The sequence below is a fragment of the Geotrypetes seraphini genome, chromosome 6 (assembly GCF_902459505.1).
Source record: "Geotrypetes seraphini chromosome 6, aGeoSer1.1, whole genome shotgun sequence".
Lineage (NCBI taxonomy): Eukaryota > Metazoa > Chordata > Amphibia > Gymnophiona > Dermophiidae > Geotrypetes > Geotrypetes seraphini.
Window position 1 is genome coordinate 212,025,185 of NC_047089.1, and position 60,904 is coordinate 212,086,088.

Genomic DNA, 60,904 nt, shown 5'->3' on the forward strand with positions numbered 1-60,904 from the left:
TTTAAAAAAATGTTTGAATTATGTCCTAAAAGAGAAGTCCATAGATTATTATTGACACGGGCTTGGGGAAATCCACTGCTTATTCCTAGGATAAGCAGCATAGAATCTGAGGAAGGGGTAAAACGCAGACCTCACGGACCTGACGGACCTTGCGGATCTAAATCCGCACGGCCTTAAAAATCTGAGGTCTGTGTCCGTGCCACTTGTAGTTTCTGTCTCTGACAGACCTCGATGAGATTTTAGCGCTGACGGATCCGTCTCAGCATAGGGAGGCAAAAGTATTAGGATCCGTCAGTGCTAAAATCTCATCGAGGTCTGTCAGAGACAGAAACTACAAGTGGCACGGACACAGACCTCAGATTTTTAAGGCCGTGAGGGTTTAGATCCGCGAGGTCCGTCAGGTCTGTGAGGTCCGCGTTTTACCCCTTCCCTAGAATCTGTTTACGATATGGGATCTAGCTAAGTACTTGGAACCTGGGTTGGCCACTGTTGGAAGCAGGATATTGGGCTTGATGGACCTTTGGTCTGTCCCAGTATGGCAATTCTTATGTTCTTATGATTTAAAAAAAAAAAAAAAAAAAAGAATGTTGCTGTGTATATCTTATTTAATGTTTTCTGTCTGAATAACTAAAAAAAAAGAGTTAATTCTGGGGGAAAGAGATTTGCCTTCCTAAGTTTATAGAAACTAAAAAAATGTGATTTCATGGGAAATAAGAAATTTTACTAAATAAAATGTTTAATTAATGCTAACAAAATAAGCCATGCTTTTGTAGAGTCATTTTTTAAAAAACTGTGTTTATTAAGGGAAGAAATTTGGACAGAATACAAAATAACATAGCAACGTTCACTCCAGTTACAGTGCATTAAAGCAAAATACATGAGTAATAGCATATACACGGTCAAACCGTACGGTCAAAGTACGGTCAAAAAGTCCACCTTACCCTCCCAGCATTTTGAATTGTAACACAGTCAATTTTCACACCTCAAGAGAACAGTCATTCAAACCCTCCCTGGTAACCCATCCCCTCCCTTCCCCCTACCTGTGTCCTCATTTGTGTTAAATCACGTTGTGGGAACTTTCTCCACAAATCTTTATAGAATGTTGTAGGACCTCGCTGGCAATGTACAAGCCACATACACTCCCATTCAGCCATTTGGTACATCATCCTATTCCAGTGGCACACCGAAGTGGGTTCTAGGCCTATCCAATATTGCAGGATGACTTTCCTTGCTATAACTAAGGCCAATAAGAAAAAAGGGGTCCTTTTACTAAGGCACGCTAGCCATTTTAGTGCGCACTAAATATTAGCATGCACTAAATGTTAATGCGTCCATTATAGTCTATGAATGCGTTAGCATTTAGCGCACGCTAAAACGGCTAGCGCACCTTAGAAAAAGGACCCCAAAGTGATACTGATGATCCAGCAACTGTTGAATCCTGAGATCCCTTGCCAAACCAAAAAGAAGAATTTTGTACGACCACTCACCGTTCCCAAAACATTGTCTAATATCGACAGTATCTTTGTCCAGAAGTGTTGCAAGGTGGGGCATTTGTCACATGCATCCGAGTCCCATATACCCATCGATCTCCCCCTCACCTTGATAATGCAAGCATTATACAAAATCTTAAATCGGGTCTCATGAAGCCCTGTGTTGGGAGTGACCTGGAATGCAGATCGAAAACTTAAGGCAAGTTCTCGCTCTGAAACTATCTCCCCCTCCAAAAAAAAAAAAAGAGTTCCAGTAGTCTGCCAGCTGCGTGAATGAAGGAGAATGTCTCCTTTCTCATCCAATCCTATAACACACTGCCAATTTGTTGGAAGTGGCCGTTGCAAAAACAAATGATCCAATTCTATGAAAAATGCCCGTCTCAAGGATTAGATATAATGTCGCAACTGCAAATAGGAATAGAAATATGTTCCAAGCATACGGCGTGGCAAGAAAGAAGGGATGGAGTCTAGAGCTGGCAGTGGAGGAAAAGGGTACAGATAAGAGGGACTTACCCGATGAACGGAGTTCACAGGAGGAGCATAGGGGGCGATAAGTGAGGAGAGATATTGAGGGGCTATAGAGGGATAAGAGGGACTTACCCGATGAACAGAGTTCACAGGAGGAGCATAGGGGGCGATAAGTGAGGAGAGATATTGAGGGGCTATAGAGGGATAAGAGGGACTTACCCGATGAACGGAGTTCACAGGAGGAGCATAGGGGGCGATAAGTGAGGAGAGATATTGAGGGGCTATAGAGGGATAAGAGGGACTTACCCGATGAACAGAGTTCACAGGAGGAGCATAGGGGGTGATAAGTGAGGAGAGATATTGAGGAGCTATAGAGGGATAAGAGGGACTTACCCGATGAACGGAGTTCACAGGAGGAGCATAGGGGGCGATAAGTGAGGAGAGATATTGAGGGGCTATAGAGGGATAAGAGGGACTTACCCGATGAACGGAGTTCACAGGAGGAGGATAGGGGGCGATAAGTGAGGAGAGATATTGAGGGGCTATAGAGGGATAAGAGGGACTTACCCGATGAATGGAGTTCACAGGAGGAGCATAGGGGGCGATAAGTGAGGAGAGATATTGAGGGGCTATAGAGGGATAAGAGGGACTTACCCGATGAACGGAGTTCACAGGAGGAGCATAGGGGGCGATAAGTGAGGAGAGATATTGAGGGGCTATAGAGGGATAAGAGGGACTTACCCGATGAACGGAGTTCACAGGAGGAGCATAGGGGGCGATAAGTGAGGAGAGATATTGAGGGGCTATAGAGGGATAAGAGGGACTTACCCGATGAACAGAGTTCACAGGAGGAGCATAGGGGGTGATAAGTGAGGAGAGATATTGAGGAGCTATAGAGGGATAAGAGGGACTTACCCGATGAACGGAGTTCACAGGAGGAGCATAGGGGGCGATAAGTGAGGAGAGATATTGAGGGGCTATAGAGGGATAAGAGGGACTTACCCGATGAACGGAGTTCACAGGAGGAGCATAGGGGGCGATAAGTGAGGAGAGATATTGAGGGGCTATAGAGTGAATGCACTTGTAGGTCAGTAAGCGGAGTTTGCCTCAGGGAATCATGGATGACTACAGAAAACAAGCATCAGAGAAACTGTGACTCTACGAGGGGGTCGTTGAAAAGTTCTCAGCCCAACCAACAAAGTTGGGGCAATCTCCATCGAGGGCTATACACTTAGTCCAGCAAATTTTCCACTTTTTTCATTCCCTATTTTTCCCGACAGAATGATAAAAGTTTCATTCTTCAGGATTTTTTGAATTCCTTAACATTTAAAGCAGTGCCACATAAGTAACATAGTAACATAGTAGATGACGGCAGATAAAGACCCAAATGGTCCATCCAGTCTGCCCAACCTGATTCAATTTAAATTTTTAATTTTTTCTTCTTAGCTATTTCTGGGCAAGAATCCAAAGCTTTACCCTGCACTGTGCTTGGGTTCCAACTACCGAAATCTCTGTTAAGACTTACTCCAGCCCATCTACACCCTCCCAGCCATTGAAGCCCTCCCCTGCCCATCCTTCACCAAACGGCCATACACAGACACAGACCGTCTGCCCAGTACTGGCCTTAGTTCAATATTTAATATTATTTTCTGATTCTAAAGTACAAGTGGGTTGTACAGACCCACCTACAATCAGTCTAAAGCAGGGATAACAACTCCCACCATAGCTTATATATTTTATAGGAAAGTGTGGCGCAGTGGTCAGAGCTGCAGCCTCAGCACCCTAACGTCGCAGGTTCAAACCGCTTCTGCTCCTTGTGACCCTGGGCAAGTCACTTAAGGGCAAGTTCTACAAGAAGCGCCCAACAGTTAGGCGCCGATATAGGTACTGTTCAGCGCGATTCAAGTAAAATTGGGTGCTGTTTAGTGAATCACTCTGAGCGGCACCTAATTTTGGAGGCACTCATTAAAAAGGCCAGCTCTAAGCACAGCTAAAAGTTAGGCGGCCATGCGCGCGCTTAAGCACACTTAAGAGCAGTGATCGTGTCAGAAGGCGCCTGACACGTGGCCACAACACGCCTAACATGCATAGCGCATATTTTTTTTTAAAGGCCGCCTAAATTTTTAGAGGCTCCTTGGTACAGAATCACACTTTCTTGAGAGGCGCCTATGTTTTAATCAGTGCTGATTTAAAAAAAAAACCTGTTTTACAATTTACATAGGTGCCTCCGAAATAGGTGCCTAACTTTAATAATAATAATAATTTTATTCTTATATACCGACAAAGCCATGGTAGTTTGAGGCGGTTTACAAGAAGTGCTGGACAATCGGCGAAGAGGTTACAATTAAAAGTCGTCAATACAATCTTACATAATGGAAGAAGTGGAAAGCTATATAGTTCTTAGGTTACTGGTTGAATTAACAGAGCTATAAAAATTCTTAGTTTACAAATCGGTTGAACAAACTCGTTTATACCAATTTCCTAAATCTAAAGTAGGAGGACTAAGGCCCAGAATTTGGGCCTTAATCCTCCACTGCCCCAGATACACTAGATAGATTGCGAGCCCACCAAGACAGATAGGGAAAATGCCTAAAGTGCCTGTATGTAAACTGGAAAAAAATTAAAAAATTATGCAGCGCGAGTACTTTGCTTGTCTTTTCTTTTGTTTGCTAGTTTAAATGAAACTATAAGAAGTGAATTACTAAAATTATTTTCATTCTGTCTGAATAGAAGAGAGAGAGAGAGCAATTAGTGTTAGAATGGCACAAATTTCCAATAAAAATTTAGAAGCAAAAGAATTGGAGTTAAGTTTTCAGTGTCATTGATACAAAGTGACCCCCTCCGCCCCCAAGTCCATCAGCTGATCTTGGACATGGAACAATCAACGGTATATCTTTAGCTAGGACCTATACTGCTGATTGTTCCATGTCTAAGATCAGCTGATGAACTGAGGGGAGGGTTCACTTTGTATCAATGACATTGATAATGATCAGGACCTGTCTCTCCCTCACTTTATCCTGTTCCATACTGCTTCACTGAAATGAAATGAGCTGTCTAATAATATTAGACTTTTCATTTTATATCTTATTGCTTCATATCAAGTTGGGAAGAGTTGAATTCCGTTTTACTGTTTCATTGCACCATTTAGATCTTATCTAGACACGAGCAGCCATTAAATTGTAAGAGGAGCTTTCAGACTATTAGTATCCAAATCTCATTATCTGAACCCTCTGCCTCTGTTGGATTTACCAAGTGTCTATAGATGGAACATCACAATACACTCATAGACTCTGCAGCTGAAATAATGAAGAATTAATGATGGGGCCTTGGAATCACTAGAGACAGCGTTTCATCTGGTACTGCTGTTGAAACCATGGAATGTTAAAATTGGCCCACTGTCTACTATTATAGGCAGAGTAGCGCACATCTCCCACCCAATCTCTACACAGCTTCTCATGCTCAGCAGCAGACAAGTGAGTCTCTTGCAGTGTTGTGTACTGTTATATGCCGCTTGTGTTCATGTTCAGATTCTATACTTTTTGTATGCCCTTTGTTCCTCTGTTTGACTTCAATAAAAATGATTTACAAAAAAAAAAAAATTGGAAAGACCAGCCCAGCGAACGACTGCAAGAGCTCTGAGCTGGTAAGTATGCTTCTTTCCTACTACTGGTTCTTGTGCCTTAGGCTGGACTGCTGGATGTGGCCTTCACAGCCCTGAAGAGGGATGTGCTGAGAGCATGTATTGTTAAGATTGGGGGCTAGATACACTAAAGCCTCCGATCGTCTAACGATTGTCGCTAAACCGTTTTGGCCGGTTTAGTGATCGATGTTATTTTCCAACCTGATGCACAAAATGGCTCACTGCGTGCTTTTCTGCATGATTGTTTATTTTCCGATCCGGCCATGCAAATAAGGGCATCCTCTATATTAAAACCTTAAGGGCGCATGCGTGCTTAGGTTTTCGTGATCCCTGCCACCGTGTTGTCTGCCTCTTTGCCGAATTCTATTTGCGGCACGTGGGGCGGCTCGCAATGGCTTGTGCCCGTGGAGATTTGAGCGGCGGTGGCGGTTTGACTCCTGCGCTGCTGCTGCCAGGACGCCTCTTCTTACCCCCGGACCAGCAAACGCAGCAGCCAAGGGGCATTTGCTAGGCCGGTCCACTTCGATAATGCGAGGTGGGCCAGCCTAGCAAAAGCCTCGAGGCTACCCTGGCTAGCGGATGCTGAACAGGGGGAGCAGGGAAAGGAGTTGCTCTCACAGACGAGACGATCAGATGAGATTAAGGTGAGTCTCCGTGCAAATCATTTGCATGGAAACTTATTGGAACATTAGTCGCTGTTCCAAAGTTGGCCAAATAATCAGCCAGCAGCGACACACACAGTCTTAACAAGCATGTTTTGCGTATCTAGCTCTGGGTCAGACCAATGGTCCATCTAGCCCAGTTTCCCATCTTCAAGGTGGCCAATCCAGGTCACAAATACCTGTCAAAACCCCAAATAGTAGCAGTGGCTTCTCCCATGTCTGTCTCAATAGCAGACTCTGTACTTTTCCTCCAGGAACTTGTCCGAACCTTATAAGCCTTCCTCTCTGCTTGTGTTCTGTTGGAGGCCAGGTTCCTGAAGAAGGGCTCCTCCCGAAACCAGCGCGGTTGAACCTTTCCTCTTGGCGCGGTTTTTCCATTGTGTAACAGTTTTTTTTTTTAATTATTTTATTTATAACATTTTACAATATTACCAAGCATATACATCTTGTACAGAAAAGTGAGATCAAACTACATATTAAACTATAATTCCAAACTTAATATTGCTACAAGGAAATACCAAACTAGCTGTTCTCACACTAGTCCTCAATATTATTGAATCCATTATTAAGAGCAGAACTTATATACTTCAAATTAATTAAGCAAGACAAATCCTTGTCTAACTGAAGTGCAGGGAGCTAATTTCACATAGGCGTTATTACGTTGTTATTCCTTTTTCAAGACGTTTCATTGAGAGAAAACTAATCAATTGAGATGGTTCTGTAAATATATATTTCAATGATAAATATCTCACTACACATTTACATGGATATCTCAAGAAAAAACTACCCCCTATTTGAGTCACTCCAGGTTTTAAAATTAAAAATTCTTTCCTTCTTTTTTGAGTCTCTCTGGAGACATCAGGGAAAATCTGAATATGTTGCCCCAGGAAGTCTTTAGACCTATTTTTAAAGAAAAGTTTTAATATCCAATCCTTGTCTGGAGCCAAAGCCACAGACAACAAGAGAGTAGCTGGAACCGCCAACTCTCTATCTGATTGTTCCAATATTGCTGAAATGTCCAATGACCTCTCCCGGGGTTCCTCCATGTTTTCTTCTTTGAATTGGGGCTTAGCAGGTAAGTAATACACTCTTGTAAGAGGAGGTAAGGAGTTTTCAGGAATTTCCAAAATTGCCATAAAATATCTTTTCACCATTTCTCTGGGAGAAGTTGACAGGATCTTTGGAAAATTTATAAATCTCAAATTATTTATTCGACCATTATTCTCCTGCATTTCCAACTTCTTCCTGAGTAATATATTATCTTTTACCAACATATCTTGATTTTGTTTTAATAACATTAACTCCTTATTTGTATCTTGTGTCTCTGTTTTAAATTGTAACATATCCTGCTTTAAAACTTTTATTTCTTCCTTTTGTTCTTTTAATTCTTTATCCAAACTTTTTATTTGAGGATTTAATGAATTTCCCAAATTCACCACCATTGTGTAACAGTTTTGGATAAGTATTGTTTCTTTTGGATATGATTTTCACTTTTTGGCATGGTTTTTGACTTTGTGATTTTGTGTGAGTTTTTTGAGGGGGTTTGGCTGGCAGGGTTTGTGTGGGGGTCGCTCAGGTTGTTTGTGTTGAGTTTCATTTACTCACTTTGATTGTTGATTGGTTTGATTTCTGCACACACAGGGCGCTCGATGATGGTGTGCGGGTGGAGGCTTATGGCCTTGACCCAGAAGTGAAGTGTCGGAGCTGAGCTCCTATCACTGAGGGTTCACACTGAGAGCGCCCTATAACATCATATAATGTGACATGTTCTTTGACATATTACATTATATTTGGTTTGTAAGTTGTGAGCCAAGCTAGACACTTTGAGCTTCCCCCTCACAGACCTTGATGTGACTTGGTTGCCTTCCTTGTTTTTTCTAGTTTAGGATTGTTTGGCAAATTAGGAGTGTGTTGTTGTGGATTAAAGTAATTCCTAGCATCTTGTTTGCTTTTTTTGGTTGCCACCACACATTGGGAAGATGGTTTCAGCATATTGTCCATGACGACACCCAGATCTTTTTCTTGAGTGCTGACCCCCAAGGTGGACCCTAGCATCTAGTAACTATGATTTGGATTATTTATTTTATTAAATTATTTAGTCATTTATTTAGCCCGTCCTCCCAAAGGAGCCCAGAACAGGTTACAAGAGTACATTCATAGTATGGGTAGGACTTTACTGAGAAATACAGACTTTACAGCATTTACAGTATAGACATAACTTACAGACTTAAAAATACAGACTTAGTAGACATAGGGTGGATTAAATTGCAGCGTTTACAGTGTAGATATAACATGGAGGTAACATAGCTTTTCTAGCATGTGGGTGCATCTTTGTTGTCGGAGAATGTGGTGGTAATTCAAGTTACATTTGCGGTGGCCTGCGAGTTTAAAGATGTTATTTGGTGTACTAGGCGGTGCCTTTGAGATCCATCCATCAGTAGTGTAGACGTGGGTTGTTAAGGATCTGGGTTTGTAAAGAGAAGACTATTTGGCTAGGGCAAGAGCTGTCAAAACAGCGGTTAGAGAGGCCAAATTCCGAATGGAGGAAACTTTAGCAAAGAACATCAAGAAGGGCGATAAATCCTTCTTCAGGTATATTAGCGACAGAAACCGCAGCACAAGTGGGATATTACGCCTTAGGAAACCAGACGGGAACTATGTAGAAGCAGACTCAGAAAAAGCTGAATTGTTAAACGAATACTTCTGCTCGGTCTTCACCTGCAAGGCGCCGGGTTCCGGCCCTCAGCTACAGAAAAAGAATGGCTCAGGAGACCCGTTTAGTAATTTCAAGTTTACAACAAGCAGTGTCTACTGTGAGCTGTCTAAACTCAAGGTTAACAAAGCAATGGGGCCAGACAACCTACACCCCAGGGTGCTCAGGGAGTTAAGGGACGTCCTGGCGGAACCACTATCCGCACTCTTCAATCTCTCCCTTAGTACAGGTAGAGTCCCGTTGGACTGGAAAACGGCTAACGTCGTTCCACTCCACAAAAAGGGTTGCAAGACAGAGGCTGAGAACTACAGACCAGTGAGTCTCACATCTATAGTGAGTAAACTAATGGAAACCCTAATCAAACACCAATTAGATAAGATCCTGGATGAGGAGAATCTACGGGATCCCCATCAACATGGATTTACCAAGGGGAAATCCTGCCAATCCAACTTGATCAGCTTCTTTGACTGGGTGACGGGGAAGCTCGATGTTGGAGAGTCCTTGGACATTGTATACTTGGACTTCAGCAAAGCATTTGATAGTGTCCCACACCGCAGGTTGTTGTGCAAAATGAGTTCTATAGGATTAGGAGACACTTTGATAAAATGGGTTGGAGACTGGCTTAGTGGTAGGCTTCAGAGGGTGGTGGTGAACGGCACCCCCTCTGTAACGACGGCAGTGATTAGCGGAGTGCCACAGGGCTCGGTCTTAGGCCCGATCCTTTTCAATATCTTTATAAGGGACTTGGCTGAGGGGCTTCGCGGTAAAATAACGTTATTTGCCGATGACGCCAAACTATGTAATATAACAAGCAAGAGCACAACGAACAATATGAAACACGACCTACTCCTATTGGAGCAATGGTCAAGGACCTGGCAACTGAGTTTCAATGCCAAGAAATGCAAAGTCATGCACCTCGGCAGTCAAAATCCATGCGAGACTTACACCCTAAATGGCGAGATCCTAGCAAGGACTGTTGCAGAACGGGACTTAGGGGTGATCATCAGTGAAGACATGAAGACTGCCAATCAAGCGGAGCGGGCTTCATCTAAGGCCAGGCAGATTATAGGATGTATACGTAGGAGTTTCGTCAGCCGTAAGCCTGAAGTCATTATGCCGTTGTATAGATCCATGGTGAGGCCCCATCTGGAATATTGCGTGCAATTCTGGAGGCCTCATTACCGCAAGGATGTACTGAGACTTGAGTCAGTCCAGCGAATGGCCACCCGGATGGTCTCGGGACTCAAAGATCTCCCGTACGAGGAACGGCTGGATAAATTGCGGCTATACTCACTCGAGGAACGCAGAGAGAGGGGAGATATGATCGAGACGTTCAAGTACCTCACGGGCCGTATCGAGGTAGAAGAGGATTTATTTTTTTTCAAAGGTCCGACGGCGACAAGAGGACATCCATGGAAAATCAGGGGGGGGGGAAGTTGCACGGCGACACCAGGAAATACTTTTTCACCGAAAGAGTGGTTGATCGCTGGAATAGACTTCCACTTCAGGTGATCGGGGCAAGCAGCGTGCCTGATTTTAAGAAGAAATGGGATCGTCACGTGGGATCTCTGCACAGAGTTAAATAGGGGAGGGTCATTGGGGTGGGCAGACTAGATGGGCCACAGCCCTTATCTGCCGTCTTTTTCTATGTTTCTATGAATGTTTTCACGGCCTTCCTGAAGTTCCAAAGACTGTCTAGTGATCTAATGGATGGGGGCATGATGTGCCATAATCTGTGTATGTTATGAGAATAAGAGTGGCTTCGGGCTGTCTCAGACGTGAGCGAGCGGCCAGGTGGCAGTTTGAGATCTCAGTGATCGGTTGGGGACATAAATTTGTAGTTTTGATGCTATGCAGTTTGGTGTCATCTTGTGGAAAGTCTTGAAGGCTAACACCAAGGCTTTCAAGGTTCATTGTTTTTAGATAGACAGCCTGTGCATGGAAGTTAGTGCAAGGGTGACATGGTTGTGGAAGCCCAGGATTTTTAGGAGTCAGATTGCGGGGTTTTGCACCCCTTGGAGATAGGAGAGTGTTTTTGCTGGTAGGCCCACTTGTAGAGCATTGCAGTAATCTAGGTGGGATAATACAAATGCATAAAGTAGCTGAGCAAAATCGCTTTCTGAAAATAGGCATAGATGCACTTTAGTTGGTGGAGGTAATAGAAGGATGAAGACACTATTTTTGATACATGGTCTGAGAGCGACAGGTTTAAGTCAAGAATCTTCCCAATGTGCATCACTTTGTCCACATTAAATTTCATCTGCCATTTGGATGTCCAGTCTTCCAATTTTCTAAGGACTGCCTGCAATTTTTCACAGACTGCTTTCTTTTTAACAACTTTGAACAGTTTAGTGTCCTCTACAAATTTAATGACCTCACTTGTCGTTCCAATTTCCAGATCATTTATAAATAAGTTAAATAGCACCGGTTCCAGTACAGACCCCTGTGGCACTCCACTATTTCCCTTTCTCCACTGAGAAAAAAAGCCATTTGATCCTACCCTCTGTTTTCTGTCAAATAACCAATTCCTAATCCACAACTGAACATTGCCTCATATCCCATGATTCTTTAATTTTTCTCAGAAAACTCTCTTGAAGAACTTTGTCAAAAGCTTTCTGAAAATCCAGATACACTACATAAACTGGCTAACCTTTATCCATATGTTTATTAACACGTTTAAAGAAGACAAGCAAATTGGTGAAGTAAGGCCTCCCTTGGCTGAACCTGTGCTTTTTCCCATTAAAATTATAAAGTATTACTACTTTTCCATTGAATCCTAATAATATTATAATACCCACCTAAAAGCGTGGAGGGGCATAATAAAAAAAAAAACCCATCTAAGTCCCCTTTTGGCCTAAGGCCCTAAATGCTGAAAGTAGCAGCAGGGAAAATGTCCATTCTCAAAAAAAACATTCAAAATGAGGGTTTTTTTTGAGAATGGCCTACCTCTACGTTCAGCAGTTTAATCGCTCAGACTACCACTACGTCTAAATTATCAACCATAAAATAGCCCAAGTCCCAAACGCCCAAAACAAGACCTTGTAGACGAAGGAGGGGCCAGTCCTTCACCTAAAAGCTGGATTCTGTAACCGGCATCTGTCAAAAACAACACCGGTTAGAGAATCCACCCCCCCTCCCCACAACAATCGTGGCAGGAAAGATGCCCAATCTCTCCTGCCGCAGTTCATGGCAGTTTGAGGGGGATCGCGATCGTGGCAGGAGAAATGCCCAAACAATACTGGCAGGAGGGAGCCCAACCCCTCCAGCCGAGGTGACCCATGACACCCCCCACCCCAACACAAAACTGGCAGGAGGGAGACCAACCCCTCCTGCCGAGGTGACCCCCCACTCCCCTGAAACAATACTGGCAGGAGAGAGCCCAATCTCTCTTGCCAAGGCAACCCCCACCCCCTAAATACAGGCAGGAGGGATCCCAGGCCCTCCTGCCCATGGCGCACCTCCACTGCAACCGTCCCCCCTGAACCCCCAAACCCCACTGACCCCCCCACCCCGACACCCCCCCTGAACTTACATAAAGTTAGCCGGAAGGATGGGTCCCATGCCTGTCCATCCAGCAGGCCCACCATCCTCCGAATGGTGGGCCTAGGGCCTGATTGGGCCAGGTGCCTAAGGCCCCACCCATAGGAGGGGCCTTAGGTGTTTGGGCCAACCAGAACTGGCTGTTGCCTTAGGCCCCTTCTGAGGGTGGGGCCTTAGGCACATGGGGCCAACCCAGCCCATGTGCCTAAGGCCCTGCCCACAGCAGGGGCCTAAGGCAACTGGGCCAATTCCAGTTGGCCCAGGCACCTAAGGCCCCTCCTATGGGCAGGGCCTTAGGCGCCTGGCCCAATCAGGCCCTAAGCCCACCATTCAGTGGATGGCGGGCCTATCGGGTGGATGGGCTTGGGACCCATCCATCCGGCCAACTTCATGTAAGTTCAGGGGGGTTTTGGGTGTGGGGGGGGGTGTCAGGTGTTGCAGGGTTAGGGAGGTTCAGGGATTCCGGGGGGGGGGGCGATTGGGGGTGGTCACAGGGGTGCACCATGGGCAGGAGGGCCTCGGATCCCTCCTGCCCATATTTTAGGGGGTCACCTTGGCAGAAGGGATTGGACTCACTCCTGCCGGTATTGTTTTGGGGGGTCGCGGGAGTGGGTACCTCAGCAGGAGGGCTACCTCCTGTCATTATTGTTTCAGGGTTTGGTGGAGGATCGCGATCGTGGCAGGAGAGATTGGACATCTCTCCTGCCACAGTTCGTGGCAGTTCAGGGGGGAGGATCACAATCACGGCAGGGGAGATGAGCCATCTCTCCTGCTGCGATCGTTGTTGTGGGGGGTGGGCAGGTTGCCGGGGCTCCTGAGCTGATGGCTCAGCAGCCCCTATTTCAAACTTATATCTGTTTGACTTGGTCTAAGTCAAAACGTATAAGTTCCGACTGGGCAATCTGCCCAAGTTTTTGCTTATACTTGCTGTACGACTAAGTCTAGGTTGGCCCACTTCCCGCCCTTTCCCCTCCTCTAAAAATGCCTCTTTTCACTCTAGGCATTTAGAGGCAGGGTAAAGGCCTAAGCTTAAAACCAGCTTTGATTATCGGTACTTGGACGATCTGGCTTTTTGATCGTCTAAGTACCAATTTAGGCCACTTTTTGGATGTGTTGGTTTTTTTTTATTATGAGCACCTAACTGTTTTTCCTATCAATAATATTAGGTGGGAAAAAAGCCTCAGACTTAGAGCATCTATAACAATAGATGTTTCATGTACTCTGAATATCAATCACTGACTTTTTCCACCATCCACCCATATTAATTTTATTTTAATTATATTTTTATTTTATCTATATTATTCTTAAAAATTATTACTTTTTAGTTCATAGTTTCTTTTATCACCTTTAAAATACTCTCACCATACTCCCTATTTTTTCTTTATCTTCTTCATTCACACATTTATTTTTTTAGCACTGCAACTCATTTTCTCATGTTCTTTTCTTCGTAGTAGTACATTTTATACCATTATATAAAGAGCACTTTTGTTAAATACTCAGCACATTTCAGTGTTCATGTTTCTATATGGCTATATCTTGTATTTTCTCTTCTTCTTTCTTAATTCACATGCAAATGTCATAGTACTCTACCACCTATGTTTTTTTCTCACATCACTTGTTTGTCTATGTGTTCCACAATTTTATTTTTTTAATTGTTTCCACTATTTTGCTCGGCATTGAAGTCAGGCTTAATGGTCTGTAATTTCCCAGATCTCCCCTGAAACCCTTTTAAAAATTGGCATAACATTGGCCACTTTCCAATCTTCATGTACTACAGACGATTTTAGTGATAGGTTACAGATCACTAATAGCAGATCAACAATTTCATATTTGACTTCTTTCAGTACCCTGGGATGTATACTATCCAGTCCAGGTGATTTATCACGCTTTAATTTGTTATTTTAGCTTAGTACGTCTTCCAGGTTCACTGAGATTTATTTCAGTTTCTCATATATCTTCTTTCATAAAGACTGAAGCAAAGAATTCATTCAGTCTCTCCGCTATGGCCTTATCTGCCTGAGCACCACTTTTGCTCCTTGATCAACAGTCCCACGGATTCCCTCACATGTTTTCTGCTTCTGATGTACCTAAAAAAAATTGTTACTATGAGTTTTTGCCTCATTGGCAATTTTCTCTTCATATTCTTTTTTAGTTTTCTTTATCAATGCTTACATCTAACTTGCCAATGCTTATGTCTCTTCTTATTTTCTTCATTTGGATTCTTTTTCCATTCTTTAAAGGATGGTTTTTTGGCTCTAACAGCCTATTTCACTTCATCTTTTAATCATGTCGGTTCTTGTTTTCACCTTTGCTAATACATAGAATACATTTGGTCTGGGCTTCCATGATAGTAATTTTCAAAAGGGTGACTATGATAAAATGAGGAAAATGGTTAAAAAGAAGCTAAAAGGATTGGTGGCAAAGGTTAGGACTGTAAACCAGGTGTGGATGTTATTTAAAAATAAGCCAATATAGTACATTTCTTTAGCAACGTCACTCCAGATATCAGCTTAAATTTAATCACATTATGATCACTGTTTCCTAACAGACCCAACACAGTTACTTCACATGCCCTGCATTCCACTACGGACCAAATCTAAAATAGTTCCCCCTCTTGTTGGCTCCTGGACCAGTTGCTCCAAGAAGCAGTCATTTATGATGTCTAGGAATTTTACCTCCCTAGCATTCCTTGATGTAACATGTATCCAGTCAATGTTGGGGTAATTGAAATCACAAAAATGCATTGAGTGCATGGCAGACAATGGCAGAAACTTACTCCAAATGGCATCAATATACAGCAAGAGCCCCCCCCCAAAAAAAAACCAAGAGAGAGAGAAAAACAAACAAAAAGAATTTCTTGGGTAAAAGATTCAAATGTTTCCAGATCTGTCACGAGACACACAAAAATGTCGATGTGAATTTCTGTTGTTAAAACCAGGTGTTATAGCTCTAGGGGCGACTTTCTTTCTTCGTCACTCATGTAAATGCGTGATATTGCATCAAATGCAAAAATATGTATTCTTTGAACCTAGTCAACTTATAGCCTTCTTGTCATTGGCCCCCCTGAAAAAAGGAGGAGAGATATGAGTACTCTTTGATTATATGACCTTCTAGATCAGCCTATACAATCCTTAATCTTATAGATTGCTATTTTGTAATTTCTTATTATATTTTTCGCTGATTCTACATCTTGGATTGATGAGGACTTGAGTTAAAGTTAAGCTATATATGTATGTTTATGGATATGTTTATGGATATTTGTGTTATGATAACAGATATTAATCTGCTTTGTTTTGTATTATATTGTAATAATAATAATAATAATAACTTTATTCTTCTATACCGCCACAATTCTGTACAAGTTTATACTTGTTCTATTAATTGAAAAATGATAAATAATTAAAAAATAAAAAAGAGATCCTATGTACTTGTCATCTCAGTACAAGAGTCACCCCTAAGATTGCTCTCAGGCATTGCTGGTGAAATTCACATCCAATTTCTTACCTGTCTTGGTTGAAGTAGTACAGGCACAATTCTATTTTGATACTGATTGATTTTGCTCTCCGTATTAAGCACAATTGACAAAATTCTACTAGTGCCTTTCACATTCTACAATCCGTCTGCCTCAGTGTCATCTCTGTTTGACAACATACTGTGGAATTTTTTTTTTTTTTTTTTTAAATCTTCATCTACTGTAGTTAATATACATATATGTATGGTTAGCATATTTTGAAATAAGGCATTTTTAATATTTTACCTTTCAGAATGTGACACCATTATTGAAGCCCATCACAGAAGCACTCTGACTCTGTTGTAACACCATTTACTGAAGCTCACGTAAACTGCTCTGAATCGACTTCCCAGTCATTAGTAGTGGTATAGAAGTTTCAATGAACAATAAACAAACAATAAAACGATGAGAGGAAGAAACACAAGAACACACAAACATTTGGTCTGCAGACATTAACATTGTATGACACAGGTTATACCTGACAAAAAGAGGTCATTTTATTAAGATGCAATAACCGATTTAGCACATGCTAAATGCTAAGAATATAATGGATGCCTCAGCATTGAACGGGGGCGCTAATCTTTAGCATGCGCTAAATCGGTTGGCGCGCCTTAATAAAAGGACCCCATAATGACTTCCATACAAAGCTCAAAGCAGCTGCATGGAAAGAGTGCAATGAAGCCAGAATGCAAAATGCTCTGCAAATCGCGCTGGGCACCAGTCTGCTCTTTGCTAAGTATACCCTAAAGTTCTAGTTAAAATGGCATTTATGAACTCTGGGGAGAGTCTTTTGAGTGATCTTATCATGGGAATGTAGACATGGATGTTTCAGTAGTCCACTCACACCACAGGAGACAGAAAACTATTTCCAAAGTTCAGTCACATAATGTGAATGTCAAAGTCATTAATTCTGGTCTGTGAGCACCCTCTGCCAGAATGAGCAATGCAGATGGCCAGCATCTGGGATGCTCTACTCTAATGCTGAAAATCTTCCTAAGGAAAGGAGCTGTAATCATGCAGAGAAAGAATGTATTTACATACCATTGGCTTGAAATATTGAAATTGTGAAATAGAAGGCATTTAAAAAAGGTTTGGATAAATTCCGAAAAGGGAAGTCCATAAGCCGTTATTGAGATGGCGTGGGGAAATCCACTGCTTATTCCTAGGATAAGCAGCATAAAATTTGTTTTACTACTTGGGATCTGGGTTGGCCACTATTGGAAACAGGATGCTGGGCTTGATGGACCTTCAGTCTGTCCCAGTTTGGCAACTCTTAGGTGAGCCAAGTATAGGACAATCAAGCCATTGTGACATCACTGATAAGTTTGACTCTTAGACAATGGTGGAATGAGACTTTATGACATCACAATCTCAGCTCTGGAATGTTGCTACTATTCGGGTTTCTAGCAAGGTGCTTGGGTCCTGGGTTGGCCACTGTTGGAAACAGGATACTGGGCTTGATGGACCTTTGGTCTGTCCCAGTATGGCAATTCTTATGTGAACAAAATATAGGACAATCAAGCCATTGTGACATCACTGATGAGTTTGGCTCTTAGGCATTAGTGGAATGAGGCTTTATGACATCACAATCTCAGCTCTGGAATATTGCTATTATTTCAGTTTCTAGTTAGGTACTTGGGACTTGGGTTGGCCACTTTTGGAAACAGGATATTGGGCTTGATGGACCTTCGGTCTATCCCACTATGGCAATTCTTATGTTCTTAAGGTGTGTTGCTTTTAATTACATATGGGCAGTACTTTTCTTCACCCCCATCTAAATTAAAGGGTAGGAAATGGGGACTATATGACTAAAAAAACTATTATGATTTCATGTCATCAGCTGAAATTTCTTTCAAGTTAAGAGCTATAAAATTTTAACCCCATCTGAATGTCTTGGGAAATGAGTTGGGCTCAGTTCAGTTCCCAATGAACTGAGACCAACGTAGTCAACCGCCATCTCAGTTTGGCACAGCTTGGCACCACTGATGGCAGTCTTAGCAGAGAGGCCAAACATTGCCCAAACATGGAAAGTGAATTAGCCTTTTGCAGTTAAGAGATCCTTTCAGAGCATGTGTGATATCCTTACCTACCTGCTTTGTAACAAAACTGAAGACTGAAGTTTCCAATGTTTTCAATTTGCCACCTTTTATTTATATAAAATTCACTATTGAAAAAACTGAGGTTCAATGAGGATACCTGGACAGCACATTACTGGCATGGAAAGAAAGTGTGCCCACAAATTTTGTTTTCAAAAGTGCATAACCAAACTTGTGAATATAAATAACCCTAGCTCACATTTTCAGAAAGAAAACTATGCATCTCATCCCAGTAACATAGTAGATGAGTGGCCTGGTAGTTAGAGCAGCTGTCTCAGTACCTTGAGGTTGTGAGTTCAATTGCCACTGCAGCTTCTTGCAACTCTGGTCAAGCCACAACACTTCATTTCTCCAGGTACAAAATAAGTACCTGTCTAAAAATCGTAAATCACTTTGTAACCATACACATAAAAGGCAGTATATCAAGTCCCCTTCCCTTTACCTGTAAGCTGCAAGGAAGGTGTGCATCCATGCAGTGGCGTAGCAAGGGTAGGAGGTACTTGGGGCAATGGCACCCCCTGCGTCTTCCTCTCCCCCTACCCCTCCTTCCGTGAGCGCCCTACTCCACAATCACGCGCTCCCTTCCCCCAACTCCCCTTTTCTGTAAATCTTTGCCAGCACAAGTGGCTTTTCCAACATGCCGCTTGCCACTTGTGATTATACACTTTCCTCTCCAAATCCATGGTTTCAGCATCCGCGGATTTGGTTATTCACGATTTTTTTAGGGGGAAAAAAAAAAAGATTTGTTTTGGACCTTCCCCGCCTCCCTCCTGCCTTCCCCCCAGCATCCCAGCCTTACCTGGTGGTCTAGCGGGGCTTTCAGGGCAGGAGCGATCTTTTTACGCTCCTGCCCCATGCAGATCACCAATATAAAATGGCTGCCATGAGCTCCTGTAGTAGTCTCGAGAGACTACGGGATCTCACAGCAGCCATTTTCTATTGGCGATCTGCATGGGGCAGGAATGTAGGAAGATCGCTCCTGCCCCGAAAGCCCCGCTAGACCACCAGGTAAGGCCAGCACAGGTTGCCCAACCCATAGAGGAACGATCTTCGCTCTGTCCAGCCCAGAGCAGGAAAGGAGACCAAAGCACCCGCACTGGCCCCTGCAAACACGCAACACGCACGGAAGGAGGCGATCGGTCCAGGGGTGGGTCAGAGCCGGCACAAAGTTGTTCACGATTTTTCAAACTTTGCGATCCGGCTCTGCCCCTAACACCCACGAATACTGAGGGAGAAGTGTAAATAACCCTATCGCACATGTCACTTCCTGGCCCCGCAACCTAGAAGTGATTCAGAGGGGATCCAGGCCAGTGTGAGCAACAGGCAGGAGAAGTTGCTTGCACTGGTGAAGATCTACAGAGGTACAGGGTGAGGGGGAGGGATGACATGAGCATGGTGTGGTCTGGGGGGCGGGGAGGAGAGGTACCGGCACCTCCATCAAGATGGTGCCCCCCCCCCTTACCGCATCCTTGTCAAACTGCAGGACTTTAGACAGTGTGCAATCGCTGCAGGAACTACAGATGCCTCCCCTGCTGAGGACAAAAGGTCCAAAGAATCAAATGCAGCTGTTTACTTCGGTTGAAGATTTCAGATCTTATGCCATAATATAACATAACCAAATTTCTAGACCACATAGCCGTGAAGTTCAATGAGGTTTACAAAAGATTAATAAAGAAAGTACAATTAAGAGATCATCATATGGAGGGAGTCTAATTAGCTATAAACCTAGAAAAAAAGGAGTGTTTTTAATTGTTTTCTAAAATAAAAGTTGGATAAGAGTGGGATGGAGATATAAGTTGTTGAAAGTCCTTATCATAGGAAGCTGCCTGAAAAGCAAGAGTGTGATCATGGTGGGTTGTTTTTTTTTTTTTTTTTTTAACTTTTACAGCCTTTAATAGATGGAAATATAAAGAGGGCATGAGATCTTCTGGTGTTTTTATAAAAGGCAATGGAAAATGAAGCCACCAAGAATGAAGGAGCCTGGCCGATAGGCAATTTTGTAATACATGCATCCCAGTTTGAAAATTATGCGAGCCTCTACCGGGAGCAAATGCACTTCTTGATAAAAGGGAGTTAGATGGTCATATTTCCTCAAGCCATAAATAAGCCTAACCATGGTATTTTGGATAATTCATAATCTAGCAGTGTTTTTCTTTGCACTAGCAAGGTATGTGATGTTACAGTAATCCAGTTGGCTCAGTAATAATGACTGAACCAAGTATCTGAATGCAGAAATGTCAAAGTAAGATTGGATGGTTCACAGATTCCACAAGGTGTCGCAGATTCCACTTTCGGGTCATGGCATCAACCTGTTTTTTCATAGATAACTGTTGATCTAAGGCAGAGATGTCAAACTCTGGCCCCAAGTTGGCCCACCAGACATTTACCTTTTTTTAGTTTAATCTGGCCTGCCAGCATGAACTGCTGCCGCTGCTCTTCACGAGTGTCTGCCATTGCCTGGTCTCCTCTTCCTCTTCAAAGCAGCCTGCTGAGGATCGCCGGAAAAACAGTATACACACATCACAAATGAGCCAATGGTTCTCTCTCTGACGCTGGAGTGTAGTGACTGTTCTAAATGAGTGAGGTCTTGCAATCCAAGTACCTATAGTATTTTGTATTAAAATTTTTGGCTTGTAGAATGAATCGTCTGAGTTTCCATTATTTTATATGGGGAAATTCGCTTTAATATACAAGTGCTTTGGATTACAAGCACTGGATTATGCTTCTGGAACGAATTATGCTCGCAAACCAAGGTTTTACTGTACTTACATAAATGTTGCTGAGAATCAGTCGGATGGCACTCAGGTTAACGTTTTCAGCCACAGTCCAGAGAATTTTATTTCTCTTATATCTTCAGGGGAAAAACACCCGTTCTGTTAATTTAAATGTTGTCTGTAAACCACCATTCGGGTGGTTTCCGAGTTTTGACTTATTCTGACCGTTGCAAACTAATGTCACAGTCAAGAAACCGACACGAGCCCTCGTCCCTTTCATCATGGTTGGAATATTAAACTGCACTTGGAAACTGGAGTGAGGTTATGAAACATTTGCTGCTGTGGCGACATCTCCAGGTTACTATTCCAGTGAGTTTATAGGAATTATGGCAGGGGATAAGGGCAAATATACTGTAAATTCTAATATTTAAGACAAATATATTGTAATGCTTAATAATTAAGACAAAATTGCAATGCGATACACTTTTAGGATCGCCTGCATTTAAAGAAATAAATGGTAATTAAGGAAAAGAACTTTTAAGACAACCTTAATTGTTGATGCTGTCATATTATTGATCAACATCGGCAACAAGAAATTCACTACCAACGACGGGAAGTATTTAGGCCAGATACTAGAATGGACTATAATGTTGCTTTGAATGCTATGAACAAATCGTCTATACTGTATATATCATTTTATGATAAGCACCCACCCTCCCATCCAACACTAGAATGAATATGAATTAAGTTAAAAATCATACTTATTTTATTTTTTGTAACGTATGCATGTTTGAATGTTAGAATGGCTGAATTTTTTTTTTTTTTTTAAACTTGATTTTGAGGGGTGTTTGGTATAAGTCAGGGGTCTCAAAGTCCCTCCTTGAGGGCCGCAATCCAGTCTGGATTTCAGGATTCCCCCAATGAATATGCATGAGATTTATTTGCATGCACTGCTTTCATTGTATGCTAATAGATCTCATGCATATTCATTGGGGGAAATCCTGAAAACCCGACTGGATTGCAGCCCTCGAGGAGGGACTTTGACACCCCTGGTATAAGTGATGTGAGATTTGCACGCTTATCAGGTTGTAAAATACGTAGCTTGTACAAAAAAAAAATTCCTAGATTTCCGTCGTCACCGTGTTGGCAAAAACATTCATTGCATCCATCCATCCATCCGTTTTCTGACACCTAAAAGTCGATGGGGGTTAATTGGCAACCTCCCAGGTAGAACAGCAAAGAATCTTGCGTTCACTTCTACTAATTGTAATGTTTAGTAAGGGGTGAAAAAAAAGTTTGCAAAAAAAAAGAAGATGTCAGACCATGCTATTAGAAATAAATTCAAAAGAACCTAGAGGAAAGTTGACATTTCAGTGTTCATTTTAATTAGTAGAAGACTGGCATAATGAAAGTAGTGTGTTGCCGTGTTAAACTACTTTTAATAGCAAAGAAATTTTAAGAAATTAAAGGTTATATATGTTTTTATTAGATTAAATGCTTTTCTTGATTTGCTTTCTGGAGCCGACATTCCATTCTTCAGCTTCCCAATACTAATAAAAAAATGTTTTAAGTTAGTACAACAACAACAACAAAAAAAACAGTATAATCTTGTATTTTGTAGGCTTTTTTTTTAAATTAATCTTTATTTCCCCACAAAGAAACTAGAAAGAGTCTAACACCCATTTTATGCCACACTTCTTTTTCTCCCTTGCCAATTTGCTTTATTTATTATTTTAAGCCTGCTTAATTACTTTAACCCAAGGTTAGGCAGATACAAGAAAAACAATGAAATATACAATATATAATTCATTTTTAAGATTATTGCTATAATATCACAATAATGGTCATATGGTCATGTATCTCTCCTTTTCTTAGATTTCCTTACACATCCAGGGTGGGTGGGTGGGGGGAGGGAAATGTATTTTGAGGATTAATATTGTAATCACATAATATGTCTTATTGTAGTAATAGTTGGGAGGAGGGTGGGAGAAAATGATTGTTTTATGTATTACTTGTGTAGTTAATAGTACATTTTATGCAGTATTTTATGTTCAATTAATTGTATTGCACTGTCAAAGTTTGAAAATCAATAAAGATTTAAAAAAAAGATCATTGCTATAATAATTGCCTTTGCTCTTAAAATTATTTCACTCTTTTTGGGAAATTCTAATAGTCTTGAATCAATCCCTTTGTACATTTCAATCAGCGCTTTTATGTGTGTATTTCCAAAAACCTAAACTGCAGAAAGCTTTGGTGATCTTTGGGTAATTTTCCAAGGGACCAAGGAAAACATATTTTTCAAACCAAAGGTGTTTTAAGAAATGATGATAATAAGCAACTTTTTTTTTTTTTTTTTTCAACCACATTTTGGTCACATTTTTACCTGTTCATTCAGCTCAGCATGCAGAAAATGTGCGAGGTTGTGTCAAAGGGATTTGATAAGTGCCTCTGTACAGCATCAAGGCACAGATGTCCTAGCCATTATGTATTAATGCACTTTGCTTGCAATTTCAGTTTATCCAAAAAGAAAAGGAAATTCAGGTGTAGCTTCTAACTCTTGTCTTCTTGGTGGAGTTGGTTTGTGTTGTACTCCGCCGCCCCCTTCCCCTTCCATAAATAATAATCGCATGAGTTATGTTCTGTATTGTCTAATATGAAAGAAGGTAACTGGACAGCATGACAACGGATAGAGGCTTTGAAAATACCCGGTTCTGCTTTCTGGTATAAAAAGGAGACAAGATTGCAGGCAAAAAACTGAGATTCGGGCAAGTTCAGGCAAACGTGGTGGTTTGGCACGATGCACTGAGCAAGTGCACTGCAGTAGAAAAAAAAGCGGAAGCAGAAAGAAGAATGAAAAACAAAGGGATGCCATCTGCAGAGAAAGGAGAAAAGAAGAAAAAAAAAGTTCATAGATGCGTTTTTTAAAAATGTTGTTGGAAACGTGCCTTTTAAACTTTGTACTGGGGGGGGGGGAGGAGTAAAACGCGGACCTCACGGATCTTAACTGCATGTTCTCAAAAATCTGAGGTCCGTGCCACTTTTGGTCTCGGCATAAGTTATGGCTCTATGACACTGTATCTCTGACGGATCCTAATGCTTTTCCCCTCCCTAGTCTGAGACTAAAAGTGGCAAAAACTTTTGCCCCTTTTAGTCTCAGCCTAGGGAGGGAAAATCAATGGGATCCGTCAGAGCTAAAAAAAAAAAAAGTGTCACAGAGCCATAACCTCAGCTTTTTAACTGGTGCTCCGAGTTTCTCCTGCACTGTGGCTTTAAGAGCAGCCCACAGGGCGTGGCCAAACTCCTCCCTCGCCATCGGAGACACGGTGCAGTCAGTGCACAGGCTGTTCTGGCTTCTTCACTTCTCGCTCCCCGAGAGAGAGAGAGAGAGAGATGGCACAGACTCGGGGAGCTGCGTCCACACCAGCCCGGGGACTACCTCCTGCACTAGCCCACCTTCACACCTAAACGCTTCCAGGCCAGCACCACCAGCTCCGGGATGGCTCCTTGCCTGCCCGGCAACGCCAATTTGGGGAATTTAACCGCCAACGTCAGCGGATGCCCGGAAAGTGCCCACCTCTCCCAGAAATGGGGGCTCGGAGTTATTTTGACCCTCACCGTCTTAGTTATTGCCGTTGGAAATTTACTAGTCATCGTCACCATAGCCAAGACTCCACGTTTGCAGACTATGACCAACATCTTCATCACCTCTCTGGCCTGCGCCGATTTAATCATGGGGCTCTTGGTGGTGCCCCCCGGCGCCACCATCTTGGTGAGCGGCTACTGGCTCTTTGAGACCACCGTGTGCGAGCTGTGGACCTCGGTGGACGTGCTGTGCGTGACGGCCAGCATCGAGACCCTGTGCGTGATCGCAGTGGACAGGTACATAGCCATCACGTCGTCCCTGAAGTACGAGATGCTGGTCACCAAGACCAGAGCCAGGCTGGTGATCTGCCTCGTGTGGGCCATCTCGGCTCTGATCTCTTTCTTGCCCATCATGAACCGCTGGTGGAGGGACACGGCCAACGAGGAGGCCATGAGGTGCTACGACGACCCCACGTGCTGCGAATTTGTCACCAATATGTCGTATGCCATCATCTCGTCCACTATCTCGTTCTACATCCCTCTGGTCATCATGATCTTCGTTTATGCCAAAGTATTTATTGTGGCCACCAGGCAGCTCAACTTAATAGAGAAGGATAAAGTGAGATTCAACGAGGCTCCTCCTCAGGTGGCGTCTTCCAAGGGCAGGCGAAGCTTTAAGAGAAGGCCCTCGAGACTTTTAGCCATCAAGGAACACAAAGCCCTAAAGACCCTGGGGATCATCATGGGCACGTTTACCCTCTGCTGGTTGCCCTTCTTCGTAGCCAACATCATCAAAGTTTTTAACAAGAGGCTAATTCCGGGCCAGGTCTTCCTTTTCCTCAACTGGTTGGGCTACGTGAACTCGGCCTTCAACCCCATCATTTACTGCAGGAGCCCCGATTTCAGGAAGGCTTTTAAGAAGCTCTTGGGCTGCCCCCGGGACGCGGACCGCAAGCTGCACGCTGCCCCTAACAGCAAGGACCCCAAGCCGTGCCCCTGCGGCGCCGCCGACACCCAGAAAAACTTCCAGGCGACCAAGCGCGCCACCGGGGGGCAGGAGCCCAACGGCAGCCTCACCAGCGGCAGCAGCCACTCCAGCGTCAGGACCGAGGAGACCAGCCTCAGGCACAGCAACGGGCACGCCCACCACGAGAAAGAAGCCCAAAAGTAAGCTAGACGGAAGTGCTGACATATATACAGCTACAGGGATGGTTTTATTCTTCCACGTATCTGAGAGAAAAGGCTCTTAAGAGGTCACTGAAAATCAATGGGAATGGCACATTAATAAGAATAATTAAAAAAAAAAAATACATATGTGGTTCGATGATCTGAAACAGTTACCCCCCCCCCCCCCCCCGAATTTCGTTTCTTCAAATTAGCACTTGACCAAATAAGATAACACTCTTCAGTTACAGGGGCAAAATAACGCTCAGATCTGAGACAGCCTTCAATTTATAACGCTATTCCCCTCTGCTAACCACCCTAGCCAGCAGTTTAACCACCTCTAACTGTAGCCCCTACCCCGTCTCTCTTGATTACGCAGCGTGTAAGCTCATTCCAGCAGGGACTCTGTGCAGCGCCGCGTACACCTGGTAGCGCTCTAGAATAGTAGTAGTAGTTTAGGACGTTGGTTGGGCCGAGAACTTTTCCCCACCGTACCCGGCTGTCCTAATGCCTACCATGCGCTTGACCTGACACTCACTAATCCCAGAAGCCAACTTTTGTTTATTTAAAGACGGTGGAACTCCAGCACCCCACGTAAGAGTCAGAAATAGCAGGGCCCGAGTACATTACGTCCAGCGGCTTTAAAACATCCAAAAGGCACAGGGAGGAGAAAGGGGCTTCTTGTAGAGCACAACAAGCCGCTGCCCTATTCTTGAGCTATAAACATTCTGCTGGAATTTGGGCGGGAAATAATATGTGTTATTTTAACGGGCAGTTAATGCTAAACAGGTGTTCACACACCTTATATTGACACTTTTTTTTTTTTTTTTAATTCCGCTTCTTTACCAAAATTCGTAACCAGTGTCAGCATCCAACAAAACCTCATTATGAGAGAGCCAAAATAAACATGTTCCAAGGGCATAATCACGGCAGCCCATGTCTAATCTCGCAGCGGCAGTAAACACACCCGCCAGTCTAGCGACCTAATTTAAACCAGACTGCGTCCCAATTTTGTTTCCCCACAGAGCTGAATCTACAGATCGCTTTGCTCTCAAAGAGTGGGCTGTGCCATATCTGCTCGGGGCAGTCCACTAGTCTTTTGAAAAAACAGTTGTCAGACAAGCCAAAAACCACTTTTTCAAATGTAATATGCCTTTTGCAGAAATCCCCGCCCCCCTTCCCCTGCCCGCTTCCGGTTGAATGGCGCGAAAACCTGTCACCCTTCTGGGATGATCCAAAAGTGCCGCCTATGGGGTGAATGGGGGAGCTCCGCAGTTACAGGAGTTGACCTGTATCAACTGCACTTAGTATCATAGGTGCCAATTCTGTGGGTGCTTGAGCACCCCCAAAGTTAAGCAAAAGCCTTCATTTTGTCCAAAGAATAATGATTTGTGATGGTTTTAGCACCCCCCCCAATCATTCTGAAAAGTTGGCTCCTCTGCTTAGTATCCATTTTTTTATATGGAAGACTCTGGCTACATTATAACCTTATTTCTTCTTCTATCAACACGCCTTTTTTTTTAGTTCAAACATTTTTATTGAAATTTTAGAAAAGTTAAAAAAGCCATCAATAAGTCACCTGTCATTAATTCAGTACACATCTAGTCGAAATCAAATAGTCAACACGCCTGTTATAGATTATACTTTTAGTGGCATGCTGTTTCTTTGAAAACTGGAGTTTATTTCTGTTTATTAGAAGTACTAGGGAAACAGGGCATCATTAGACTTGAACAGTTAGACTGTTGTTTTTTGAATTATGTCCTGCAGAGGCTGACAATGGTTTTACCAGCAAGGAAATAATGAGAAAGGAAAAACAGGAGAGAGAAAAAAATAGTCTAGAGTCTGTAATGAGTTTCAGTTGCTGGTACCCTGTCAGATCTTCAGGCTGAAAAATGAAAGAGTTTTACTTCTGGGAAGGTCAACACCTGCAGTATTAGCCCTAAAAATCTATCAAAAGGGGGGGGGGGGGAATAGAAAACAAAGATAATCCATAGACTGATTTGCAGCTTCTGGTCAGATTAACTGTTTAATATCAGGATGGGCCCTGACAGGACAGGGAAGATTTTACTTTAGAAATTAAAGAATCTCAATAAGGGGCCCTTTTACTAAAGCAGGTTAAACTGTTAACATGGGAATTAGCATGTAATGTTAATGGAACACTGACTTTGACACTTTAGGGTGTGCTTGTTAATTGACACAAAATGTGGTGAGGAATCAGCAGGTGCTTCACCTTCCATTGCGTGACTGTTAAATGTTCTGTATTATCTGGTGTGTTCATGCCACCTCAGTAAATGGTGTTAAGTGTATCTGAGTCACTCTCATATCCGGTGCAGTTCTGGAAAGTTGCCAAATTTCTGACTAGTATGTAACTTTGTGGTGCAATTTATAGAAAAGGGTCAAAGAAAAAGTGGATATTTTTAGACGGGGAGAAAGTTTAAATATTTGGGTGTCTGGGCAGATTCAGATCTTAACTTTTAGTGATCAGATTACTGATATACTAAGGAACGGTTTTATTGCATTAAGAATGTGTTCTCTCCGTGCGTCCTTTCAAAGTTGAGTTCTTTAAGTATTATTGAGATTATTTTCCTTTTTTTTTTGTTTCTTTCCTAAATCTTGGAGCACAATTACTTAGTTGATTGTGGACGTAAGTGGTATAATTGCTTTTTAGATTGTAAATTGGCGTTGAAGATATTTCTGTAATTTCTGTTAAATCTCCAGTTTTTTTCTTGGTGATGCAAATTTGAAAAATTAATGAAGAATAAATAACAAAAAAGAATGTTGTACTCAAGCGGGAAACTATTTCACGAACGTGCGTTTCGCAATCTTATTCATTGATTATTTATGTAGAAATTGGATTATTGTAGCTCAGTATATGCGTGTTGTTTAAAGTCCAGAATTACAAAATGCAAAATATTGCATTTAAAAATTGCTAGGAAATTATGATCATGTTACCCCCTTATTTTTTAAATATAATTGGTTGCCAGTTAAATATAGGATTGATTTTAAAGTTTTTGCCATGATGCATAAACCCCCTCTCTTATGATGGCATAGTGCAGGTTTTAGCGCCGGCAGCGGTGGTAACTGCTCCGACATTCATAGGAATTCTATGAGCAACGGAGCAGTTACCATCGGTGCCGGCGCTAAAACCCATGCTATGCGTTCGTAAAAGAGGGGGAAAGTTTATCATACTCTGAACCCAAGATATTTACAGTCACTGATCATTCCATAGTCTCCATCTAGAATTTTAAGATGTTTACAAGATTTTACACTTAGGGCTCCTTTTACAAAGCCGCACTAGGGCCTTACCATTTGGAATAGCGCACGCTAGATTGCCGCACGCGCTAGCTGCTACCGTCTCCTTTTGAGCAGGCAGTAGATTTCCGGAGGGGCGGGACCGCAGCGCAGGAAACAGCGCCGAAGCAGCTTAGGGATCGCTGACATCGCGATCCCGCTGCGGGCTGCTTCATAGGTGGTGCAGGGAGGCCAGGGGGTGAGCGGTCCTTCGGGGGTGGGGAGGACTGAACGGCAAGGCCGGGAGCACCCCCTTAGGGCTTGCACCCGGGGCGGACCCCTTCCCCCGCTCCCCACCTAGTACGCTACTGCTTTGTAGAAAATTGTGACCTGCTGGATACTAAACTCGGTGAAGCGGTATACCAAATGTATTATATGCAGGTACTTACTTTGTACCTGAGGCACTGAAGGGTCAAGTGACTTGCCCAGAGTCACAAGGAGCTGCAGTGGGAATTGAACCCGGTTCCCCTTGGTTCTGAGGCTCCTGCGTAATGTAATAGATAATTCGATGCTAATTGGCCTTAACATGCATTATTGGTTCTAATTGATGTTGGTTCTAATTGGTACTAAGTGTCGGTATTCTATAAGTTATGCACTCAAATTCCAGAGTCCGCATCTCCATGTCAAACATGGGCAAATCGGACAGTTATGCACACAGTGTATAAAATACTAGCATTTGCACTCCTAACTACACACAGTTAGGCGCAAGCAGTTACCCCAGACATTGGGCTAGTTTTAAGTGCTTGTGCCTAAAGTTAGACATGCAAATGTGGACCCATAGTCAGCAGAGCACTGTTTTGTTTGGGGGAAGGGTGGGGGGCGCAAAGGCTCTGCCCTAGCCAGTAGAATCCTGCAGCACCTCTCACCAGCTCCTGACTCCTCCACCCACCTTTTCCCGGCTGTACCTACTACTCACCTATAGATATAAATTGTTTTTCAACAAAATTAGCTTTTTTTTTTTTACCATTCAACAAAATAGAATTCTATGCAAAGCACTCTACTACTGTTTGCAGCATCATTTCCGGGATTCATGTGATCTGCTATAGGGACGGACCCTCCTTTAAAAGGCATTATGGTTTATTTTTATATATAATGCATCTACATTGGTACCATTGTTTAATACAGTGCTTCTCAACCTTCTCCTGGAGGCATATCTAGCCAGTCAGGATTTTAGGATTACCACTAATAATACAGGCAGTCCCCATGTTACAGACACCTGACTTAAGTACGACTTATACTTAAGGACACGGTCGCTGCTTCATTTGATTTCACCGAGCAGTATTTCCAGTGGCATAGACTCCTACACTTCAGCGGCAGCAGATTCAGGAATGATGCCTGGCCACATTAAGAACAGTGTGTGGTTGTGCAAGCTGTATGTTAGAGGGAACACTGGTAGGGACTGTTGGCCCTTTTGTCAGCTGGGAGCAGAGGTAAGCAGCAAGAATCTTAAAATCTACAAGTTCTAAGCTACATACAAATCTGACTTAAGAGCAGCTTTAAAAACGTAACTCATTCTTAACCTGAGGACTGCCTGCATACAAGAAATAGATTTTCAAAAATTGGGTTTCTGATATGTACAGGAATCCTGGAAATTTGTCTGCTAGGTGTGCTTCTGGGAGAGGGTTGAGAAGCTACTGGTCTAATACATTGTGATTTATCAGTGCAGTGGCTTCTAAGTTAAGTGATGTGACTAAGAATTTCTAAGTAAAGCCTGATTTAAAGGGATTTTTCTATTTGTATCTATAGGAAGATGTTTTGTCCATAAGCCCAGAAATAAGACCTATATTCCCATTAAGATTTTCACATATTAGCAGCTACATCCCCCCTCTCTGATTCAGAGGTTTGAATGCTGCTTCCTAACAAAGCCACTGGTTCTATTATGGATCTGCTGTGCTGCTTTTCCTCAGATTTTCCATGAGCAAATGGTGCTGATCCATAAAGTATGAATATAGCCATAGCAACTGTAGAGTGGGAAGGGGAATGTGTGGGTCCTGGGAACAATGAAAGGTGTAAAATCATACACCTGGGAGACCTGGGGATAAGATCAAAAGAGGGGTACCAGTATCAAGACACGAGAAATTTGACTCACTTGAGGAACTAAGCTATTGCTTCTACCTCCATTGACATGAGAAATCAAGAAAACCAGTTCCTTTCTTAAAGTATGAAGAAAAACACAAAAAATACACACTGTACTGGTTTGATGTCAATGGATTATACACGTTATCAAGCTCTAAGATCACTATGAATTATAATCGTGTATTTCCTTGTCCAACTGGGCGTACATCTAAGTTGTACCTCAGTCAATAGTGGTAGATGTGATTTGTCCAAAGTCACAAGGAGTGTCAATGGCAAAAGTGGGTTTATTTCTATATGTGGTGCAGATGTGGATGGGTACAATATAAAAGGCCATGAACAATAGTTGTTATTCATTTTCTCCCCTTACATGCAATGAGAAGCTTTCTCAGCTGGAAAGAAACAGAAGTCCCTCTGAAACACCATGAGTGAAGCTGAAAGAGCATCGGAAAGTGTAAGTACACTGTGTCCTAATAAATGGGTAACCAGTAAATCTAAATAATTGTCTTGACCACGTGGTCCAAAATTGTTATAAACTAAAAACGTAATAGATGAATGGAAATATTTTAGTGTTCAGATTTTAGATATGATGGCTCCTCTAAAAACATATACAAAGAGAGTAAGATCTTCAAATGTTTGGTTTGATACAAATTTATTAACATTTAAAAGGGAACTGAAAAAAATGGAAAAACTATGGCTGAAACTGGGAAAAAATGAGGATAAGATAAACTGGAGACTTAAGCTTGCTTGATGAACTTGCTGCACTTCTTCGAGGGCGTAAACAGGCAGATAGACAAGGGTGACCCGTCGACATTGTATATCTGGATTGTCAGAAGGCGTTCAACAAGGTCCCACATGAACAATTATTTCAAAAAATTGTGAGCCATGGAATTGAGGGTGAAATACGTGGATTAAAAACTAGGAAACAGAGAGTGGGGGATAAATGGACAATACTCAGACTGGAAAAGCGTCACCAGTGGAGTGCCGCAGGGTTCGGTGCTTGGACCCGTGCTCTTCAATCAACATATTTATAAATGACCTGGAAATTGGTACGACGAGTGAGATGATTAAATTTACAGATGATATGAAGTTATTCAGAGTAGTTAAGACGCAGAAGAATTGCGAAGACCTGCAACATGACTAAACACGTGCAAGAAAAGGGCTGCGACATGGCAAATGAGCTTTAACATGGATAAGTGTAAGGTGATGCATGTCGGTAACAAAAATCTTATACACGAATACACAATGTCCGGTGCAGTACTTAGAGAGATACCCCAGGAAAGAGACTTGGGAGTACTGGTCGAAAAGTCAATGAAGCCGTCTGTGCAATGTGTGGTGGCGGCGAAAAGGGTGAACAGAATGCTTGGAATGATTAAGAAGGGGATCACAAACAGTATTCCCACCTGGAATACTGTGTCCAGCACTGGCCACCGTACGTGAAGAAGGACGCAATACTACTCAAGAGGGTCCAGAGAAGAGCGACTAAAATGGTTAAGGGGCTGGAGGAGTTGCTGTACAGCGAGAGATTAGAGAATCTGGGCCTCTTCTCCCTTGAAAAGAGGAGACTGAGAGGGGACATGATCGAAACATTCAAGATAATGAAGGGAATAGACTTAGTAGATAAAGACAGGTTGTTCATCCTCTCCAAGGTAGGGAGAACGAGAGGGCACTCTCTAAAGTTAAAAAAAGGGATAGATTTTCCGTACAAACGTAAGGAAGTTCCTCTTCACCCAGAGAGTGGTAGAAAACTTGAACGCTCTTCCAGAGGCTGTTATAGGGGAAATCACTCTCCAGGGGAAATCACCCTCCAGGTTAGACAAGTTCCTGATGAACCAGAACGTACGCAGGTAAGATTAATCTCAGTTAGGGCACTGGTCTTCTACTTAAGGGCCACCGCGGGAGCGGACTCCTGGGCACAATAAACCACTGGTCTGACCCAGCAGTGGCAATTCTTATGCTCTTAATATAAAAATTTTGCTTCAAAATGTTGTTCAGCTTGGCTCCAGCTTATCTATCTTCATGGTTTGAACTATATGGGATAAAAAAAAGTCTTCTCGAAGAATCAATTTCTTTGCCTATCCTACACTAAAATATTGCCGTTATAAAAGATTTCTTGATAAAACGTTTGCCTTTTGGGCAGGCAAATTGAACAATTGGTTAAGTACAATAATTTCCCAGACTCAGTCTTATTACACCTTTCAAAAATCTATAAAAATATATCTTTTGAAAAATTTGTAAATTAAACGTCAGTGATACTCTGTATTCTCTAAGAATGTATTATCACTGAACTGTTCAGTCTCTTTTGACTGTGAACCGCCTAGAACTAAATGGTATGGCTGTATGCAAGAATAAAGTTTATTATTATTTATTATTATATAACAACATAGATTGATTGTGGTAATACAATAAGAACAAAGAGTAGATTTCTCAGTAGTACATAATTCCACTGTGGGGTTTTCTAGTTTATCCTAATAAATGGGGCAATGGTCAAACCCAATTTATCGGTTACACCTTCATTTGGGATTTGGGCTGCTTCATTCAATCAATTGCGTCATATTGGGGATCATTTACTAATGCAGGCCTTCTCAACCTAGTCCCATCAAGTTTTCAGACTATCCACCATGAATATGCATGAGATAGATAGATTTGCATACCAAGGGGCAGTGCATGCCAATCTCATGCATATTCATGTTGGATATCCTGAAAATCTAACGCGACTTGGTGTGCCATAGGCAGTGGCGTACCTAGCATATGTGATACCCGGGGCCCATCATTTTTTGACAACTCCCATCTATATAAAAATTATGATTTTTAGTAACAATCCACATATTGCACAACTAGAGTGTACTTAGGAAAAGGCAGCATCTTAAACACTGCAGTGAGCACTAGAACACCAACACCGTGAAGTTCGGAAAGCTAAAAGAGAGTATGAAGAAAGGCTAGCCAGGGAAGCAAGAAATTTCAAACCGTTCTTCAGATATGTTAAAGGGAAGCAGCCAACTAGAGAGGAAGTGGGACCGCTAGACGAAGGAGACAGGAAGGGAGTGGTGAAAGAGGAGAAGGTAGTGGCAGAAAGGCTTAACATGTTCTTCTCGTCTGTATTTACTAACGAAAACACATCCAACATGCCGGAACCTGAGCAATTCTTCAATGGAAGTCAAGCAGAAAAATTAACATTCATAGAAGTGAGCATTGAGGACGTTCGTAGGCAGATCGAAAAACTAAAAACTGACAAATCTCCGGGTCCGGATGGCATACATCCAAGGGTTCTAAAGGAATTAAAGGAGGAGATAGCGGAACTACTGCAGCAAATTTGCAACTTATCCCTGAAAACAGGCGAGATCCCGGAGGATTGGAAAATAGCCAACGTTACGCCCATCTTTAAAAAGGGATCAAGAGGTGATCCGGGAAACTACAGGCCAGTGAGCCTGACTTCAGTTCCTGGGAAAATGGCAGAAGCACTGATAAAAGAAAGCATTGATCAACATTTTGAAAAACACGAACTTCTGACAGCCAGCCAGCATGGTTTCTGCAAGGGAAGATCGTGCCAAACAAACTTATTGCATTTCTTCGAAGGGATTAACAAACAGATGGACAAAGGAGACCCCATTGACATCATATATCTAGATTTCCAAAAAGCCTTTGACAAGGTGCCCCATGAACGTCTACTCCGGAAACTGAAGAACCATGGGGTGGAAGGTGACATACATAGATGGATCAGAAACTGGTTGGAGGGTAGAAAACAAAGGGTAGGACTGAAGGGTCACTACTTCGACTGGAGGAGGGTCACGAGTGGTGTCCCGCAGGGCTCGGTGCTCGGGCCGCTACTATTTAATATCTTCATAAATGATCTAGAAACAGGGACGAAGTGCGAGATAATAAAATTTGCGGATGACACTAAACTATTTAATGGAGCTCGGACTACAGAGGAATGCGAAGAATTGCAAAGGGACTTGAACAAACTAGAAGATTGGGCGATGAGATGGCAGATGAAGTTCAACGTTGAGAAATGTAAGGTATTACATGTGGGGAGCAGAAACTCGAGGTACAACTATACAATGGGAGGGATATTATTAAATAAAAGTACCCAGGAAAGGGACTTGGGGGTATTGGTGGACATGACATTGAAGCCGACGGCACAGTGTGCAGCGGCCGCTAAGAGAGCGAATAGAATGCTTGGTATAATCAAAAAGGGTATTACAGCCAGAACGAAAGAGGTTATCCTGCCATTGTATCGGGCAATGGTGCGCCCGCATTTGGAGTACTGCGTCCAATATTGGTCGCCGTACCTTAAGAAGGATATGGCATTAGTCGAGAGGGTTCAGAGGAGAGCGACGCGTCTGATAAAAGGTATGGAAAACCTGTCATATGCTGAGAGATTGGAGAAGCTGGGTCTATTTTCCCTGGAGAAGAGAAGACTTAGAGGGGATATGATAGAGACTTATAAGATCATGAAGGGCATAGAGAGAGTGGAGAGGGACAGATTCTTCAAACTCTCGAATAATAAAAGAACAAGAGGGCACTCGGAAAAGTTGATAGGAGACAGATTCAAAACAAATACTAGGAAGTTCTTTTTTACCCAACGTGTGGTGGACACCTGGAATGCGCTTCCAGAGGACGTGATTGGGCAGAGTACGGTACTGGGCTTCAAGAAAGGATTAGACAAATTCCTACTGGAAAAGAAGATAGAGGGGTATAGATAGAAGATTACTGCACAGGTCCTGGACCTGCTGAGCCACCGCGTGAGCGGACTGCTGGGCACGATGGACCTCGGGTCTGACCCAGCAGAGGCATTTCTTATGTTCTTATGTTCTTATACATACATTGTAAAACTAAACAAGCCAGATCCCGCACAGTCAATTGATCCTGTAGTCAATGGCAACTGAAAACTATGTCCTTTTCATACACACAGAACAGAGATACACCCTCGCCCAATATGGAATAATCACAAACTAAAAATAGAAATTTGTAGACAAAAGTTAAACTGAACCGCCAAGAAACCAGACACTGCATACAATACAACACCACAAAAACAGTGACACATGTCCCCTAATACTGTGCAAAATATAAAGACAGTAGATGTAAATTTGAAAAAACTGATACATAACAATCACCACTTTACAAATTAACAAATAAAAATAAAACAAATAATGAGAAATAAGAAAATACCATTTTATTGGACTAATCCATTTTCAATTAGCCTTCAGGGCCAAATCTTTCTTCAGAACATCTCTCTCTTTATCTTCTCCTTTCCTTCCTTTCCACTCCACACCATGGTGTGGTATCTCTATCTCCTTCCCTTCCTTCCCCCCATGCCATAGCATCTCTTCCTCCCCCTCCATGGTCTGGTATCTCCTTTCCTTTTTTCCTTTCCCTCCCTCTCATGGACTTGGCATCTCTGGTTCCTCTTCCTTGTCTTCCTTCTCCCTCCCCTCTCTCTCCCCAGTTGGGTGCTGCAGCAGCAGCATTTCTTCCCCCTTCCCTGTGCAGCAGAAGCATTTCTCCCCCCCTTGCCTGTGCATCATTTCTCCCCCTTGCCTGTGCATCATTTCTTCCCCCCTTGCCTGTGCAGCAGCAGCATTTCTCCCCCTTCCCTGTGCAGCAGCATGTCTCCCCCCTTGCCTGTGCAGTATTTCTTCCCCCCTTCCTGTGCAGCATTTCTCCCCCCCCCCCCTTGCATGTGCAGTATTTCTACCCTCCCCCCTTCCCTGTGCAGCAGCAACATTTCTCTTCCTTGCCCAGCATGTCTGGCTGGTTCCCATGCTCAAAGCCGCGGGTGTCTACACCTCACATGATCCGCGGCTGCATTGGAAGCCTTCTCTCTGACGTTGTGACGTCAGAGGGAACGCTTCCGATGCAGCCGCAGATCACGCGAGAAGCCGACGCCCTCGGCTTTGAGCAGGGGAGCCAGCCAGAAGTGAAACAACCGCCAGAGGGAGCACAAGCTGGGACGCAGACACCACTGTTTACAGTTTACTGCCGCTGCTGCTGTTTAAGGAAAGCAGCAGTGGCAGAATAGGGAAAATGGCCGGCTATGCACCCCCTTGGGGCGTGCACCCTGGGTGGACCCCTCCTTCCCCCCCCCTTGGTATGCCACTGGCCATAGGGACTGGGTTGAGAAACACTATACATACATTCATACTTTAAGAATATCAACAGCTGCAACCATATTTTCATGCTTGTTCTTATCCAGTTCCTTGCAATAATGTTTACGGCATTATCCTTCTTTAACATCCTCTGCAACAGACGTTGGTGGTTTCCTTGTGTGGCAACAAGCGGCTTGATATCTGATAGCTTCCTTTGCTATTAGTCTGTTGGCCACAGACTCCCAATTGGTCTGCTTTGTCTTCACCAGATTTAGCTGAGAAAAAAACTCTTTCAGCACAGGTGGAAGAATGTGGCAACACCATTAGCTGACAAAATTTCATCAATGAGTTGAGATAGCAAGTGCTTCATCTACAAGTGCTTTATTATTTAAATTGGCTGTATCACTGAGAGATGATGTAAATTAATGTAAATCTCACAACATAAAAACATAGAGAAACAAAGATCTAGGTGGAAAAACAGGAGTGGCAACAATGCCAGGCAGTGTGAAGGGAGGAAGAGGGAAGGAGTGAGGCTACAGTGGACAAGAGCTCAGTTTTCATCGTATATATTTCTGTTTGGACTTTATGATCACATATTCTGTATTTCATGAGATTTTCCCGGTGTTCTGTGTGTGTGACAAATGTGGGGTACAGTGCTAATACAGGCAGTCCCCGGTTTAAGAACGCCCGACTTACGTTGGATTCCTACGTATGAACTGGTGTCTTGCTTCGCCTTTCCTGTCCCAATGTGACCCTTTCCCTCCCTTCCTGTCCCAATGCGCCTCTCTTCCTCCCTTCTGTGTCCCAATGCGCCCCACATCCTCCTCACTTGCTTCCCTCCCGCAGGTTCCCTCCTGTGGCTGGTTCCCTCCTCCCCGCTGTACTTCTCAAAGCAGGGGCCGCGGTTCCTACATGTGGCCCACAGCTGACTTAGAAGCCTTCTCTTCCTGTCCTGATGCACCCCTCTTCTCCCTTCTGTGTCCCAATACACCCCACATTCTCTTTCTCATTTGCCTCCCTCCTGCAGGTATTACCTCCACTGGCTGGCTCCTTCCTCCCTGCCTTACTTTTCTTCTCAAAGCCACAGCCATGAGTCCTGCATGCGGCTCACAGCTGACCCGGAAGCCTTCCCTCTCTGCTGGGAAGGCATCCAGGTCAGCTGCAGGTCATGTGCAGGACCAGCAGTTGCGGCTTTAAGAAGAGAAATATGGTAAGGAGGAGGGAGCCGGCCAGAGGAGGTAACACCTGCAGGAGGGATGCAAGTGAGAAGGAGGACAGCAGGAGGGAGGCAAGTGAGAAGGAGGATGAGGAGTGCATTGGGACATGGAAGGAAGGGAGGAAACTTCAGACAAAGGATGGAAGGAAGGAGGGAGGGGAGCATGAACTTTGGAATAAGGGAAAGAGATACTGAGGTGGGAGAGGGAATAGAAAAGGAGAATTATTGGACATGGGAGTCAGAGAGAAGACAGATGGTGCATATGGGGAGATGAAGAAAGAGGAGAATTGTTGGGCATAGGGAGGGAGATAAATATTGGACACGGTGGGAGAGGTATGAGGTAAAAATGCATGGGGAAGAGAGAGATGAGAGGGAGAAATCTTGGATGTGGTGGTGGAAAGTACTTTATTTTGAGGACTGCTTTAATGTTTTCATAAGATCCGTGTTACATTCAAATTCAATTTAAGAACAGTTTTTTAAAAAATGGAACCTGTTCTTAACCTGGGGGCTGCCTGTACAGTTTCTACTTGTTTTATTTTCCCCATGGGAAGTGTATTGAGTTTTTGGCCCACCTTTCCTTACAATGCTCAAGAGTCAACACAACTTGCAACATTTTTAGAATTCAGGTGCAATAAGTTTCTGCCAAAAAAAAAAAAAAATCTTAGAAGCAACAGGGGATAAAGCAGCTTGCCAAAGTTACAAGGAGTGTCAGTGAAGGAAGTGGGATTTGAACTCTAGATTCCGTCTCTCAGCCTAGTTGTTTTAAACACTAGGCTGCTCCTTTTCCCTGCCTGCAAAATAATACTGTTTTAGAGCATAGTGGAATATTTATATTATGGGGTATTTTTCATAGATAGGGATTGTTGCTATTTGAGTTGTTAGCGATGTTACAGTATGGCAGGTGAGGAGTTTGCTATATAGGTTCTAAGTCATTTTTTTCAGGCTCCGAGTTACTTCACAATATGGCTGGTAATGGGGGAAGTTTCTGTCAGTATTACTGAGGTGACATAAAAAAATCAGAAAAATTTGGAATGATGAACAGTAGTTCAGCTTAGTAACAGTAGTTCAGCTTAATGATGTGCGGTTAGGACCTTTTAAGGGATCCAGTGGATCCTCAGCCCTGATGAGACACTGTCTGTTTTGTTTGTGCAGCAACTGGTTTGAAGTAGCAGAAGGCAGCATTTGCCATATAGTCTTCCCTCTCGTCCACTCCCCCACCAAGCCACAGCATCTCCACTAAATGTCCAGCAGATTGTCTGGGTTTGGAAAAACGTTGAGCTCGAGGGCGTATCTGGAGGGTATCTGTGCATGCGTGGATGTGACATGATGACATCATACACATGCACACATGCATGTGATGTCATCGCATTGCATCCATGCATGCACAGAGGCCCTCCAGATACGCCCCCGAGCTCAACGTTTTTCCAAACCCAGACAGAGGCCCTCCAGATGTGGCCTTGAAGAGATGAGGTTTGTGTGATGCCAGGGTTGAAGGGCAGAAAGGGGAGGGGCTGTGGGCAGGGCACTGCTGTGGGCAGAATGGGGCAGAGTCATATGTCCTCTTCAATAAAAAATCTAGTAACCCTACACAAACACTGTGGCAATAAAAAAAAAAAAAATACAATGAGCAACCTTTGCCAGCCAAGGGCCTCTCAAAGTCAAAAGTTCTGACAGTCTCACCCCTTCTATCTCCCCCTTTTATGATAGGGTTACCAGATTTTCCAGACAGAAAATCCGGACCCCTAGACCCGCCCCAGGCCCGTTACAGCTCAGTCCCGCCCACCTGCCCAACGGCAATTTGTTGGAAGCTTTTCAAAACCCGGACAAAGTGCCAGGTTTTGAAAAGCTGTCCGGACCCCCGGACATGTCCTCAATAGGAGGACATGTCCGGGAAAATCTGGACCTCTAGTAACCCTAATGATAGAGACGGCAAGATGGCAGGGCCCTTAAGGAGTGCCTGAATAATGGAGGCCTTGAATTTGTTGTATTTTGTATTGCCACAGTGACTGCAGATTTGAGGAGATGCTGCTGCAGTGGTGATGGTGGAAGTATGGAGGATTATGGAAGAGTTGCACAGTATCTTGTTTCTTTTTTTTGTAACTATTTAATTTTAATTAACGACATACATTGCGCTCTCAACACAAATCAGCACAAAAATACAGTTGGAGCCATTTAAAGTCCAATAAAGCTGACAAATCTCTTTCTACTCAGGGCCACAACACCAGCCAAATTTTCTGGACTTCCATCCCCACCAAAACACCTGGCCTCAGTCACACATGCAGAAAAAGAAAAATATTTTCAAATACAAACCCATAAACTAAGGGGTCCTTTTACTAAGGCACGCTAGCCGACTTAGGACACGCTAAATGCTAATGTGTCCATTATATTCTATGGACGCGTTAGCTTTTAGCGTGCGCTAAACCGGCTAGCGCACCTTCGTAAAAGAAGGAGTAAAAGTACTATTGTACACAAAGAAAACCCTAATATGCCACACTCTGTACACAGTACACCACAAACGAAATAGAAAGGCATGCATTTCTTCCTGAACAGTCCAAATTATAAATATAACAGATTGAAATATGTCAGTTTTGAAAATTTATATCACTAAATTGAAAATAAAAACATTTTCCTTTGTTATCTGGTGATTTTATTTTTCTGATCATCTTGTTCCCTCTGTGCTCTTAGCTCTTTTTTCAAGGTCTCCTTATGCATTTGCTGTTTCTTTCCTCTCCTTTTTCACTTTTTTGTACTACATCCATCTTTGGCACTGATTTTCATATTCAGTTTTCTTCCATTTTTCTGCCTCCATCTTAAATCTATTTACCTTTCCATCCATGTGTACCATCTCTTCCCTCCTCTTCCCCTCCATCCATGTGTACCATCTTCTTTCCCTCCCCTCTTGCCGTCCCCTTCATCCATGTGCCCCCGTTCCTTATCTCTCTGACCCTCCCATTCAACATCTCCTCCCTTCTTCTTTCCTCCCTCCCTCCTTCTGTCACCCACCCCCACAGTTCTACCAAATGATCTTCCCATCTGGTTCCAAAGCCAACCCCACCATGAAAACTACAACGTTGAACTTCATCTTCCATCTTGTCGCCCATTCCCCTAGTTTGTTCAAGTCTCTTTGCAATTCTTCGCAGTCCTCTTTAGTCCGAGCTCCACTAAATAGTTTGGTGTCGTCCGCAAATTTTATTATCTCACACTTCGTCCCTGTTTCTAGATCATTTATGAATATATTAAATAGCAGCGGCCCGAGCACCGAGCCCTGCGGAACACCACTCGTGACCCTCCTCCAGTCCGAGTAGTTGCCCTTCACCCATATTTCCTACCCGCCAACCAGTTTCTGATCCATCTATGTATGTCTCCTTCTACCCCATGGTTCTTCAGTTTACAGAGTAGACGTTCATGAGGCACCTTGTCAAAGGCTTTTTGGAAATCTAGGTATATGATGTCTATGGGGTTTCCTCTGTCCATTCATTTGTTAATTCCTTCGAAGAAGTGCAATAAGTTAGTTAGGCACGATCTCCCCTTGCAGAAACCATGTTGGCTGGTTATCAGAAGTTTGTTTCTTTCAAAATGTTCATCAATGTTTTCTTTTATCAGTGCTTCCGCCATTTTCCCCAGAACTGAGGTTAGACTCACCGGTCTGTAGTTTTCCGGGTCACCTCTTGATCCCTTTTTAAAGATGGGCGTAACGTTGGCTATTTTCCAATTGTTTTCAGGGATAGGTTGCAAATTTGCTGCAGTAGTTCCGTTATCTTCTCCTTTAATTCCTTCAGAACCCTTGGATGGATTCCGTCCGGACCCGGGGATTTGTCAGTTTTTAGTTTTTCTATCTGCCTGCGCACATCTTCAAGGCTTACTTCCATGGATGTTAATTTTTCTGCTTGATTTCCATTGAAGAATTGCTCAGGTTCCGGTATGTTGGTTGTGTCCTCGTTTGTAAATACGACTTCTTTCTCCTCCTTCACCACTCCATTCCTGTCTCCATCATCCAGCAGTCCCACCTCCTCCCTAGCCGGCTGCTTCCCTTTAACATATCTAAAGAACAGTTTGAAATTTCATGCTTCCCTGGCTAGCCTCTCTTCATACTCTCTTTTGGCTTTTCGAACCACACGGTGACATTCTTTTTGATACTTCCTGTGCTCTTTCCAGTTCCCCTCAGTTTTGTCCTTTTTCCATTTCCTGAATGAATTTTTCTTATTGCCTTTCGCTTTCTTCACTATTTTAGTTATCCACGCTGGGTCTTTTGTTTCGACTATTTTTGCACCCCTTTCTGAATCTGGGGATATACAGATTTTGCGCCTTGCTCACCGTTTCCTTGAAAAAAGACCAGGCATGTTCTACCGTTTGCCATTTTTTGGAAGTGTTCTTAAGTTTCTTCCGTACCATTTCCCTCATTGCTTCGTAGTTTCCTTTCCTGAAGTTAAAAGTTGTCGCTATGATTCTCTTTCCTTTCGGTATTCCTATGTCAACCTTGAACTTGATCATATTATGATCGCTGTTTCCCAACCGTCCCACTACTTCCACTTCCTTTACAGGTCCCCTTAACCCATTTAGGATTAGATCCAGAGTGGCATTTCCTCTCGTTGGTTCTCTAACAAGCTGCTCCATGAAGCAATCTTGTGTAGCCTCCAGGAATTCTGTCTCCCTAGCGCATCTTGAGCTTCCAAGACTCCAATCTATCCCGGGGTAGTTGAAGTCTCACATAATAACCGTGTTACCGCTTTTGCATTCTCGCTTCATCTCGGCTTCCATTTCTTCATCAATATCTCCGGTTTGCCCGGGTGGACGATAGTATAGGCCCATCTTTATTTCAGTCCCATTCCTACCCGGTATTTTAACCCATAGCGATTCCAGTTTGTTGGTCATCTCTGCTTAGCTGGTCGTCTCTGATTAGCTGTTTCCTTTAATTGCATCCATGACATCCTGTTTTTCTGTCTTGCCAGATTAGATTAGAAGCTCTTTCAAGCAGGGACTGTTTTCTTACCCTTGTGATTCTGTGCAGTGCTGCGTGCATCTGGTAGTGCTATATTAATAATTAATAGTAGTAGCAGTGGTGTAAAGGACCCTGGCAGCACCAGAGAACTGATGCCGCGCCAGCACCCTCCTTGCAGTTTTTCAGGTGAGGAGGGCTTTGGAACCCAGTGGGCTGTGAGCCACTAGAGGTCCTATCACCAATTTGGGGAGGGCCTTGGCTCCATGGGCCCCGTTGCAATGCCTATGCTTTCTCTACTGGGCTCACAATCTAATTATCAAAGTCTCAGGGGAGGAAGATGAGGTCTATGGGCTTGAAACTTAATTGGGAGAGGAGAGTCCAGAGTCTCAGTTAGGGCACTGATCTTTGACCTAAGGGCCGCCGCGGGAGCGGACTGCTGGGCACGATGGACCACTGGTTTGACCCAGCAGTGGCAATTCTTATGTTCTTATGTCCATCTTTGATCATGCAACTCCAATGTCTTCAGTGTGTGGGGGCAGGGGAATGATGAAGAGGTGATAAACCCCAAGCTTGACCAGTTCTTTCATTCTGACTTGAAACATATTGAAAATCCTGTTAACACTTCAATGTATATATCTATGATATTTTTAAGGAGGACATTGGTACTTATTTCACAAACATTCATAAGAACATAAGAATAGCCTTACTGGGTCAGACCAATGGTCCATCAAGCCCAGTAGCCCTTTCTCATGGTGGCCAATCCAGGTCACTAGTACCTGGCCAAAACCCAAGGTGTAGCAACATTCCAGCATCTCAAGGAATAGCAAGATTCTGGAACCCCAATGAGAGCAACATTCCAGAGCTGAGATTGTGATGTCATAACACCTCATTCCACAGAGCTTCAGAGCCAGCCTCATCAGTGATGTTACAATGGCTTACTTGTCCTATACTTGGCTCACGTAAGAACATAAGAATAACCATACTGGGTCAGACCAATGGTCCATCAAGTCCAGTAGCCCGTTCTCATGGTTGCCAATCCAGGTCACTAGTACCTGGCCAAAACTCAAGGTGTAGCAATATTCCATGCTACCGATCCAGGGCAAGCAGTGGCTTCCCCCGTGACTTTCTCAATAACAGACTATGGACTTTTCCTCCTCTGGCAACGCATTCCAGAGCTTAACTATTCTCTGAGTGAAAAAAAATTTCCTCCAATTGGTTTTAAAAGTCTTTCCCTGTAACTTCATCGAGTGTCACCTAGTCTTTGTAATTTTTGACAGAGTGAAAAATCGATCCACTTGTACCCGTTCTACTCCCTTCAGCCGTCTCTTTTCCAAGCTGAAGAGCCCTAACCCTTTTTCCTTTCTCTAACTTTGTCTCCAAGGGAGGCTACCTTGAATAACTTTGCTCCTTAGACTACTAGCATAACACTGACAAGAACTTAGTTAGGGACTGATGCCGCAAACTGTGCAAGGCTTTGGACAGGGCTAGTGCAGGGTAAGCAGAGCTTAATTTTTAATTTTTTTGATTGGCTGAAGATTGGCGTGGTCAATTACCATGCCAATTAAGCCAATAGAAAATTGGCATGGACCCTGAATTTAGGTGTTGCTAGGAGGCCGTGATTAGGGCGCCTAGCAGCGACTAAATAGGGCACCGTTTATAGAATTCCCCAGTATGTCTATTCTATAAATACGCCTAACCCCAGATGCAGTTTATATAATAGCACTAAGTGTGGATTTTTTGGCGCTGATTATGTAGACGACATAAATGGAATCTTTCTCTAAGGCCCTGATTCTATACACCTTAGGTGCACCCTATTAATGTCAGGGTTTTCTTGGCCTAAATACTAGCACCTAAGTCCAAAATAGGCGACTACATTCTAAATACGCCCCCAGTCCACCTCTAACCATGCCTGCTTTCTGGTAGGAGCCTTGGACTAGGCGCCTACCTGAAAATGGTAGGCACCTATTGTGTTAGATGCCTACCATTCAATTAATTTTAATTTAAGCCAGTTATGAGATACTAATTGCTTGCTCTCAGAATCTGGGCCAAGTGCTCGTGCCTGAAGTTAGGCGTGAAAATGCAGACTTACACATTAGAATTCTAAAATGGTAGTGCAACACGGAAATGCGATTATAGAATTCATGCTTAGCATTCATCATTCCAACACCTAAATTTTGGTGCTCTTTATTGAATCTACCCAGTGGCGTAGTAAGGGGGAACGAATGAGGCGGTCCACCCCTGGCGCCTTGTTTAGTGGAGGATCCACCCCCCCCCCGCCTCTTCCCACTCCTCCCCTTGCCACGTGCACACCCCCTTCCTTTCCCCTGTACCTCTAGTTGAAGTTGTTGCTCACGGTGGTCAACAACGTACTCATGACCCAGTCGGCTCTCCTGCTGATGTCACTTCTGGGTGCCGCACATAGAAAGTGATGTCAGCGGGCGAGCTGACAGGGTCGCAAGAAGCACATTGATCACCGTGAGCAACTACTTCAACTAGAGGTACAGAAGAAGGAAAGGGGGGGGGGGCACAGCAGAGGGGAGTGGGGGGGGAGGAGATGGCGATGAGGGCAGGGAGGGGCACCATTGCCCCGGACGCTTCTCACCCTCGCTATGCCACTGGATCTACCTCATAAGTTACGCACAATTAGGCACCAACCATTATGACTGTCATTGACTTGGCATAAATGTTGCTACCTAATTTTACGTGCACCAATGCCAAGTTGCATTCATATTCTATAACAGAATCTTGGCATGCAGATGTTGTTAGGGAATTGGCACTAAGCACACAGTTCTGGGGTGTCTAAATCTTGGCACCAACTTATAGAATGATCACCCAAGTGTAGGGAGGCTTAAAAGGATTAGCTCGTTCTTTTGCAGTCATGTTTCAGGGCTCTCTTGCCTGTTTGTTTCCTTTACTGCCAGCAATGTGTGAGGGTTTTTTTAAATTCCACTTAAAGCACAGTAAACAAACAAACAAACAAAAAAGGAACAAAGGTAAGGAGTGCCCTTTCTTCTGCAATATCTAACAGCACAAAGAGAGATGCTGCACGGGCTGTGGGTAGAAGGGAGGGTAAGAGAGATGCTGCACGAGCTGTGGGAAGAAGGGAGGATGCATGAACTGTGGGAAGAAGGAAGGGTAAGTGAGATGGTGCACAGGCTGTGGGAGGGTAGGAGGGTAAGAGAAATGCTGCATAGGCTGTAGGAGGAAGGGAAGGTAAGAGAGATGCTGCATGGGCTGTAGGAGGAAGGGAGGGTAGGACAGATGCTAGTCAACATGGCTTCAGGAAGGGGAAGTCATATTTGATGAATTTACTTCAGTTTTTCGAGACTGTGAACAAACATGTTGATAGCGGAGAACCGGTGGATATAATATACTTGGACTTCCAGAAGGCGTTCGACAAAGTTCCACATGAGAGACTTCTCAGAAAACTACAAAGTCATGGAATAGAAGGGGACATACTAAGATGGATAGGAAAATGGCTGGAAGACAGAGAGTGAGCGTAAATGGGAAGTTCTCAGACTGGGAGAAAGTAACTAGCGGAGTGCCTCAAGGTTCGGTTCTTGGGCCCATCTTATTCAATATTTTCATAAATGACCTGGAAGAAGAAACGACCAGTGAAATCATCAAGTTTGCTGATGACACAAAGCTGTGTCGGGCAATCAGGTCACAGGCGGACAGCGAGGAACTCCAGAGAGATTTGAGACAACTAGAGAAATGGGCAGAAAAGTGGCAAATGAAGTTTAATGTAGAAAAATGTAAAGTGATGCACCTGGGCAGGACAAACAAGGAGCACCAATATACCTTGTTTGATGTAACTTTGGGCAAAAGCGAACAAGAAAAGGACCTGGGGGTATTGATAGACAGGACCCTGAAGCCGTCGGCTCAATGTGCAGTGGCGGCAAAAAAAGCAAACAGGATGTTGGGCATGATCAAGAAGGGTATCACGAGTAGATCTGAGGATGTCATAATGCCGCTTTACAGAGCGATGGTAAGACCACACTTGGAATACTGTGTCCAACACTGGTCTCCCTACCTAATAAAGGATATAATACTACTGGAGAGGGTGCAGAGGTGAGCGACGAAGCTTGTAAAAGGTATGGAGAACTTGAGCTACAAGGATCGCCTCAGAAAACTAGGATTATTCACCCTCGAGAAGAGGAGACTGCGAGGGGATCTGATAGAGACTTTTAAAATACTGAAAGGATTTGACAAAATAGAGCAGGGAGCAACTTTATTCACAATGTCAAAGGTGACTTGGACAAGAGGTCATGGACTGAAGCTGTGGGGGGCCAGGACAAATGTCAGAAAGTTCTGCTTCACTCAGCGAGTGGAGAACGCCTGGAACGCTCTCCCGGAAGAGGTTGTGGAGGAAACCACCATTCATGGATTTAAGGGCAAGTTGGATGCACATCTTCTTGAAAGCCACATTGAAGGATACGAATAACTAAGGTATTCACCAGGGTAGGCCTGTAGGAGGAAGGGAGGATAAGAGAGATGCTGCACGGGCTGTGGGAAGTAGGGAGGGTAAGAGAGATGCTGCACGAGCTGTGGGAAGAAGGAAGGGTAAGAGAGATGCTGCACAGGCTGTGGGAGGGTAGGAGGGTAAGAGAGATGCTGCATAGGCTGTAGGAGGAAGGGAAGGTAAGAGAGATGCTGCACGGGCTGTGGGAGGAAGGAAGGGAGGATAAGAGAGATGCTGCATGGGCTGTGGGAAGAAGGGAGGGTAAGAGAGATGCTGCATGGGCTTTGGGAGGAAGGGAAGGTAAGAGAGATGCTGCATGGGCTGTGGGAGGAAGGAAGGGAGGGTAAGAGAGATGCTGCACGGGCTGTGGGAAGAAGGGAGGGTAAGAGAGATGCTGCATGGGCTGTGGGAGGAAGGGAGGGTAAGAGGCACAAAGGTTTTGAACACAAAAACAATTAAATTGGCACCACGAACGGCACATATTTCTGTGCATGTGCTAGAATACTAGAACTGAAGATCTTTTTTTCTTAAGAATCTCCCAATATTTGAGGGCTAGAATGCTATTGTGCACAAAAATATTGAGGCTGCAAAAAATATATGCACAGAACAGCATTCCAGCACATGCCCAGATGTGTACACAGACTCGGACCTGTTTGCAAGCTCTAGCTGCTCTAAGTACAGAACTGTGTATGCATTCATGCAGCGTGCTCTTTCAAGCTAGCAGACAGGCTCTGCACAGGTCCTATTTGCAAATAATTTGTTTACTGCATTGGCACGCGGCAGTTTGGCATTTATACTTGTGTTAGGAGCCATGTGTTAAATCATCAGAACTGAAACAGGATATTTAGGGAGTCCCAGTAGAGAGGTTCCAATAATGGTGAAAGAAAACCAGGAGGGTTTAAGAGGAAGGCAGTGAAAGACTCAAATTTTCCCTGTCTTCTCAGCAGCCTGTAGTTACAAGGAAAAACCACAATTTGAAGTGTCTGTATACAAATGCTAGAAGCCTAAAAAATAAAATAGGAGAGTTAGAGTATATAGCACTAAATGATGAGGTAGATATCATAGGCATCTCTGAGACCAGGTGAAAGGAGGACAATCAATAGGACACTGTGTTACCTGGGTACAAATTATATCACAAGGATAGAGTAGATCAAATTGGGGGAGGGGGAGGGGGGTTGCGCTATATGTTAAAGAGGGAATTGAATCAAATAAAATAAACATTTTGCATGACATAGATGGCAGTGTGGACTCTTTATGGATAGAAATTCCACGTGCGAAGGAAAGGAATGTAAAGGTAGGGTTATACTACCATCATCCGGGACAAAATGAAAGAATAGTTAAGCTCTGGATTGCGCTGCCAGAGGTTGTGGTAAGAGCAGATAGCGTAGCAGGTTTTAAGAAAGGTTTGGATAATTCCTGGAGGAAAAGTCCATGGGGGAAATCACTGCTTGCCCTGGATCGATAGCATGGGATGTTGCTACTTTTTGAGTTCTAGAACCTTACTATTCTTTGGCATTCCGGAATCTTGCTACTTTTTGGGGATTCTGCATGGAATGTTGCTACTATTTGGGGTTCTGGAATTTTGCTTACTCTGAGATAATGGAATGTTGCTACTCTTTGGGTTTTTGCGAGGTACTAGTTACCTGCATTGGCCACCGTGAGAATGGGCTACTGGGCTTGATAGATCAATGGTCTGGCCCAGTAAGGCTATTCTTATGTTCTTATCAGTGCAGGGCTCTAATGGAAGCTTACTGTATCGACCCCTCAGTCAGAAAGCACCCCGGCTATAGCTGTGTGGACAAGTTTCTGTAATGTCTCACCAAGTTACCAGGTTACTAATTATAGCATGCTGGAGCATCTGTCACTTTGTGCCTGAGGTGGCCATGGGCTCAATAGGTACCAGCAGAGCCTGTGTCTAATAATTCATGTTAACATGCAGGTTGCAGAGAATACGCCTGGAATGTGCAACTTCCAGACAGACCCGTAGAGCTCATTCTGCTCAGGCGATCTGCATGCCAGAACTTGTGAAAACTATGAACTATCTGAGGTATCTGGAGCGCAGTGGGGGGCTTGGGGGGTACAGATGGCATTGTTTTAAATAAAGGTTTGCATAAAGAGATTATTTCTTCCTATGTTAAGTTGATTAGAAAATTTGTTTAGATAAGAAGGCAATAACTTGGAGAGATGGAAGCAGAACAAAGAAGAAAAACTAGTTTAAAAGAGAATAGTGCAGAATCTCAATTTTGTGCCACACTGATCTGTGATTTTCAGCTCTGTCTTACTATTAAAATCCCCTTTTTGACCCAGTTACTGCAGGGAGGCAATGGAATCAAAAGCTAAGGCTGTATTGCCTCCTGAACTGTCCTGATCAGATAAGAGAGGCTTTGTTGATGGCTGATGTCAGTTCCTTGCAAGATCTCACACAGAACACATTCTGAGCTTGGCAGGCTGGTTTCAGCAAGCAGGACCTGAAAGTGAACAGAAACAAACCCTGGAATTTAACTGGCAAAAGGAGAAGTGTTGACATGCATAATTTTTCTGTAGGGACTCTTAGGTAATGGAAGGTCACCAAGCTTGCTTGGGGTTTTGTGTTTGTTTTTGGTTTTTGTTTATTTTTGTAACATTTTAAAGAATAGATTTGTTTGGGGTTTTTTTTAAAACTGTATTTCTATTCTTCTTCAGTCTACAGATGACCTCCGCGTCATACCTGATTTTGGCTCCTGCATAAGCCAACAGATGCCTGCATCACACCTTTAGTCTCTAGAAGTCTGTTCGGGGAAATACTGGAGGTGCACCCACCTTGTCACCATTTCCAGAAGATGTTCTGCTGTTCCAACAGGGTTAACCTTTGTTCGTGTATTATAAAAGTATTCTTTGAAATTGTTAAGAGTACATATGTAGCCAAAAAAAAAAGACACAAATTAACCCCAGCAACCCAGTTCTTTGGGTCTTTTTAATGTGAGGATTAATTCTTCTGATCTGATTAGGGTCCAAATGGTTTTGTGTCCCTAAAGGGGTTGGGTGTCTGTATAAGAAAACCCGTCCTTCACATGACTCAGAACTCGTGCTTGGATATGAGCCAAAAATGAGTTGGAAAGAAATCCCGTGTTATTTTTAACAGGACACATGAGAGACGTCCGTGAAGCCTGTATGAAAAGCAATCCCCCTTTTTCTTTTTTTTCCAAAGGGCTCAATCATTTTATAAGCTTGATGCACTGTATAGCTAGCTTCATGTCTGAATTTCACCTGATTGAAGAGCTTGGAGCTGTAGATAGGATTTGATTGGTGCCTTTCAGCTTTCCACAGGAATTATACACAGCAGAGGGACAGCTCCTTGTGGACTCTTGCAGAGCAGAGGGGTCAGAAGGATGTTAGCATCATTCTGGTACACCGAGACACAAGGAAGTAAGGTGACTGGCCCAATTGCAGAGAGAATTCACAGAGGCTGTCAAGTTGAAACCCCCAGATTCCTTGATTCAAGTTCTGTGTTTTCATTCTTGTATCTTCTTCCTTTTCACGTGTATGATCTGGTCTAGCAACACAGATCCTGGCCCAAAATAGCACATCTATTATGCATGGATTTAATTCCTCTTGCAACTTCTGGAAGGGAGGGAACATGAGAGGAAAAATTTATGCCAGCAGAAACACCTATGTAAAAGCACAATGGCACTTTTTGTCCATTTCTTACAACTTAGCACTTTTAGGCAAATGCCCAGCTACATTTTATAATATTTTTTTTTTTTTCCTGGTGCTTTCTTTCCCCTTCTCCAGTGTTACAGTTTTGCAAAGGTGCACTACCGGTTTTAGTGCACACAGAAGATTAGTGCGCGCTAGCCGAAAATCTGCCGCCTGCTTAAAAGGAGGCGGTAGCAGCTAGCGCGCGGGGCAATTTAGCGCACGCTATTCCATGCGTTAAGGCCCTAATGCACCTTCGTAAAAGGAGCCTTAAGGGACCCCTTTACTAAAAAGCATTAAGAAATGGGCTTAACACATTTTAAAGTAGGACTTTCCTGCATGCTAACCCCATTTCTAATGTGGTCTAAGAACAGGGCTTTTTACTTTTTATAAGGCCTGTGCTAATTTTTCCAGCAGCATCCGAAACCTGAAAAAATATTAATGCGGAAGCACTTAGAGCCTGATTCTATAAACTGCTCCTAAGGGAATGGGGACTTGTATACTGCCTTTTTGTCACTTTGGCATTTCAAAGCTGACATTCAAAGCGGTGGGCACTGGAGGATTAAGTGACTTGCCCAGGATCACAAGGATCAGCACTGGGATTTGATCTCACAGCCTCTGGGTGCAGAGGCAGCAGCTCAGCCAGTGAGCCACAGCCCTTCTTCCTGGTTGATGTGGTTGTCAATCAACCGTGCAGCACTGTTTATAGAATCATGCCTAGCAATGCTTAAGCAGGCTTAGGCATCACTAGACATTCTAGTGGAAGGTGCCAGTACATTAGGCCAGGGTTTTCCTGGCCTAATTTTCTGGCACCTAACTCAGACACCTAGCAGTGCCTAAGTCAACCACACCTATTCTTCACCCCTAATCACCCCTACTTTTCAAGTATGTTGGTAGGCACAGCATTCTGTGCGAAACGTAAATTTTTTTTTTAATCGTATTTTTATTGGCGTGGTCAATTACCATGTCAATTAAACCAACTAAAAACACTTAGGGCTCCTTTTACAAAGGTGCACTAGCGGTTTTAGAGCGCGCTAGCTGCTACCGCCTCCTTTTAAGCAGGCGGCAATTTTTTGGCTAGCTCGCGCTAATCTTGTGCGTGCGCTAAAAACGCTAGCGTACCTTTGTAAAAGGAGCCCTTAAGTTTCACATGGAATTCAGTTGAGCATCACTAGGCGTCCTTGAAAAGGGCGCCATTTATAGAATCAAGCCTTTACTGTCTCCTATTTAGGAGTTAAGTGTTCCATCCGAATTATCCAGTTAGCGCACACTAATGAAAGTGTGCTCCTGATGCTCATAGGAACTCTATGAGCATCGGGAGCAGCGCGGAGCATTCATTGCGGCTCCCTGCGCTAAGAACTGCAATCGTGGTTTAGTAAAAGGGGGGAGGGGAGGGGGGTTAGTCAGTTATACTCACTGGAATGTGTAGAAATAAGGATTGACTTGCTGATCTTTGTTTCTTTATTAACAAGGCAGAAGAACATTTTGGTCCAACTGCAATGGGATGCAAGTTTCTGAATCACAGACCCTCTGAATGCACCCCACGATAATGCTAGAAAATAGAAGATCTGTACAAAACATGTTACGTTACTTGCAAACAGAATAGAAGAAACGACTTGCTTTACAGTATAAACAATGTAAGAAAGGAAAAAAAGGCAAATGAGATGTCAAATCCAACCACAATAATTTAAATATAGGTAGGGCTGGTCTCAGTTAGGGCACTGGTCTTTGACCTAGGGGCTGCCGCGGGAGCAGACTGCTTGGCACAATGGACCACTGGTCTGACACAGCAGCGGCAATTCTTATGACAGCAGATAAAGACCCAAATGGTCCATCCAGTCTGCCCAACCTTACCCACTCTTTAAATTACTGATTTAATTTAAATTTTTCTTCTTCTTAGCTATTTCTGGCCCAGAGCCCAAAGCGCTGCCCGATACTGTGCTTAGGTTCCATCTACTGAAGTCTCCATCAAAGCGCCTCCAGCTCATCTAACCTATCCTAGCCATTGAAGCCCTCCCCAGCCCATCCTCAACCAAACGGCGCTATACGGACACAGACAGTGCAAGTCTGCCCCAGTACTGGCTTTAGTTCTTCAATATTTAATATTATTTTCTGATTCGAGATCCCCTGTGTTCATCTCACCCTTTTTTGAACTCTCTCACCGTTTTCCTCTCCTCCACCTCCCTCCCTGCAGTTTATTGTATAGACTTTGTTATTGCAGGTCCCGACAAGGATCCTAGTTTCGGCAAACTGGAATGCCTTCCTCAGGGGACAACACACTAAAAACATAAGTAAATAAAAAAAACACAAGTACAATACTTGACAAAATAGAACAAAAGAAAGCCCACCATTCATATATTCATAAAAAAGTTTCTTTAAAAAAGTACTTTTATACATAAATGATAAAATATTACCCCCCCCCCCCTTTTACAAAACCGTAGCACAGTTTCCAGTGCCGGCCACGGCGGTAACAGCTCCGACGTTCATAGAATTCCTATGAGTATCAGAGCTGTTACCACCATGGTTGGCACTGGAAACCACGCAACGGTTTTGTGAAAGGGGAAGTTACTGAATGAAGACCACACACATCTGCCCAGATTGCAGCCGTTGATTCCTTCACCTCTGGCAGGGACGGCCCCACTGCCCACCATCACTTCTCTGTGTCGATCCTTCCTTGCAGATGTGGAGCTCTATTGGACCGGATTGATGATTGGACTTAGCACCAGATTGGAATTTATTTTTGCTCAATCTCCAATCTCTTAAACTTATTTGTATATTTTTAATTTTATTCTTTTTATTTCTGTTATCTTTTTATTTATTATTTGAATTGCACCTTTCCCTCACAATTCTTGGAATTTTGTTATATCTTTTCTGTTTTAATAATTGTTTACTCAGGTATTTTAGCTAGATTGTGAGGCTTCGGGACAGATAGGGAAGTTCTAAGTACCTGTATTTTATTGTAAACCGCTTAGATCTGTAATAAGCTTAAGCGGTATATCAAATGTTAATAAAACTTGAACATAAACATCACAGCAAAAAAGCATATATAATATATACATCCATTCATATATAAACAAAACATTGGTTAAGATAAAAACATAAGAATTGAGGCTGCTGGGTCAGACCAGTGGTCCATCGTGCCCAGCAGTCCGCTCCCGCGGCGGCCCCTAAGTCAAGGACCTGAGCCCTAACTGAGTCTAGCCTTACCTACGTACATTCTGGTTTAACAGGAACATGTCTAACTTTATCTTGAATCCCTGGAAGGTGTTTTCCCCTATGACAGCCTCTGGAAGAGCGTTCCAGTTTTCCACCACTCTCTGGGTGAAAAAGAACTTCCTTATGTTTGTACAGAATCTATCCCCTTTCAACTTTAGCGAGTGCCCTCTCGTTCTCTCTACCTTGGAGAGGGTGAGCAACCTGTTTTATCTACTAAGTAATGTAATGTAATTTATTTCTTATATACCGCTACATCCGTTAGGTTCTAAGCGGTTTGAAGAAAATATACATTAAGATTATAAATGAGAAGTAAGAAGGTACTTAAAAAATTCCCTTACTGTCCCGAAGGCTCACAATCTAACTAAAGTACCTGGAAATTAATAAAGAAGAGAAAATAAAGATGGTTGAAAAAAGAAAAATTCTATGTGAATTTATAGGATGGAAATTAAACTGACAGTGAAGAACTGTATGAAAAATACATATGGAATTCAGTTAGAGAGGGTAGGTTACAATCTATTTATGGTATTTGTTTAATTGGAAGGTGTTAAGGTGGGTAATTTGGGGGAAGGTTATCTGAAGGTAGGTGAATCTTCTGGAGGTAAAAGAGGAGGGGTTAAGATATTTGGATTAATTTTTTGAAAAGCAGGGTTTTGATTTCTTTTCTGAATGTTTTGAAGTTGTCTGATATTGTCATAAGATTGGAGATGGAATGGTTGATTTTTGCTGCTTGTGTTGCTAGAAGGTTGTCAAACATTTTCTTGCGTTGTGTGCCTTTGAGTGGGGGGAAGGCGAAAGGGTTCGAGGTTCTTCTGTGTCTTGAGGTGGAGATTTGGTTTAAGCGGTTATTTAGATAGGAGGGGTAAGAGCCGTGTAATGCTTTGAATATCAGGCAGTAGAATTTGAATTGGATTCGTGAGAGTCTAAGAAGGCAGTTGTTATGTGATCATATTTTTTGAGTGAGTAGATCAATCTGAGGGCGGTGTTTTGTATGGTCTGGAGTTGTTTTATCATAGTGGCTGGACAAGGAAGATATAGGGAGTTGCAATAATCCAGCAGACCTAAGACTAGGGATTGGACGATTAGTCTAAATTGTGCTTGGTCAAAGAATTTTCTGATTTTACGGAGATTTCTCATGGTTAGAAAAGCTTTTTGGGTCTATTCCCTTCATTATCCTGAACGTTTCAATCATGTCCCCTCTCAGTCTCCTCTTTTCAAGGGAGAAGAGGCCCAGTTTTTCTAATCTCTCGCTGTACGACAACTCCTCCAGCCCCTTAACCATTTTAGTCGCTCTTCTCTGGACTCTTTCCAGAGTAGTACCGTGTCCTTCTTCAAGTACAGCGACCAGTGCTGGACACAGTATTCCAGGTGGGGTTGCACCATGGCCTGGTACAGCGGCATGATAACCTTCTCCAATCTGTTCATAATCCCCTTCTTAATCATTCCAAGCATTCTGTTTGCCCTTTTTGCCGCCGCCGCACATTGCGTGGACGGCATCATCGACTTGTTGACCAGTACTCCCAAGTTAATTGCTGCTAATGCAATGGCTATACTCTTTGGTTATTCTCTGCAAACAAATCTACACATAATCTAATCTATTCTTGAGTTTATATAATGGATCATTTCCCAAAGTAACTCAATTCGGTTTACAGTTCAGTAAAAATAAAGTGACAAACTAATAGGCCAAATGGAGAGAGTGCTATTAGTTAAGATTAGATAGATATTTAATTAATTAAAATATAAATATTCTTAGGGCTCCTTTTAATATAAATATTCTTAGGGCTCCTATGGGGGATAGCGCGTTGGACATTTCATCACGTGCTAACCCCCGCAGCACACCAAAAAACTAATGCATCGTCAATGGAGGCGTTAGCGACTAGCACGGCAGGCGGTTGAACGCGCGGTATTCCACGTGTTAACTGCCTACCGCAGCTTGATAAAAGGAGCCCTTAGTGTTCGTCGACTGGTGATCTTAGATAACTATTACGTAAACAGCCAAGTTTTTAGATCTTTCCGAAACTGATGTAGCTGACTTAACAGTCTTAAAGAAAGTGGTAGTTTATTCCAAATTTCCACCAGTTTAAATGCCATAGATTTACTGAGCTTCCCAGCACATTTAAGTCCATTATAATGATATAATCTCTAATCACAAATTTGAAGGCATATATTAAACTTTTAAGCTGTATCTTCAGACTTGCACACCATTCTACATCAACTCTTATGGAAATTGATGTGCTGGCACTCGTCATTGATCAGCTTTGCTAGTTTAGTATAGAGCTTCCTATAGAACTTCATTTACTTTGGATTATTTCAATCTTTTTGTCACTTTGCAAAGTTGTATGGCACTTATCTGAGTGCCGTCTCAATGTCGGCTGGGAACTTATTTGTTCGACATGTTTCGCCCATCTCGGCTGCCTCAAGGATGTCCCCTAATTATGTCACTCTGGTTCATTCCCCAGTAGTTTCTTTCTACTAAAGTTAATCGCATCGTAACGATATATAAATATAGGAAGCATGTATAAATGCAAAGATGATGCCCAGGAGCAAGTAAATAAAACTGTGAAACACACTTAAAAACCATGTCAATGTGTATACCACGCAAAACATAGCCTTTTATTAACAAATATAAAAAGCAACAAAAGTAGGGAAGGGGCACCGCATATCGACCTCAAGGGCAATCAATTTACCGAGAGCATATAAAACATAAAAGCATAAACACATAAATAGCTAAAACGTAAGGTAAGCTTTTTTTTTTTTAAAATCTTTATTAATTTTCCAAAACTAATACAAAGTGCCAAGATTTATACAAACATTAATAATCAAAATAAGCACTTATATTCAATCGGTAACAATGCAGAAGAAAAATATCCCTCCCATCCCTTCCAACACATTTGATCAAAGAATAAACCAAAGCTTTATGAAGAGTCTTTAATCCTTTTTGTACTGGACCCCAACACAGTCCGTGTTTCGGGTAAGAAGCCTTCCTCAGGGGTGTATTGATAAAATCCAGGTGACGGCGCAAATATGCTTGTAAAAACCAAAAGGAATACTCTCAGTCCGTAAGTAAGAGCTTGCAAAACAACATGTGGCCCAGGCCAAAAAACGCTGCGAGCTATCAATTTGCATCGCTACTAGAAAGAGGGATAACATTTTTTTGTTGTTGTTGCGTCATATATTTACGCTCCTACAGCCACTTCCTCCCCCGGTTGTGGAACCAGCTTCCCACACAGATAAGGTCACTGGACTCCCTAATGACCTTCCGAAGATCAGTGAAAACTTTCCTCTTCTGCCGTTCTGAGCTCCTGGGAGAACGGGAAATAAATCAAAATAAATAAATAAATAATGCTGCAGTTAACTATGTTGTATATGGTTTACCGTTTTATTTTCACCTTTTATATAGTTGACCAATGTTTTGTTTATATATGAATGAATGGATGTGTATACAGTATATGCTTTTATGCTGTGATCTTCATTCATTAATAGTTTTATCATTTATGTATAGAAGTGCTTTTTAAAGAAACTTTTTATGTATATATGAATGGTCGGTTTTCTTTTCTTCTATTGTGTCAATTATCGTACTTATGTTTTTAATTTGTTTATGTTGTTCCCTGAGGAAGGCATTCCGGTTTATTTTCACTTCTTTTTAGTTTATATATATATATATTTTTTAATCTCACTTATTGTTTTACCACTTATTTTGTTTTATTTTATCATTCAAATTTCATTTAAATTTCCCCAGAATTCTATTGCTTCAACGGTTCTCCCTCTGCATCTATTCTTATCTCCCCTTTTTTTAACCTTTCAAATTCCTTTAGATCATTGTAATCTTATTAGTATGTTTATTTTCTTATTTTTCTCCTCTATCTCTATTTTCTTTCTTTATTACCCTTCTAATTGTCATTTTTCCTGGTACTTTAGTTAGATTGTGAGCCTTCGGGACAGTAAGGGAATTTTTAAGTACCTATCTTACTTATAATTTTAATGCACCAATATATTCATTGTAACCCGTTCTGGGCTCTTTTGGGAGGACGGGCTAAAAATCGAATAAATAAAATAAAATAAATAAATAAAATCCATGTTGGACCTGCAATAACAAAGGGTTCCTTTTACCAAGGCGCGCTAACTGATTTAGCACACACTAAGGGCTCCTTTGACAAAGCCACGCTAGGGCCTTAACGCATGGAATAGTGCGCGCTAGCTGCTACCACCTCCTTTTGAGCAGGCGGTAGATTTTCAGCTAGCGCGCGCTAATCCATTGCGTGCACTAAAATGCTTAGTGCACCTTCATAAAAGGAGCCCTAAGCAATTTAGCGCACGCTAAATGCTAACACACTCTAAATCGGTTAGTGCACCTTAGTAAAAGGACCCCAAAGTCTATACAATACAATTATTGTGGTTGGATTTGACATCTCACTTGCCTATGTTACTTGTGAGTCATGAACAGATTTGTCACTGAAAGAAAAGTGACTGCCTGGTGATGCATTTTAAGATGTGAAGCTGCATAGTGCGTCATCATACCCTGTCGGGTCGTCGTCCCCCGCTCTGGTTAAGTGAGAAGATTCCCCAGGTTTGTCCCATCTAGTCCTCTGTCAGTGAACTGTTTAAGAGAACTTTCTACCTCATGCTTTAGAATATTTCAGAAAACTAGTTTCAGTGCTTTGGAAATCTAGTAGCCTATGGAATGCCTCCTCCTCCGGCCACTTCATCACAGATCTCAGCAAAAGCTTAGCGAAGCTTCCAACTGTTCTGTAAATCACTTTGTTTAAGCCTACTTCGGAAAAGCTGGGAGGCCCAGCCATCCAAAGGAAAAATGTAAGAGCGGGAAATTTCTGAAATAAATCCTTGTGGAAGGACAACACTCTTTTCACCCCTCCAATCATTTGAATGATGTTTAACAAAATGGGAGTTCAGAGCATATATCCTCCAAAACCCTCAGAACTGCTTATGGTGTCGATGTCTAGTTGGCCTATATCATTACTCAGGGCTTAATTTCGGGGGGGGGGGGGGGGAGTGGCCTGGAACGCAGTTCCATCACTTCTTTTCAGACTCCAGAGCAGCAAAGGTTTTATGCTCCAGGCCTTCTCTTCCAGACTGTATGGAAGAGGGAGTGAGGGGGTAAGAATGGAACAGAGCAGAAAATAGTCTCTGTAATCCAGCCCTTCCTGTTCTGTTGCTCCTACCCTTGGCCTGTTCCCTTTCCCAAATTCATAGTTCTACTTCCTACACATTAACCATGTTATTACTGCATCTAAGAGTCTATTTTCTGTATGTGAATTTCCAGCATCATTTGAATCCCAGAATACTCTAAAAAGATCCCTGGCACTGCTTTGAAAGTACTTGGTTTAGATTAGAGGAGCTTCATTTCCCTGCCATATTGTGTCTGTTACGTGAAATTAAGAATACCGTCAGGCTCAGCCCAGAGAAAGTTTCAAGTTTATTTAAAAATTTTTATACCGCCCAATCAAGCCTGGCGGTGTACAAAAACGCCAAAACAAAGCGCCAATTAAAATATAATTTAAACAAAAACAAACCAGGGGAAATGACATTTTTTAAAGACATTGACGAATAGGATCAAAAGGGATGAAGGGTTAGAACTACAATTGATAGAAAGAAAGTAAACACTCAAGAGAAAGAATAACAAAGGGAGGGGGAACTGAAGGTAGAAACCTTTCTTGAATCTAAGTCGTCCTTAAAAGCATCAAGGAAGAGAAATGTCTTTAACTTCACCTTAAAATTGGCAAGAGTTGTTTTTTCACGTAAGTAATTTGGGATACTGTTCCAAAGAGAGGGGGCACTAACGGAGAAAGTTGTAGTCCTCATTGTACTGATATGAGGGGATGGTAAGAAGGTTTTGAGCTTGTAGATCTTAAGGTCCTAGTTTGATTATATGGGATAAGTAAGTTATTTATAAATTCTGGCTGGTTATTTGCTCTGGTTTTAAAAGTTAGTAGAAGAATTTTATAGGTGATCCTATGTTCTATTGGTAACCAGTGAGCTTTATGAAAAAGAGGAGTAACATGGCCATAGTTTTTTTGCATTAAATATGGCTATGCAATCTGAACATGAAAACCATTTGGCATGGCCAAGAGCACCTCTGATCACAATTTGCTGGTTGTTGCCAAACTGGTACATTATCACTCAAGGCCTTGGGATGTCTTCAACAGAACTAGATCTATGTACTTTTGAAACCTCCAGTCACTGAGGTCAGAAAACAAGCTTTAATTAGACCAGGGGTTCTCAATCCAGTCCTGGAGGCACCTTTAGCCAGTCAGGTTTTCAGAATGTTCATGATGAATAGAAACATGATGGCAGATAAATATCAAATGGCCCATCCTGTCAGACCATCCTCAGCATCCGCTATCTCCTCCT

At 42.9% G+C, this 60,904-nt stretch overlaps 1 protein-coding gene across 2 annotated transcripts; it reads left to right on the forward strand.

The window, feature by feature from the left end:
- Positions 1-24,186: 24,186 nt before the first annotated feature.
- On the forward strand, positions 24,187-51,895 carry ADRB3 (adrenoceptor beta 3). 2 transcript variants are annotated; one of them, XM_033950400.1, is made up of 3 exons: positions 24,187-25,583; positions 31,325-31,398; positions 50,330-51,895. In XM_033950400.1, exons 1-2 carry the CDS (start codon positions 24,331-24,333, stop codon positions 31,374-31,376), a joined length of 1,305 nt encoding a protein of 434 aa, XP_033806291.1. In that variant the 5' UTR covers positions 24,187-24,330; the 3' UTR covers positions 31,377-31,398; positions 50,330-51,895. The 2 variants fall into 2 exon arrangements, with proteins under 2 accessions (XP_033806291.1, XP_033806293.1); XM_033950402.1 differs by having other exon boundaries at positions 31,328-31,398.
- The last annotated feature ends 9,009 nt before the right edge of the window (positions 51,896-60,904 follow it).

Bases quoted from the DNA above. Each gene is read 5' to 3' on its own strand.
- ADRB3 (XM_033950400.1), top strand. From the start codon at position 24,331: ATGGCTCCTTGCCTGCCCGGCAACGCCAATTTGGGGAATTTAACCGCC. The intron at 25,584-31,324 runs GTAAGCTAGACG...ACATGCAATGAG, and splicing joins CACGAGAAAGAAGCCCAAAA to AAGCTTTCTCAGCTGGAAAG.